Source organism: Bombyx mandarina, chromosome 22 (assembly GCF_030267445.1).
Source record: "Bombyx mandarina strain Sakado chromosome 22, ASM3026744v2".
Lineage (NCBI taxonomy): Eukaryota > Metazoa > Arthropoda > Insecta > Lepidoptera > Bombycidae > Bombyx > Bombyx mandarina.
Window position 1 is genome coordinate 17311345 of NC_143228.1, and position 72089 is coordinate 17383433.

Consider the following 72089-nt stretch of genomic DNA (forward strand, 5'->3'; position numbering starts at 1 on the left):
CGGTGGTACTTGGGGCCTCTGGTGAGGAACTGGAGTACTTTCTTTTCTTACTGCTTCTGCTATTGGGTGATTGTACCCTTTGCCATGGTGGAGGAGCAGGGGGTTGAGGAATGTCTTCCAGCAAGGTTGCTACTGGTGCGATACTGGCTACATTTGGTTGCTCTACATTGGTCGTGTCTTGTGGTGACCTTCCCAGGTCAGAAAGAGATGACGAACGTTGTCTGTCAAACAAGCCTGGAAGGAGTGCTTGTTGAGTAAGCTGTTTGTGTTGTGGTTGAGGGTTTTTTAAGGGGTTTAACTTCATTTTTGTTCCCACGAGAAGGGTCGAATTATTGGTAGCTCACAGGGTGACGCCCATTCCTGTGAGAAGGCACTATACAACGATGTGGCCAGGTCCATCGAGGTAAAACGATAATATGGACGTTAGTTTTAAACTAAAATTGATTGCCGATTGACCGGCTTGCGTCCGATATCTTAAATTTAAGACTCAGAAAATATTTTTAAACATATTCGTAAATTTAAATAATACCTACCACATTGACAGCACACATTTTAATAGGCGAATTTTTAAAGATAAGCTAAAAAATATCAGATTGCGGACGTGAAACATAAGCTATCAAAAAAGCGGCTTGATAGAAATATACATTTAGATTTAGAATCGCTCATTTACATTATTCGTTCGTTTAAAAACTGCTTATAGTATACGCTGGAATATATAATTATTATAAAAATTAAATTTTAAATTTTAAAAATAACAAAAAAACAACGTGAGATTAAACAATAAAATTAGTTTTAATTATGTCTATGACTCGCGGAGAATATATTAGATATTTATACATTATAGGGTGCAGTGGACGGTAGCACAAAAAATATTGCGTCAATATGAATGAGCATTGAGAAGTGTTTATGTTATTTTTCGTCTTTTCGATTGTACGACTGGGTAGCTTTGACACTGTGTACCCTTACTGCAGTCATATCAGGATAGGCCTACTAGCAAAATAGTAATGGTTCGATGTAGCAACGCCCGCGGTGTTCTTAAGAATATTGTGGTAAAAGATCTTTTTATTTATTTATTTCTTAGATGGATGGACGAGCTACAGCTCACCTGGTATTAAGCGGTTACTGGAGCCCATAGGCATCTACAACGTAAATGCGCCACCCACCTTGAGATATAAGTTCTAAGGTCTCAAGCATAGTTACAACGGCTGCCCCAGAAATAGGCACGGTGGTGGTACCTACCCGTGCGGACTCACAAAAGGTCCTATCACCAGTAACATCATCGGATGATTTGCAACCATTCGCGCCCATCTCAATTTATTTGTTATGATGGCGTTTCATAGCTTTGTTTCGCATTCTCTTTCACCAGCCGATGGTCCATTCGTGTTGGGCGTCTGAACACAAAAACAACAGAGATGAAACTGGACAAAATCACATTCTCGGAGGGTAGTGATGCGTGAGGGAGTAGAGGCGTATCACAATATTGTTTTGCTCAATTTCTAGTAGCCTTAGATATGAGATATTTGTGACAAACTCGATTATCTACATGGATGTGTATTTATTGTGTAGCTAGCTTTTATGATTGTCATTTTTGCAGCTGACATCATCGAGGCGAATGAGTTTAATATATTTATTATTCTAGCCCTTGTATTGTGAAAGAGATATGCTCCAATACTTATTCAGTTTTGGCCTGAGTGCCTGAAAATTGACTGCCGGTGAGCACTCTATGTTGACAGCTTGTACAAGACCCAACGTCAATTTTGACGGGTCATCTATTCTATTTTAACGTCTGTGTTAGAGAGATACAGAGAGAAAGAAAGAGACAGATTTTTCTGATACATACGTCGATTACTATGAAAATGATGTGAAAAATCCAGAAATTGTATAAGTAATAAAATCAACGAACAGACGAGTTAGCACTTAAAGTTTTGAATTCGCAAAAAACTGAGAAAATTCAAAATACATTTATTTTTCTTATTATATTATGATTACGTTATTGTCAAATGGTTCCACATTCAATTCGTGAAGGCCGCAGTTCCCGCGAACGTTTTTACTTAAAAACTATTGTTTAAATTTTATCTAAAAATACTTAGATAATGCAAAACCCACGAAACTATTCAATATTATTCAATTTTAGTTTTTTGAAATTAATAAAAAAAGTCTCTATTTTTTTACCGGAAACATTAGTAGATAACAAACTTAGGGTTGCCGTGAATTGTGAAAAAAAATACCATAACGTTAATTTTAATACATTTATATTGGCAGCAAATAAATCTTGTAATTTTGCTCTAGGTATATCAAAATTACTTAACTAAACGAATTACAGTGCATACCTACTTAATTTTACAATATGTTGGTTTTATACGTTACCCGGTATTTTTTTTTTTTTTTTTATTGCTTACCTGTGTGGACGAGCTCACAGCCCACCTGATGTTAAGTGGTTACTGGAGCCCATAGACATCTACAACGTAAATGCGCCACACACCTTGAGATATAGTTCTAAGGTCTCAGTATAGTCACAACGGCTGCCCCACCCTTCAAACCGAAACGCATTACTGCTTCACGGCAGAAATAGGCGGGGCGGTGGTACCTACCCGTGCGGACTCACAAGAGGTCCTACCACCAGTAATTACGCAAATTATAATTTTGCGGGTTTCATTTTTATTACACGATGTTATTCCTTCACCGTGGAAGTCAATCGTGAACATTTGTTGAGTACGTATTTCATTAGAAAAATTGGTACCCGCCTGCGGGATTCGAACACCGGTGCATCGCTTCGACACGAATGCACCGGACGTCTTATCCGTTAGGCCACGACGGCCACAAAATTATAGTTATATATATAGTAGTATATTGTTGCTGTTAGTATTTTTGTTATTGCATAGACAGGTGAACGAGCTCATAGGTGTCTATGGAGACATCTCAACGTAGACGTTGACACCAACTTTGGAATATGAGGTTTTTTTATTGCCCATGTATGCACACGAACGTACGGCCCACCTGATGGTGAGTGTTTATCGTCGGTCATGGACGTCAGCAATCCCAGGGGCAGAGCCAAGCTGCTACCGCTAGTTCTAAGTCTCCACAGTTGTATCACGATTACCCCACCCTTCGAACCAGAAGACCTGCATCACGGCAGGAATGGGCAGGGTTGTGATACCTATCCGTGCAAGCTCACAAGTCGCATTAGCGCTGTCTATTTTGTGTCGATAATCAGTTGGCACTTGTAAATTTTCTTTTAGGTATAGTGTTGTTAGCGACCCGTTCGGGGTGTTCTTAGCAAATCCCGTCTCCATTGGCTGAGCTCGTCTTGACCCATCTGTCATGACAAAGATTGGAAGTTTTCGGGCTACCAGTTATATTTCTATTCTAATAAAAATGCAATCTAGGCGATAGTCGGGACCAGGCATTTGTTTTTTATTCATTCGTCAATAAGTGTTAAGTTCGTAACAAGATGAAATACGTAAGATACTAATATGAAAAAAAAAATGTCCACATAAAACATACAGACATAATATAAGCTATTAACGGTTTTAATGATTTTTCATTAATGCGCAAAAATACATATATCACAAGGGCATTGCAGATAAGATATGACAGCGAACTAGATAGTACCAGATATGTTGTATGATCCAACTCAGAATCTAGTTTAATTAAAAAGTTTTTGAAACCTAAAATTCGAGACTAAAGTAGATATCCGATTTAGGGCTCTGTTTTATCGCCTAAACTGATTGCAACGAGCTCACCAGATAACGTCAAAATTTTTTTTTCGTGACTAATTGATACATTTATACAGAATTTCAATTGTCGTCACGAAATTACTAATATCCTCAAACATGAGATCAAAGTCTCAAATGCATTAGAACAATGATCACTCCACATTACAAATAATAATAATATTTCGTCATTATTATTTTTTCTACCTTTGTTGCTAAGCTGGAAGGCTTATGCTAGCTTAGCCGCGCGAGAAGGTGAGCTTACGGGGCTCTAACCTGACGACGTTGCTAACACTGGCCCTAGCAAGACCCATGACCCACTGAGAAGATCCGGCGAGAAACTCAATCAGCTACGTCTGAGGGTTAAAGTTTCGTCAAAAACACAGAATTCCAGATATATGTAGTATTCCAACACTCTGATTGGGTTCCGAAATCGGACCCCGGGGTGTAGTACTTAAGGACACCAACCACATGAACGAATATTACGGTATATTATCTTCGTCCTAATCTATCGAATGAACTTCCGTCTCCGGTATCTTTCGGTCGTGCTGTCATGCCATACTTCAAAATAGGTTCTAAAATAGTTCAAATGTCTATAAGGTAAGGAGGCTACTTATAATCGGTTGGATCGGAAGCAGGTCTGTGTTTTGATGTCGTGACATGCCTAAAAATATATCACTTGTTGGTTGGGATACATGTTGATAATAATAATAAAAAAGATAATAAAAAATTAATGACGTAAAAAAAATTGCAAGTGATTGAAAATGTTAATCGATCGAGTAATTTAAATTGATTAATAATTTTATTTCGACATCATAATAGTACCTAATATTTTTTTAAAGTTGAATTACTATAGCTGGCAACAAAATTTCGCATGTTTTCATACTGGGTCAACAGATGGCGTTGCATGTCATTCGAAAAAGTTTCATGTTTACGTTATGTTAAAATACATAATATAAAATCTAAGTAGGAAAATTTAATAATCACTTAAAAACATTTTATGAATTATAATCATCGTTCATAAAAAAAAACCTTGCAAATTAAAAACAGATATTACGATATAACTGGGTAATTATAATTTATAGTTGATGATTTTGCTTCAAAGACTGTGAGTTTGTATGGTGATTATATGATATTTATTGTGCAAACAGATACATATATTATTACATATAGTTTTTGCTTCGGTTTTTGCGAGTCACAGAAGTAATTAAAACTATTTTTACGGTATAATCTCGCGTTTTTCATTGTCATTAGATAATATTATTTTCGACGTTTTAAATATTTTACAGTTTTAGTAGTCACAAAGTACTAGAAAACGCTAAATAAAATCAGCTAAATTTTAGCTGTAATTTTGTTGAATACAATCATCTACACTTACTGGTGGTAGGACCTCTTGTGAGTCCGCACGGGTAGGTACCACAACCCCGCCTATTTCCGCCGTGAAGCAGTAATGCGTTTCGGTTTGAAGGGCGCGGCATCCGTTGTAACTAAACTTGAGACCTTAGAACTTATATCTCAAGGTGGGTGGCGCATTTTCGTTGTAGATGTCTATGGGCTCCAGTAACCACTCGACACCAGGTGGGCTGTGAGCTCGTCCACCCATCTAAGCAATAAAAAAAAAAATCAAGAAATGGTTTTAAAATCATACATTTTAAATCTTAAATACAGTCTAATGGTTCAGCCAAGAAAGTTTCTATTTCTAATTCTAATTCACCACGGATTTTGTGGGACGCGCATTCAGTCTTCAGACGCAAGTTAACAATTTGAAATAAATGATTTTGAATCTGAAGGCTAACAGTTTGTCCTATGCATTATCTGACTTTACCGATTTTGAGCCATAAAAAATTGTAATTTCAACGCCAAAACCAAGATTCCCTTCCAGGTAAAAAAGTATCATGGAAATCTTGTATTTTTTCTCGATTGGCTAAACAATGGTGGATACAATTCAGATTTCGTCGCTGATCGAGGCTTGGGATTTTTCAGATAGGATTCCGGTTACCGGATGATCATGTCCTCATGTAACCGGGGTATTTGGATACTTTTCGCGACTATATTTTTGTAGCACAGATGTGTGCTTTGAGTTTTTTTATTATATTGCTTTGATGGATGGACGAGCTCACAGCTCACTTGGTGCTGGAGCTTATAGATATCTACGACGTAAATGCCGCCACCCACCTTTATATATGAGTTCTAAGGTCTCAGTATAGTTACAACGGCTGCCCCACCCTTCAAACCATTACTGCTTCACGGCAGAAATAAGCAGGGTGGTGGTACCTACCCGTGCGGACTCACAAGAGGTCCTACCACCAGTAAAAATACTCCTGCCGTTTCCTTCACGGGGAGTGCTTTCAAAGAGCTAAAGGTGGACCTTCATTGCCTCTGTAACCACTACCCATTGAAGTAGAGCTCATTAGTTTTACTTGGAATTCTTTAAAGTTTCTGATTAAACTCTTCTACGGCATTCGCGGAGCAGATACCTTCCTTTAGACGAGATTTACGGAGAGAACTTAGACAAAAAAAAAACTTCCTCATAACTAGTCAGCTTAATTACAATAATGTTCCATGGTATGTTCCATACCGAAAAACTCAATTTTTCAAAAGTTCTAACTGATTTCTGAACTATATTCCATAGATGTTGTTGACTATTCCAGTGAATAGCTATTATAGCACTTATACGTAAACTATTTTATTTTGGGACTGTATCCCCAATCGCTGAGTGAATTAACCCATAGACACAGCCCACTGAGTTTCTCGCCGGATCTTCTCAGTGGGTCCCGTTTTCGATCCGGGGGTAGATTCTGCGAAGCACTGCTCTTGCTAGGGTCAGTGTTAGCAAAACTTCCGGTTTGAGCACTGTGAGCTCACCTACATGCTAGGGTGAAGCTGAAATAGCCTCTCAAGCCTATCAGCTTAGGTAGGAAAAAAAAGACTGTATCAAAACAAAGACGAAACTCCTCTGTCTACCCCGAATATACAATTTTGATGCGCCTTACTATTTTTTACTCGAACGTCGAAGGCTGTCGCTTTTTCTGTTTTGTTCAAAAATATGTTTAAAAAAACCGGCTGATCGCGGCAGGTGCGTCCAGTCTTATCGGACGTGTATAAAATTTATAGTTTACACACAGAGAGTAGGTAGCGGTTACCGCGGTGCCTTTCTGTGGGGAAACGTTCGTGAACGGTTCATTTCGTAATTTATTATTTACACAAAAATATACAAATAAAATTGACATTTAATAAACTATTTATTTTAAAAAAATCTTTTTGTAACGTTTGAAAAAAATATATAGAATAAACAGCCACTTTTACATGTATTTATATATTAGTACGATTTTAGTATTTTTTATTTTTATTTTACTCCTTATTATTATTAAGAATCCATTGTAAGCGGAGATATATTATTATTGTATAATACATACATAAAAAAGTAAATTCAATGTTTTTTTTTAAGTCAATGTTGATAAGCTTCGAGTGATTGTCTTAAATTTAAATAGGTATAAATTAAGAAATACTCCGTAAAAAAATGTTAATTTCAAGAGAGAAAAATACAAGGATGAGAGATATAAAATTTTCATGTTTGTTTGTCTTTGGCGCGGATAGGACTAGATCGCTTGGGGTTGATCGGTATTTGGTTTTATATCACATCACAACGTAAATGCCGCTGCCAATTTTGGTTCCTCCTCCTCTTCGCGTCGTTTTCTTCATTACTGAGGGACGTGACTCCCCCGCTGCATGAGTTTCTCCAGTACGATTTCCCTCCATCTGCTGCGATCCTTAGCTTCATAAAGGGCATTGTGGAATTTGATGTTTAAAGTAGATCGTATTTGGTCCGACCATCTCGTGGGACTGCGTCCTCTGGGACGTTTGCCATCTACCTTTCCTGTTACTGTCAATGTGACAGTGTGACAATGTGTTTCACAGTCAATTTTGGTTACGAAACCTCAATGTAGAGTAACCATGAAACATTTCCAATATAGCGCATTAATATTTCCCAGTAGAAATAGGCAGGTCCGTAACACGCTCAATATTCAGTTAATACTTCTATAATACTTTAATAATATAACCTATACTAATATTATAAAGCTGAAGAGTTTGTTTGTTTGAACGCGCTAATCTCAGGAACTACTGGTCCGATTTGAAAAATTCTTTCAGTGTCAGATAGCTGATTTATTGAGAAAGGCTATAGGCTATATAACATCACGCTAAGACCAATACAAGTGGAGCACCGATAAAGAAAGTTTCAAAACATTTTCACTTTCTAGGTAAATAAAGTGGGGGTAAAATTTAGCGTTATGCCAAAGTAACTATTCCACGCGGACGGAGTCGCGGGCAAAAGCTAGTACTTATATAACATTTTAATATAATATCTTCTATGATACTTTATATTCCCTGAACGACATCATCATCATGGAAATAGTGAACACTATGCCTTAGGTGGGTTGTATACAAACACATTTAAATTATAAAAAATATACCTATCCTATCTAGAATGCGGCCTTGATATTCATTTATGGCACACAGTATTGTCATGTCAACAACGAGTGTTACCTGATTAATTTAATACATGAAAATTAAGCCAACATATAACGGCGCTAGAATTTTCTCTTGTGTCATATGGGTGTTTGAAGCGATAAGAGTAAGTATATTTAGAATAACAAATATTTAAGAAATGTAATGAAAATGGTTGCTAATTGAAGTTGTACCTCATGGTATGGTAGTCAGGATCCCTAACCATTTGGCTAACGTCATCGATAATATTTTTATTAGAGCTTTTCAATTCGCATATAATATTGTGGAAACTGGGAATAGTTCTGCACTATTTTCGGTATTCGAACCCGCGACCTCGAGCACCGATAGCTCACGTCGTGGTAAAACAGGAAGGCTCTGATACCTCGGTTTATCTGTCCTCCACCGTGGCAGCTCATTATCGCATTTACGTAACTTCAACTTGAAAAATACATTTTGTTTTTTTTTTACCAGTTCTTGAACTGTCAAGGTTATGTACTCCTGATATTTATTTAACGTTAATTCTAAAATTACTAATGAACTAGTGAAAATTACTAGTGCCGTCGTTTTTTTTTATTTCTTAGGTGGGTCGACGAGCTCACAGCACACCTGGTGTTAAGTGGTTACTGGAGCCCATAGATATCCACAACGTAAATGCGCCAACCACCTTGAGATACAAGTTCTAAGGTCTCAGTACAACGGCTGCCCCACCCTTCAAACCGAAACGCGTTACTGCTTCACGGCAGAAATAGGCAGGGCGGTGGTACCCACACCCGCGCGGACTCACAAGCGGTCCTACCACCAGTTAAATGTTATGAAACATTATGTAATAATCAAGCTAAATCTTTAACTGTATTAGAAAACAGCACGCGAATGGATAGAGCAACAAAAGACATACAAGTCTTTTTATACAATCGAATTACAATAAATTTCATATATACTATACTTCCAATCGAAATATTCATTTGTGAAATATATAGGGAGGTGGTACTCGTGTAAGGTCAGCAAAACAGAGCCGATACGAAGTTTTCGGAACTATTTTCACTCAGACAAATAACAGGTGTTCTACTTATAACCAAAGAGCCTTTGTTATGCTAAATACCAGTAATAAAACACCGTCATTTTTGTTTTAAAAGATAACCTGTGCTGAAATTGTCATTGAGAATAAGACTTTAACATTTGATTGACTTAAGATGTATTAGCCTTTCTCTGACTCCGAAAACTATGATATGATGAATGTTGTATATTGTAAATTGATATTTTTGCTAGAGGACTCAAACATTAAATATATTCATAAAATTAGGTATTATGTCCAATGTACAGCACAATAAAAATTGGTACACAATATTTGTATGAAGTCGTCTTCATGCATGAATAACAGTATCCACATTGTACATGCCTGTAGGATAAGAGCTTTATGTGTAGTTAATACTAACAAAGGTTTTAGGATAATAAGTCAGATTGTAAAATTGCTAGATTTTTTTTTGGTTTGTTTCAAGTGAATTTGCAGACCTTTTGGTCGTGTTATTGTTATTTGTTACATCTACAGCGAAGTTTTATACTGGCTACCGTCGCTTTTATATGAAATAAAACGCAAGGCTCATAACGTTGCCACTGTCGTATAGATGTTTTCAAACTTCATTTCCACAATGAGCGCATTCGAATTCCAAAACGCACGACAGCTCATGAACCTAGTAACAAAAACTTGTACCTCCTTTTTAGAAGTCGTTTCATAGTAAAAATTAATATTTAATTATAAAATTGAGGCAAGGACGTCTCAACCAACGCGCTGTCACAATATTTCGGCATATCGGAATACTTTTATTGTTCTAAAACAATTACAAAACATATGTGTGTAGAAATATTAACTACGTTGGACGAAAAAGTTTTAAAAACTTATTCTGTAACTCACCCTGATTATCACGATTGTGTGTTTTACACATCTGAAACCTAGAATTGCATGTTCAAAAATAGGAATGTCCTAGAAATATTTTCTGTTTGAAAATCTAATTTAGACTCAGCGTGTTCACGAGTGCTCTCAGGTTGCTCATCCCATTGCGGTAGTTATTGTTATTCGGTAGTTGTAGTTGTAGTAGGTAGTAATTATAATACTATAAGCCCACGAGCGCAATCTGTTTAAGTAATTCTATTTTTGAGCTAAATGGGCTAATGACATTGGTTGCTCGAGCAATTGAGTTGTAATTAGAGGTCACGGGGTCACGGAGTCCGCTACTGACTCTCGCACTGATCAAGATTAAATAGGTCATTTGAGATCGTCTCAGACGAACCTTAGTATTGGAACAATCGTTTTTTTTTCGTATTGCAATTCATTATTACTTTCAAGCTGACAAGGGCAAGACATGCCCATTCGCACATATACCATGCCTTGCCACAAGTAATTCTGCAGATTTGCAATTTCAAATCCATCGTGGAAGTCGCTTGTGGATACCAGAAATATTTAAAATACTCAATTAATGTTAAAACAGAAACTGGTGGTAGGAACTCTTGTGAGTCCGCACGGGTAGGTACCACCACCCTGCCTATTTCTGCCGTGAAACAATAATGAGTTTCGGTTTGAAGGGGGCAGCCGTTGTAACTTTGTAAATATACTGAGATCTTAGAACTTATATCTCAAGGTGGGTGGCGCATTTACGTTGTAGATGTCGATGGGCTCCGGTAACCACTTTACACCAGGCGGGCTGTGAGCTCGTCCACCCATATAAGGAAAAAAAAAAAGAAAAAAAAAAGTGGGATTGCCTATTATAAGTAGGTACTCAGGATTCGGATACCAGGGTTTTGGAGTTATGTAAGTAAATAAGCACTTGGGCACATCGGACTTCGGAGGACCTCGAGGTCGATTTCCCAAGCGCTAGATTGACCTCATCACCGGCACTACGAAAGTTACCGCAGCACAATGTGCTTGCAATGCTAACAGCCGTCTTCGATGGAGGAACATCGCTTGACGTATGGCTGTCTTGGAAGCGAGCGGTGAAGAAGAGACGCAGCCTTGTCCATCGACATCCATGACTACTCTGCCAAGAGTATCCGACTAGGAAGAAAGTAAACAAGGTGAGAGCAGTGAGGTGAGGATCGAGAATGAGAAAGTAGGTACCTGCAACTAAGTGTTGAATTAATTAAATTGGGAATCTCTGACCGTAATCTTAGTGATATTTTCAGTGTCACTTGACAGTTTCGCGAACATCAATGAAACGTGTCTAGTGTCAGCTTTCACGTGTCAAAAGCTCGACAAAATAAAACGGACACTTTGCGCAGCCGACACATAATTAATTTAGACATCTGTTTTGAATTAAATAGCAAAAAAAATTATTTTAAAGTATCTAGATCGGCGGCTTCTTGCAGAGTCTAGAACAAGTCAAAGAGTTGTGAAAGCGTCAATGTCGTTAGAGATTATTCAAATCGGTACATTTATTTTGGGGCTCGGTCTAGTTTTGTTGTTTACGAATGCGAACGAAAGTAGAGAAATATTTATATAAATGAATAATAATTAATAAGTAATTAGAGACGAAAATAGAGAAGTGAAAAGGTAATTAGTGAATTTTTAGAGATTTAAATAAGTTTGTAGTTATTATTATTATGATCTTGTTCTCGGTATGATTCCATGAAATCGTTAAAAATAATTCACTGCAGAATGTGTCTTGTTAACTTATTGTACATGAAAGTAAAGTTTATGTACTAAAGTATAAGTATAAGTTTATATACATCTAAAGTCTTGAAGTTAATTTGTCATTAGAAAATAAATAGTTTTTTAAGCCGCGTCGATTTGTGCCTAAAAAAAGCAGGATAATGGTACGAACCATTTCATTTCTTCTTACTGTACTTTCTTTACTTTCCTCACTAGGCCGTCTCCGCAGTAATGCATCTTTGCATACATGTGTTCCGGCTTTAAGGATAGGATAATACATACAATAGGTTTATTAATTCGACCTCATATCTCAAGGTGGGTGACGGCGTTCTCTTTGTATCATGTACTTGGTTTGTAAACCACTTTATAGCAAGAGAGCAGTTTTTAATCTAACATTTATCTTTGAAAACATACCTTCTAAGCGAAACACGGTTCGCATAGGTAAGAGTTGAAGATCGAAGATCTGGCGATGACCTGGCTGAATTGGCTGCATCTACCGGAACCTGAGGCACCAGGCGGCTGCTAAAGTTGCAACGCCAATGGACGTGAGGAACCAGCTCCTATCAGGTAAGTAGCATGCCTATCAATCAGTTTTATATAAAAAACAATACGTACATCCATTTCAAATTGATTATCACTAATTCTGTCTCCTCGAAAAGCGTTAATCATGAATATGTAATGTTATTTTAATACTTAAATATTTTATGACTGTGTATCCTGTTTCATATCAATTAACATCTAGCTATAATTACCGGCTAAACAGAATCAAAGGTGCTATATTTATAGACCGAGCTAATCAGTGAATTTAGTTTTTTATTATTATGGTTAATAAAACTTTTAATTGGCTGTAGAAATGTTTGACAGAAGTTTATTGATAAGCCTGTCATTTAATATTTGTACACCAATGATAAAGTATAATATTTGCGGGGAATATTCTATATTTTTTATTCCCTTTTCAAATGGTGAACAAATTTGTGAGGTTTTTTGAAGTTTCATCTATTCCTATTTACACTTATTATGAGTATGTTATATTATTTGTAAGAAAAACAAATTATAACTTGTACTATTAAATAAGACAGCAAAAGATTCAGAACTAATTTTTTTGTTCAATTCTTCAATCAGATTCCTTGTTCTATCTTCTCAACTTAACTTCCGGTTGTTTTATTCAATGGTACATCTTCTTTAACTGAAAGTTTATGACTTCAATATCTTTATTATTATGCCTGTGTCGATCCACAAGTCCATAAAATTCTTCTATTATTACAATGTCTTCGTCTTTCGTCAATAATTCATTCCTAGTTATTTCTAGCTTTCTTTCCAACTAGCAGATAGGCGATTCACACTGTTACTACCGGTGGGTGATCTTAATTTGAGTGAGCATTTACGACATTAATTATTAGCACTTCTTAGCACGTAAGAAGCTTCCTAATTTAGTTTGTAAAACTTTAGAACTTACTATCTTCTTTACTCAATCCTTAATTATTATTTGACATTCGACGTCAATAACTTTCCAAATCCGTATAGTTATATACCTAGTCAGGTCATAAATTCTGTCACAAGTTTAATGTAAAATAATTGAAACAAGTTTATTCATTATGTAACCATTCATATACCAAAATGAACTTAACATAACATAGATTATTATGACACTAAAGTTTATTCAAAATGACCTCCGTGATTTTGAATACAGGCCTTCAATCTGCGCGGGCAGTCGTCTATCGCAGCACAAACGAGGTCCATGTCAATATCGGCGGCTGCCTTAATCAAGGATGTCTTGAGTGACTCCAAATTGGGATGAGGCTTTGAGCACGCCTTTTCCTCCAAGTGTTGCCATATCTTGTAATCTAACGGATTCAAATCTGGACTGGAGGAGGGCCAGTCTTCGTGCCGGATGAAGTCGATTTCACGCGCCGCCAGCCAGTCTTGTGTGCTCTTCGCTCTATGAGCTGGCGCCGAATCTTGTTGGAATACCCAGTGCCTGTTATTGAATATGGTATGTGAAACAGGTTCCACAAGGTTCGTCAGGACTGTATTTTGATACACAACTGCATTCGTTTTTACACCTTTCTCACAAAAATGTACCTCTGTTAGGCCCCAATAAGAATCTCCCAACCATACCATGAGCGAGGATGGAAAATGACCTCGTTGGACACGCGGAATACGGTTGTTCGCTTCTTCACTACTGTCTGAGTACACCTTATCATTTTGTTTGTTGTAGCTCTCTTCTACGGTAAAAAATTTTTCATCCGAAAAAAGAATTTCCCTATATTTTTTTCCCGCGTACCGCTTCAACAAAGCGCGGCATCTCTTCAGTCTCAGGTCCATTAGACGAGCATTCAAACGATGTCCTGTTTTTCTTCGATATGCCCGAAGCCCTAAGTCTTCATTTAACACCCTTTTCACCGTGGTTCTGCTTAACCCCATCTGAAGGGCCAACAGTTTCTGCTTACGTTTGGGATTTCTTTGAATTCGCGCCTTCACAGCTTTTATCACTGCTGGAGTCCTAACAGACCGAGGGCGACCACTTCTTGACCTGTCATCTATACTAGAGTCTTCATTGTATCGTTTGATGGTACGATAAATTAATCTTTTGGTTATATTCAAAATTTTCAGTATGTTAAAAATTTGAATTGGCGCGTAACCGCAACGATGCAACGCAATAACTGCAACACGGTCGTCTTTAAGTGTCCACTCCATATTTAAAAATGAGTAAAATTCTAAAAGTATACATTTTTATTTTTATGAACAATTCGAAATTCGAATTCAATAAACTTTTTTGTGGCCAGCATTCTAAAAGAAAAGTTTTTACTGTGTGACCATACTTATGACCTGACTAGGTATATAAAATACAAGTTCAATTCAAAATATTCCTTCTAAATTGAACTATATCTCATTCAATTATGATTGATGTCTGGTCTAGTTCGATGCAGACATCCTGCAATTTCGTCTAGACTTGTCTCGCATACGTTACATTATCAGTGAGTACAGCAATTTCGTTGCCTAGCCTCGACAAAGTTTCATGTCAATTGTCAAATGAAAGAAGACAATCGACGATTATATTTGCATCCTTTGAAATTGGCGAGGGAGTGATTTTAATGTTGTAAGGAAATGACTATTTTAAAGTTTGTTTAGATGAGATTGTAACAGGCCCCAAGAGTAGTTATTTGTTTGAATATGGCAAAGCCGAACGGCTAATAATATTAGGGCTTGCGAGTTAACTACTTAAGTATTGTATGCATTTTAAATGTCATTCCAGACAGTGCGCGTATCATAAAGCATTGGTAAATCGCCTTATAATAAGGTTATTTATTTTATTTATAACAATTCATATTTATTTATTGTCAGACATAGGCATCTTTGAGTTTGGTCAGGTATTTTCCCATCCAGTTCGGTCCCAATCTTCGATCCAGGTCGATAGATATCTACTATTCTAATATCTTAGGAAGTTGCCCCCTTCGGTCACCTAATGGTTTTTAAATTAATTATTGTAACACAAACTAGAACTTCTTCTTACTAGCCGGATGCTCTTGGCAGAGTAGTTGTTGCTGTCGATGGACAGGATTGCGTCTCGTCGTCGCCGCAGACATTAATTAGAACTTAAACTACATTATATTCTATTTTTTTACTTACGTTTACAATATATCGGACGTGCTGGTAATAAATAATCTGTCGAAGTCCTTACACGCAATTAAGTTTATAGATTTACTTACACGGTGAATAGGGGTTAAACTCAGTCATGTGCTTAAACGAAAAGATAAGATAAGAAAAGATTACGAATACGGGCGTTCAAAGGTACCTACATATATTGCAAAGGTTTTACAGCTACGGCGAATCGAAGGCCTGTGATAAGAAGGCTGATAACAATGAACTATTCAAAATTTTCTTGGCTTTTCGCGTGTCGCATACTTAAATGTCTTAGGCTCTTAGGTAAACGAGGTCATGGCACACCCGTTGTTAAGTTGTTCCCAGAGCTCGTAGATATTAAAATGTGAATATCGCTAACGATCGATGGAGATGTGTGTGAAGTTCTCAATTTTAGTGTAGTACGATATTCCTAACTTTTCAGATTGGAACGCATTGCTTTGCAGCCGAAATAGGCAATGGTGCATACATATGCGAGATCACAATATATAAATAATGAATATTTTTTAAATGAAAATATTCAATAACCGCGAAATTAAGTTCTAAAAGCAGTTTCTATCACAATTCGTGAAAACCGAAGAAAATACAAAAAATAAAAACATTAAAATTGGTAATTTGTAATTCGCTAGTTTTTTTTTTATATCAAATACTAGCGACCCGCCCTCGCTTCGCTTAGGGAACTGTAATTTATTATTGATAACAGTATGTCTCCACTATTTAATCGATTTTATTGTACATATAAACCTTCCTCTTCAATCATTCTATCTGTTAAAAAAACCGCATCAAAATCCGTTGCGCAGTTTTAAAGATTTAAGCGTACATAGGAATATAGGGACAGAGAAAGCGACTTTGTTTCCAATAGTAATGCTATGTGTAGTTGTGTATGTATTTAGGAATGCTATTTTGGCTGTGCTCCTTAAAGACTAATGTTTTTTGTGGAATGTAATTTTCAAATGTGTCTTATAGTTTGTTATGTCTTAAAAATAGATTTTATCAAGATATTTAGGAATTAAAAAACTTTTATAAATTAATTTTATTCACGATTCTTCTGTTTTCCAAAAAGGTATCCAATTCAAAACGTTCAATATATGTATATGTGTGTGTGAAATGGGAAACTTAAACTTAAGTTAATTTAAGCCGCATCTAAAATTGTGTGATATAATGTCATCCGGCTTAGACCCGCGATTCGGTGCTTATAAATATGCAATAGAAAAATTGACACCGTTTCATAAAGAAAAAAAAAAGCAAGTGCTAAAAAAAGATTAATCAGTCCTCATAGTATTTAATATATTCAGATTAAAGATAAACCACCGTATAATTAAACCACATAACGCGATTTTAAGTTTAGTAATCAATTGTTCAGTTGTGTTGGACGTTAATATGAATATTGATTATTTGTAATTAGCATTCGATTACGATCTATCGATTAAATCGATATTTTAAATAAAATCTCGAAGGACATGACCATTATTCGATGGAGAAATTGGTACTTATAGAAAAGAAGTATATTTTATTAAAATCTATCCATATAAAACTACAAGAATCAGCAGCTTACAGATACTTTTAGGGAGAAAATGATACTATAATTTCATAACAATATTACTAAACCACTAACTGACCGGCATACACTAGTGTTTCTTATAGGCACATAGGCACAACGATGTGGAGATCTTGTCTTTATGTAGATGACGGCGATCATTATGTCGTGTCTATAGATTCCAGTAATTTGTCAAACCATTAAAACAAAAAAAAACAACGAACATAAAAATAATTTTGATTTACTTATTTGCAAGAAAATTTCTAGATGAAGCAAAATGCCTCCAAAAGTACTCTTAACTATTAAGGTCATCAACAAAACTTAATCGATTAAAAACTATTCATTCGATAGTGAATCGACATTTCATTTACATAACCACTCGATTGAAATGAACGAATTGTGTATTATGTCGTACCCTAGCCAGTTGTTATTGTTAAGTATAATCGATTATTGCAAATCGATTTGAGACAATCGATCGTACGGGAAATTAAGTTTAGTTGAATCGTGAAATTGAAGTTGATTTTCTTTTAGTTATTTACTAGTGTTTTTTGTTAAAGGACATACAAATATTTTTGTGTACGTATTATATCGATTTGGATTTAAATGTGAAAGAATTACATAATTAAAATAAACTTATTATTAATTGCATCCCTGAAAAAAGTTTATTTTATTACTAGTTTTTACCCGCGACTCCATCCGCGTGGAAGAGTTACTTTGGCATAACGCTAAATTATACCCCCCCACTTCATTTATATAGAAAGTGAAAATATTTTTGAATTATAGAATATGTTATGGAGCCTTTTAAACCCCTATTTTGAAACATTCTTTATTGGTGCCATGGTAAGACCAATACGTTTTACCATGATGTTATTATATATAGCCTATAGCCTTCCTCAATAAATGGGCTAAATAACACTGAAACAATTTTTCAAATCGGACCAGTAGTTCCTGAGATTAGCGCCTTCAAACAAACAAACTCTTCAGCTTTATAATATTAGTATAGATTTAAACTTAAAAGGCACTGAAATTTCACATTGTGTCGCATTACTATATTGGTATATAGATGCTTATTAAAAACACAATATGAAGCTTATCAGATAGTGAGCGGTTTGGCTCTGCCCCTGGTATTGCTGAAGTCCATGGGCGACGGTAACCACTCACCACAGGTGGGCCGTATGTTCGTCTGCCTACAAGAGCAATAAAAAAAGAGCTATAACTAACTAATGAGTATACTACTCACATAGAAACATCCACTGCTAAAATCATGAACTATAACGAATCAGTAAGAACAGCTTATCTGTACTAGTGTCCTATCTTATCTGTAATAGGCAGAGGCCTATTAGCACTACAACCTGAATGCGAAGTTTGACATATGTGATCACACTCTTAATAATATTCATTTTTATTGTAATTTTTATAAAAAAATTCAAACCGATACCAATTCACAGTAGAAAAGTGGTACTGACTCGTGCGGGCTTATACATAAGAGATCCGCTTCCAGTATTGAAATTGGAACAGGATAGTTCAGTGGTACAATATTACAGTAATGCTAATGTGAATTAGCTCGAGGTTATAGAGGTAGCTTTTTTTTATTGCTTAGATGGGTGGACGAGCTCACAGCCCACCTGGTGTTACTGGTGGTTACTGGAGCTCATGTAAATGCGCAACCCACATTGAGATATAAGTTCTAAGGTGTCAAGTATAGTTACAGTTACCTGTGACCTCTGGGAATATTCCGAATGGCTTATATCGCTTTCTACTATACGCTAATATTAAAACGAAGGATGCCAAGATTTGTGGTAGAAATATTGCACACATTGTCTTTTTCCATACAAATTAATAGTACACTCTGTCTTTAATTAAATAATTCAATGTGTTTGTAAGTAGGTATACTAGAGGTCCCGCAGTAGTCGAAATTCGACTATAATTAATTGGAATTGTAAGTTTGTACACTATTATGATTGTATTTTATACTTCTATAATCACAAATTTCGCCAAGGCTACACTATAAAAAATATTAACAAAGACAAACAATATTTAATCTATTCTCAATTTGACGGCAGACGTCAAGAACAAAAGTTTGACAATAAATAGTATGCATGCGTGTGTGCGTCAAACACATGGTATGTAGTGTGTGTAACGTTTTCTTTATTGATTTAATGTATCTTTTATGCATTATTTAAAAAAAAAATTAGCATTGTGCACTTCCTCTCTATATTCTGTATAAGTGTGGAAAATTTCATACTCTTCCGTCCGCGCAATTTTCGTAAAAAGGGATACAAAGTTTTTGCTTCACGTATTAATATATAGATGAATGTAGTGTTGATTAATTTCAATTATAAGCGCTTGTCATGGTGGGAGGGCGCCGTGTGAATAATTGTTTTAATCAATAAAACAAGCAATACCTGTTCTATTTTGCTTTAGGATATATATTTGGCGTTAATTTGTTATTTCTTGTCACGTTTTTTAACTAACTCCGATAGATAACCGGCCAAAGCGACCGTTTTCACGTTGGCATATAAGTCATCAATGCCATTTATAATAAACAAATTGAAATGGTATGCTGTCAGATCGTTTGATCATAGAATTAGATATTAATCTTAATTTGCGAGATAAATTAATTATCCACTTTATAAATGATAGCTGAGGTATTTTGATAGTGATTATCATACTTTATTCTTGATCCAGCTGCATATACGACGACATATGCATACATAAAAATATTATTAATGTCTTTATATCCTACTTTTTAATTTGGAATGTATGGTTCTAGTAAGAATAGGAGGATCGTGGCAAGAAGCCGGGCGGGCCTACAACACGCTCTACTGTCAGTGTCACAATAATATACCAAGCATGTTAATAGCTTTATCTTCTCGTTAAAATTATCATAAAATATCTGATATCATGTATGTTTAAGTAATGAAGCTGTTTTAGAGAATCCAGTCTTTTAGCAACACTCAGATACAGTTGAAAAGGTAGCACGAGATCTTAAGTTTATTTCGTTTTGAAGTCAATGTTTGATTACGATTTAGTTAGTATTTACAAGTTGGCGACTGGATAAAGACATCCAAAGATCGGACTCAAAAACGTTACGCAGACCGAGTCGTAGCATACGGAAGCTCTGGTTGTGACAGAGAAATCGAATATAATAAATTACTTTCTCACTTTCCATTCCATGTTTTACCATGAAATCATTGCCAATTCATCGACAGTGCTATGCGACATTTTTTTTACATTTTTATTGCATAATCAAGTGGACGAGCTCACAACTTGCCTGGTGTTAAGTAGTTACCGGAGCCCATAGACACCTATAACGTAAATGCCGTCACCCACCTTGAGATATGAGTACAAAATCTCAGTATAGTTACAACGGCTACCCCACCCTTCAAACCGAAACGCATTACTGCTTCACGGCTGAAATAGGCAAAGTGGTGGTACCTACCCGTGTGAACTCACAAGAGTACCTGAAAAAAAAAACATAGTGTGACTAGTAGCCCTAGCAGATGTCTATTTCAAGACGTTGGACGTTACGTGTCACGCCTCCCAGGAAGTGGGTCAAGGCTGCTTTGACTCGGCTTCATGACATGCCACACGGCTCTGTATCAAGATTGAAATTTGCATCACGGAAATAGGGTTGAAGGGTACAAGGATAAAATGATATACTGTTTTTGGGCCATCGAAATAGTTGGGTTGTTGTTTTGATTTTAGTAGGCGTCAATTTAGAAATGACTTATGACAGTCAGTAGTATAGTAATATTACTGTAAGATATTATTATTTTTTACTGGTGGTAGGACCTCTTGTGAGCTCGCGCGGGTAGGTATCACCGCCCTGCCTATTTCTGCCGTGAAACAGTAATGCGTTTCGGTTTGAAGGGTGGGGCAGCCGTTTTAACTATACTGAGACCTTAGAACTTATATCTCAAGGTGGGTGGCGCATTTACGTTGTCTATGGGCTCCAGTAACAACTTAAAACTAGGTGAGCTGTGAGCTCGTCCACTAATCTCTGTAATACAAAAATAAAAATAAAAGTGTAGTAGGCTCATCCATGTAATTTATTGGTAGCTTCTAGATTTTACCACACAAAGAGTTTAGGCTCTTTCTTCTACATTGGTCTGGAAAAGTATTCAGATATCATTCTACTCTATTTTACCGTGATGCTGGGCGGAAATTTGTTCCTGAGCATCTACTTTGGAGGCAACGAGGGCATCCAAGAGACCGGGAGCTGCTACGACGATCCACGTTCTACAATCGTAAGTATTAAATACGTAAGTATTCGTTTACTTTAATATAATTGTATAAGAGCTAAGCTTTTTTTTTTTCAACCTATGCTGATAGCCTCGAGAGGCTATTTCAGCTTCGCCCTAAGATGTAGGTGAGCTCACGGGGCTCAAACCGGAGTGTTGCTAACACTGGCCCTAGCAAGAGCAGTGCTTGGCAGAATCTACCACCGGATCGGAAACGCGACCCACTGAGAAGTTCCGGCGAGAAACTCAGTGGGCCGTGTCTGTGGGTTGACAACGCCAAGCTTGGCACTATCTTGGCCTATTGGTAAAACGCATCCGGTTCAAGTGATTATGGTGATGATCTAATCATGAAATTGTATCTGGGTAGAACTGCTTACAGATTGTTGAGTGGTTGCTAAGATCTATAGACATCTCTATGTAAACATCACGATCCATCTTGACACATGCCATCGAAGTATCGATTCTGTTTTTGGACGGTTAATCGATAGGCAATGTTGGAAGCCTACGAACAAAGAAGCGTTACATATTCAACGTTATATATTCAACGCTTCATAGCCAGATTTTTTTATGTATCCATATTGGATATAAGAAGGTTCAGATTACAAAAAAAAAAAATACACAAATGGATGAACGACTTCATGGCCCACCTGATGTTAAATGATTATCTTAGCTTATAGCCATCGGAAACTGAATGCCAATACACATATTGAAACATTTTGTCTCAATTTAAAGTATAGCGATTGTTTCACTCTTCACGCCGGAAAACATAATTGCTTGACGGCAAAAATAGATAGGAAGGTGGTATTCAGTCGTGTGGGCTCACAATACGCTCTACCAATGGGTGAGGTCGAGGTATATTGTAATAATACTCAGAGAACGCTGTAGCCCATTCAAGGGATGAAATGGGCTTTTTTATTTATTTATTGATTTGGTGGATCGACGAGCTCACAGCCCACCTGGTGTTAAGTGGTTACTGGAGCCCATAGACATCTATAACGTAAATGCGCCACCCACCTTGAGATATAAGTTCTAAGTTCTCAAGTATAGTTACAACGGCTGCCCCACCCTTGAAACCGAAACGCATTACTGCTTCACGATAGAAATAGGCAGGGTGGTGGTACCTACCCGTGTGGACTCACAAGAGGTCCAGCCACCAGTAATTACGCAAGTTCTAATTTTGCGGGATTTTTTTTTATTACACGATGTTATTTCATCACCGTGGAAGTCAATCGTGAACATTTGTTGAGTACGTATTTCATTAGAAAAATTGGTACCCGCCTGGGATTCGAACACCGGTGCATCGTTCAACACGAAAAATCTAAAGCAACACCACACATCCTAATGTTACAAAGTCAGTTTTAACTCGTTGCCATATTATTATAACAAATGTTCAATTCATACAGTAGAATTAATGAAAAAGGGCTTAGAGAACTGACCCGCAAGTTCGTTAAGTCCTTAAAATACTCAAATACCGAAATAAGCTTATGCGTTCATAAATAAGGATTTCTCGTTATGTATTAATCCTCTTTTGTGCGAGTTGACATTAAGGAAACCGGCAGGCTAACGTATTACTTCCGTTTCCGTTTCGTCAACCTTGGCGAGGCGGTAGTCGTAATGAGCATACAAAGTGTGTAGTCCGCTCGTGGACTTGTGGTGTCAAACGAGCTTCGTGACCAGTGGGACTCTGGTTCAGACGTAGGTAAAGGCGAAGATAATTTTTGCGGAGTTTTCCTCGTGTTAATTAATTACGATCTGTCGTCATTATTTTCTCTAATACTACGGAACCATAGTAAATTGGAAATTAAAAGTTAATGACCATTTAAATAGCTTCAAACGAATGGGCCCATTGTGAACTGAGCTATTCAATTTTTTTTCGAAATGCGTAGAGCAAGTGTATGTTAACTCAGCTTGATAGCCTTAAGATAAGATTGATATCCTTGAAAAATTTTCCACCTAATTTTTTTTGTTCCCTTATAGGCAGACGAGCATACGGCCCACATAACGGTAAGTGGTTATAGTTGCTCATGGATGTCAGTAATGCTAGGGACAGAGCGAAGTCGCTGCCTACCGCTAAAGATATTTAGTATGATAACTTAAATACGAAATTTTTGATAGGCTTAGATGAGCCGGCGAGCACACAGCCTGCCTGGTTCGAAGTGGTTACTGAAGAACGTAGATATAACATGTGTGCTGCTGCCCCTTTTCTGCGAATAGAAGTCAAAGCTGGAAGGCAGGTTTGCTTGGCGGCAGAAATATTCAGAATAGTCCGCACAACTTCATATGATAATCAGTACTACCGCCATTACTTAGACTGGAACGGTCAGAGCAGAACTGTTGAGGCCTTCAGCTCTAACACTAGGAGCAGGCTTATGGATGCTGGTAACCGCACTCGTCAAACTCGGCTAAGAGTTCGACGTGCAATCTAATCCATACATCAGCCCGCTGAGTTTCTCGCCGGATCTCAGTGGGTCCAATCTGGTAGTAGTTGCCTTCGCGAAGCAGCTGTCCTTCAGTTATCAGGTTAGGTTAGGTCCGTTGGAGGCGCTCGGGCAGCTGTTAGGAAATCCCGCCCCTCGCCCACCTGTCCTGGTGAAACTGGAAAGGCCTCTGGGCCACCAGTAATCCTTCTTTAATAAATATAATATTAAAAACAAAAAAACACAAGTCTCACGTCCGGTGGCTCTATTTACATACGTCGCAATGTAAAATAAAGTCTAAGGATCGTTTATGAATTCGTTAGGGAAGGTAGCTAGAAATTTATGCTTGTATTTTTATTATTTTTTATTATTGCTTAGATGGATGGAGGAGCTCACAGCCCACCTAGTGTTCAGTGGTTACCGGAGCCCATAGACCTCTACAACATAAATGCCGCCTACCTTGAGATATGAGTTCTAAGGTCTCAGTATAGTTACAACGGTTAGCCTTACCCTTCAAACCGAAACGCATTACTGCTTCATGGCAGAAATAGGCAGGGTGGTGGTACCTACCCGTCTGGACTCACAAGACGTCCATCAGTCAAATAACGATAGTTAAGTTACTAGATAAGTTTTTCAATACTCGTCTCGTTTGATTAATAGCGAGGTTATTGTCGTGTGTGATCCTATGAGCTATCGTACCGCATTATTATTGTAAGGCAGGTGTAGACGGCGCGCGTCAGACGCGTGTGCGTCGATCGATATCGCGCTACCTTCACGGTCACCGTTTTATATCCTTAACGCTGTCACAGTTTTGTTTTATGGAGTGCGCAGCCGCTTAGTTTAGCCTTTAATTGTGGACGATAAAATTGAATGGTACCCGGACAGATGGAATTTTCGAGTGATACCTAAACACGTAGCGTGAAGAATTTTTAATGTCACTTATCGTTACTCGGTGTATTGTAACTCCAGATGGATAGTCACTACTGTTTTCTGTGTTTCTGTCGCAAAGCCGTTACGCCTTCCGGTCAAAAGGGTGGGGCAGCCGTTGTGTAATATGATTGAGGCTTCGATGTCATGTTTCAAGGGTTGTGGCCTTTAGGAGTCTTTAGGGAGTGCTCTGAGGATTTGTTTGAGATGATCCCCTCATCTCCTTTTTATCATCGCACCTCCCGCCATCGGAGCAGAGTTCATCCATATTATCTGGAACTGCTGCGTTCATCGACAGTGTGTTTCCAGAGGTCTTTTTGCCACGTACCATCCGACTATGGAATGAGCTCCCTTCTACGATGTTTCCCGAGCGCTATGACATATCCTTCTTCAAACGAGGCTTGTGGAGAGTATTAAGCGGTGGGCAGCGGCTTGGTTCAGCCCCTGGCATTGCTGAAGTCTATGGGCGACGGTAACCACTTACCAACAGGTGGACCGTATGCTCGTCTGCCTACAATGGCAATAAAAAAGAGGACCACCGCCTGGTATTAACTTTCAACTACGTGTAATGTGAGTCCGTTCAGGCAAAAGACCAATAAAAAAGGCTTAAAAATTAAGAATAGAAGAATGCGTAGTCGCTTCATGATGTGGCCCACACATACTCTATCGCTTCAGTTTGACATTTTGCCTACAAAACTTATACAAATTACGGACCGACGTGGATACCATATAATGCCGGTTAAATTCAAAAAAGGACAACAAGAATCGAATATAAAATATATACTGAACGTTTTTACTACGAAATTTACGACTATCATTTATAAATACAAATTATCATCGGGAATTGTCATGTCAATAAATTGTCAGGGCACAGCGGAAGTCGCGCGACAGTTGCCACGTGTTGCCCGACCCGTCTACACCTGTACTGGCGATTTGTGAATGTTCTAATATATTGTTCCGGTCTTATATGTGTGGTTTTTTATTTATTTTACTAGCTAAGTATTGTTAATGTTCCCTAAGGTTCTTACTAAGTTCAAGATCATTTAAATTTTCCTATGCTTTAACTTTTTTTTTTGCTTGAAAATTATTATTTCTGAGGACCTTTCCACGTACCACGTGTACACTTTCCATTGTAACTGCGATTTTAAGATGCACAACATTAAGGTACTGCTATGATAAAAAATATAAAAAAATAAGTGAATATTTATCTAAACTAGAGGTCCGCAGTAGTCGAAATTCGAATTAAATTTTAATTGCGATAACAAAAGTTTGATAATAAATAAAGAATATACATGTTATTATGTGCGTGTGTGTTTGTTTGTTTTTTTTTTTTTAACTTCAATTTCTAAATTTCTCTTTTCTGTTTACTTTCTACCTATATGTGATTTTGATTGTGAAAACATATTATTTGGTTATTGTTTTAGTTACTTAGTTAGTACTGTTTGTTTCCCAAATAAATAAATAAATAAAATAAATACATGGTAGTGTGTGTAAAGTTTTTTTATTGATTTAATGTATTTTTAATGCATAATAATAAAAAAAATTAGCATTCTGCACTCCTTCTCTATATTCTCTATAAGTGTGGGAAATTTCATACTCCTCCGTCCGCGAAATTTTCGTAAAAAGAGCTATATGGTTTTTACTTCACGTATTAATATATTCTAAATTAATTAAAATACGATACTTCAGATGCGGTCAGAGAGCAGTCGTATCTCGTGTTCCGCTACCGCAGAGCACGCACGCAATTTATAAACAAAATTGAAATAAAGCGTACAATCACGAGAGAATTAGCCATCGCGTCGATCTCAGTATAAATAAAGTCGATAAATCGCCAGTTTTCGCCCTGGGGCGTTCAATAACCAATATTGATTGCGAGTTCGGAGCACAGATGTCGCTGCCCGCGGGCGATCCCTCATCTGCGCCCGCACTTAAAATACGAGACCTGTAGCACTACACCGACGTAACTCTTTCGTTCTTGTTTAACCTATACGAAATTTCTAAGGTACGAGTAGGACAAAACATCGTGCGAATCTAGCATTTCGTGCAATTACTTGTTTTGTTTATTGAGTTGTTTTAACTAGTAATAAGGTTAGGTTGTTATTTTGTAGGATAGCGCATAGATAACAGGTTTCGTGTAACGACTATTTGGTGTTGTAAACTATTGTAATTATGTTATTGCACTTTATTGACGGAAAATTTATCTATTTTTTCAAGGTTAATATCAATAAATTTCAGAATATAAAGGTGAAGTTGTTGAAATTACAGGCAACGGAATCTCTGGTTAAAGAGCTCTTAGCGACAATAAGCTCTACGTGTGATGCGTGTGCATTTTGACTGTTAATTGAATTTTTTTTTATTTATCGTCACCCACGATGATAAGTACATAGACAAGTCCCGACTCATCTAGTAACCAGAGATTAATTGTTAATACTTATGGACACTTTGAAGGATGGTTTTACCAGCCTGTGCTTTTGAGACGGCGGCTGTGTATGCTGAATTAAATTGGATAGGCTAGGTGAGTTCATGGGCGCAACCCCAGAGAATTTGCTAACACTAGTCCTAGCAAGATCAGCTACGCAGAATCTACAACCGTATCGGAAACTCAACCCACTGAGAAGATCCGGCGAGAAACTCAATGGGTCTTTATTGTAAACACTGTTAATAAAATACAATAATTGCGAAAAGTTATAAAATGGCGAGTTTAACTCGACAATTGCGCTATCTACCAGCTAACCGCTCTTAAAGAAGGAGAGCTTTACATAAGTGGGTAGAAGAGTACAATCTAATCATACCATATCAGTCTTCATACCTCTTACATCATTATTCTTTTGGCCTTCTCCTAGTTACCATTATACACCATTTTTTGGCTCACTCCGCTCTTACACATATCGTCTTTCACGCAATCCATCCATTTCATCTTAGGTCTACCGCTTCCTCTAAAGCCTTTCATACCACTTCCATAAAAGATAAACCAAAGACAGACCGTGCCTATATCGTTTCTACAGTCCGTCTACAGTATCTTACCTTACCTTGTCAGTCTACAGTTTCACAACCACGAAAATAATTTGTATCCAAACAAACAGCACGCTTCGAACGCACGGTTTGCACGCTCGTGTAATTACGCCCTAATTTAAGGGTTAGCGCCGCGAGCTCTAGATTCGCGTGCGGTGATGATAAGCAAGGCCCTGAGCCTTAAGTGGACTATTAAATTACGGATTCATGTTATTTGTTACGGTTCATACTTTTCTTCTAATTTAACATCAAATCGGAGATGTAAAGACGGTGCTTGCAGGAACGCGTTGGATGCCACTTGGACCCGGGACCAGTGGAAATCATTGCTACTTAAAAAGCTACCAAGAATAATTTAATTAACCACAATAAGCTACGAAATATTAGATACGTAGTTTTCGAAACAATGGCAACATTGGGAGAGACGGGAAAAGTCTACAATAGCAGGCAGCGAGCTATTTGTCATTGCCATTGCTAATGTCTATGAGTGACGATGACTACTTACCATTAGATAGCTCGTATGCTCATCTGCCTGAAATGGCAATAAAAAAGACAATCCTGTTCTGTAATCCATGAAATCTTGATTACGTCCTGAGATAAGTCGATTGGAACTCAATGTCCAAGTTCTAAATTTTGTAATTCCATAATATAATCTATACTAATATATAAATCTAAAGTGTTTTTTACGAATGTTCCGTTATAACTACTGAACCATGCATTCGATTGACTTGAAGCTTGGTATCCATGTATAAAATACATGTACTTAATGGTTAGGCTGAATATGAATATTTATATGAGTGTTGGACTCCCTAATAATAATGACAATAAATAATAATGTTAATTTTAAATGCGCAGCGAAGCGGGCGAGTGCGGCTAGTCGACTTATAACTCTAGTAAGTTGACAGATTAATTCGCAAATACTATCGGGCGTTCGGTTAAAACTAAAACTAGAAGTTTTTGACGAACAGGAATGTCGAGTCTACTTATACGAGTCTATACGTTGATAAGAGGAAACTTGTTTTTTGCCGTTTCTAAGCGAACGTGTTTCGAAATTTCCTCTTCTTGATAACGAATAATAAACAAATGTTTTAATTGAAATATGTTCTTATTTTTTAAATGATAACGTCTAAATATTGTTTAATTGATCACTCGTGCTTAGTTTTTGATACTGGTAATTTTTTTTCTAAGGCAACGAAGTGTTCTCCTATCGCTGTATGGGAAATTGGATTTTAAAGCGACAAACAATGAGTCCTTTTTAATATAATATCGAGGGGTAAAATACTATTTCGGATATTACGCGACATTTATCTTTGTAATTAAAGATGCGTTTTATTTGGTACTAGCATCAACAGTTCGATGTTTTTAATTGAACTTCAATTAAGTTTAATACATTCAAATAACTGAATTTTTTTTTCTGATGATATTTTTTCCCAATTTTAAACTTTAAATGACTCTTGTAAAGTTGCAAAACTGTCGTTTAAACCAATAATAGCCTTTCACCTCTCGATATGTGAACATATTGCTGATTTGAGGCTACTTAGAGAGGTTGATAGTTTTCGGAGTTCATGTACAAATTTGCTTATTACCTTGACGACTGAACGAGTTCACGGCCCGCCGGGTAGTAAATGGTTATTGGAGTTTATAGAGATGACAATGCGAACGTCCACTTTGAGACGTAAAGTCTAGACTTAATTGCTTAGTATAAGGGCTGTCTGATTCTTTAACCTTTTTTTTATGATTGAAAGATTACTGGTGGCCTTTCCAGTTTCACCAGGACAGGTGGGCGAGCAAAGGCTCAGCCAGGAGGGGTGGGATTTGCTAACAGCTGCCCAAGCACCTCCGAAGGAGACCTAACAACTCAAAAGCAATTGCTTCGCGAATGAATCTACTACCGGATCGGAATCGCGATCCGCTGAGAAGATCTGGCGAGAAACACAGCGGGCTGATGCATGAGTTAGGCCCTTCAACCCTGAAGGCGACAGAAATAGGCAGGATGGTGGTGCCTACGCGTGTGGGATTGCAGTTCGTCCAGTAATTACGCAAATTATATTTAAATTACACGATATTATTCCTTCGTTGAGGAAGGCATTCGTTAAGACATGCTAAGTACGTATTTTTTTAGAATAAATAGTATCAGACGGATTTGACTTTTACAGGTGGTAGGACCTCTTGTGAGTCCGCAGGGGTAGGTACCACCACCCTGCCTATTTCTGCCGTGAAGCAGTAATGCGTTTCGGTTTGAAGGGTGGGGCAGCCGTTGTAACTATACTGAGATCTTAGAACTTATATCTCAAGGTGGGTGTCGCATTTACGTTGTAGATGTCTATGGGCTCCAGTACGTCCACCCATCTAAGCAATAAAAAAAAAATTGTACTCCGGCACAATCGCATCGACTTTGGACGACGACATATTGTAACGGAACATGCTTAAGTCCGTTGATTAGCCACCATAATACATAAAAACTGCCCTGCCTAAAAAAAAAAGACGTGTGGCACTCGGGGACTGCCGCGGTAAAGATAATGCAAAGCATTTTTTATCAACTTATGCAATTACAATTAGACAATAATAATTTAATATTAAAACACTAATAAAAATAAGACTACGCTATATTTATAAACATTAACAAAAGCAAAACATTAACTGTCCCCTTCACACTCATAAGCTAGATCGCGTGAGAGAGAGATGGGCAGACTTTTCATGATGCTCATGCAGTGCGACGTCACACCGCGCGCTTATTCACTAACACTACACCAGCGCAACGTGTGAATGTGTTGAACGCGAGCTACATAGTAGGCGTAGTGGGAGTGTCAGGTTATTTTCGTTACGGAATTTCTTGATTCAGTCGCCGCGTTCAAGGCCCGCGATAGAAGCTACGCAATAGCTTAAAAACATTACAAATATTTAAACACCCTTGCTTTGTCTACTCGCGCAATCGGCGTAACATCTAAGTCACTCAATTGTCGCCTTATTTCGTTCAATAACTTAACCACGAAGCAGTGAAATTGATTTCAAAACGGAATTCCTAAAGAGGTCATTTAAAAATCAATTTCAGAATCATCAATCCAACACGAACATAGAACAAATAAAACGTTAGCCGCGTCGAGTCGATCCGTGGACCTTTAGAGGCGTATTAATTTGACCGAGAGTCTTTGCCCTCTGAACAGCAGGTGTCCTTAAACCGTCTATGATAAATACACGCCATCAATATAGGTGGATGGTCTGCCACCCTTTCATGCTTCGTGTTATAAAAAACATAATTGCGTTTACGGTATAGCGGGTATTCGTTGAGACCTGTGTGCTTAGTGCGAGTTTTGTAACGTTCTCACTAGCGAGCCAGTTTGCTCAAATTTGTATGCAATTGGAACAGCGCCCCTAGCGGCAAACGTACTCGGTGTTATTTTGTGAGTGCGAGTTCATATTAACGTTGTGAACTCGTAACCGAGTAATTTTACCGAAATGAGTACTACGAATGACATTTGTGCGAGTGCGTGTTACAAATTAGTGGATTTTAACGTTTCGATCGAGTATTTCTTTAGTAGTTTTATTTTTCCAACTAGAGAGGCAAAAATATCATGCCATAGAGCCTAATCTTTTTTTATGAAAAATGATAATATGGAGTGAAATGGATTTGATTAATTTTAAGCATTAATCAATTGGCATGGAATGAAATGAAATGAGATCAGATAATATGGGATAAAATATAATCTCTGCAAAATGCTGATTATATACTGAGATTTTTTTCAGTGGACCTTTTCGAAGACTTCGAGAAGCTACGTCCAGCGGTTTTGTTTAATTTTTTTAAATTTTCGCACTTTCACAGGTACTAAGCAGTTAATAAACCCACGTTACTTTGTTATTGCACAGATGGGTGGACGAGCTCCCGGCCCACCTAATCTTAAGTGGTTACCGGAGCCCATAGACATCTACAACGCAAATGCCGCCTCCCACCTTGAGATATTAGTTCTAAGGTCTCAGTATAGTTACAACGGTTGTCCCACCCTTCAAACCGAAACGCATTACTGCTTCACGGCAAAAATAGGCAGGGTGGTGATACCTACCCGTGCGGACTCACAAGACGTCCTACCACCAGTAATTACAAAAATTAATTTTGCGGGTTTGATTTTTATTACATGATGCTATTCCTTTACAGTGAAAGTCAATCGTAAACATTTGATAAGTACGTATTTCATTAGAAAAATTGAAACCCGCCGGCGGGATTAGAACACCGGTGCATTGCAAGATACGAATACACCGGACGCCTTAACCTTTAGGCCAGGACGGTCTCAAAATTACACTTATACACGAAGAAATATTAAATACGCTTTAACTAAGAAACATTAAATAGACAAAATAAAACAATTCACACAATTTAGCTCCTCGCGGTCCCTCCAAAATATCTTTTCATCTTTTTTTCCTAGTTGTTCAATTGTAAATGAATAAATCAAAATCAAATCGAGTTTACGTTCTATACGGTGAAAAATGAAGAATTGTGAGTGTGAGTTGAGATATGCCACTCGCTTCGCAGGGCGTTTATTCACCGAGAGCAGCAATAATATTATTTCTCGTATATTGGTAGCACGTGATGTTTTGGCATTAGACCGTCTAAATGAAATACAACGCATTTTAACAGCATTTTAATGGGAACCAATACTTTCAAAATTATTCGGGTAATGTCACGTGTTCAATACTATTTTGTACCTTTAGAATTAAAGTGGCTCAACCCAAAATTCTTAGTTTCTGGTAAACTTCAATATTGTAATACAATAATTGTATTTTTTTAGTTTTTCGGTTTAAACACTTTAAGGCATGCCATTTTATTTGAAAAAGACAGAAAGAGTACTTTGTCCTTTTCTAGACTAAAAGAGACTGTTTAATTTTATAAGCTGATAGAATAATATAGAAAAGAATAATAGGATACCCTCTAATCGTCACATTGGAAAAAGGTATGGCTTTATCATTTTATCATTTAAATTATTTTTTATTGCACTTATAAAACTAATTTAATATACAATATGTAACTACATATATCTATAACTAATCCGTACTTGTCAAATTCCTCATAAATTGTCAATATTCTTAATAAAATTCCTATTAATAATATACAAGTGCAAATGTTGAGCTGCTTGCCAGAAATGATATAATAGTATTTTGTTTTTTTGTTATTTCCTTGTAGGCTGCCTGTAATAATCTAAATCTGTGTGAAAGGCAATAAATGATTTTATTATTATCTACTAATGGTAGTCCAGTGGTCGAAATTTGACCATAATTTATTTAAATTTTAAGTTTGAACATTATTATAGTTCTATTGTCACCTTTCTATTATCATCATTTCTATAATAATCATTGCTCTATGTCGCCAAGGCTACATTATAGAAAAATAATATTAAAGACAAAAAATATTAATCTATTCTCAATTTGACCACAGATTGATAAATCAATAAACAAAAAAAGTATAAATGCATGTGTGTGTGTGTGTGTGTGTGTGTGTGTCAAATACATGGTAATGTGTGTAAGGTTTTTTTATTCATTTAGTTTATTTTTTTATTGTTTATGCACAATAAAAAAAAAATTAGCAATCTGCACTACTTCTCTATATTCTCTATGAGTGTGGGAAATTTCATACTTCTCCGTCCGCGCAATTTTCGTAAAAAGGAGTCCAACATTTTTGCTGCACGTATTACCTACTTAAAATGTAGGTTCTTAATAATAATACATAAGTGTTTTGAAATATAAAACTAATCTTAAATTTTTTAGTTATACCACTTCCATTCTAAGGGTGCAATTTCGTAAACAAACTTTGCCGTAATGGCGTAACCTTTAAAATACACGAAAACTGCCCAGCATAAACATATTTTTTTTGTAACTTTAATAGAAGTATTAGAATTAGAAGTTTATTATAGAATTTATTTAATTGTAATTACATATTTAGACATACTTAACATAATTAATCTTGGAATAGGTAATTATTTCAGCTTTTTTTAATTAAAGAAATTATGTTTTACATAGGTTTAATCTTTTACCCGTTGAACGTTTATAAAATGATTGTATTTACGGTAATAGTGTTGATGATCTTCATTAGGTGGCCCAAATATACTAAAATTATTACGAGCATCCATCCTTATTTATAAATGTGTAAAGAAGCAAAATTATTATTACATTGTTCAAATTTCTATATAATTTATAAATATAAATCTGTACGTATGTACCTGTAAATATGTATATTGCGCGCGTGTGTGTGTGTGTGCGCGTGTGTATGTGCGTGTGTGTATATATTTCTATAATAGATAGATACACAGTGTGCAATTCATTTCGAAATTATTCTTGCCCATCTAATGGTTGTCTGGAAGAGATCACTCTTAGCGATAAGACCAAGAAAAAATGTTTCACAATATTTATTCATTTTGTGTACAATAAAGAATACTCTTTCACTGGTGGTAGGACCTCTTGGGAGTCCACACGGGTAGGTACCACCACCCCGCCTATTTCCGCCGTGAAGCAATAATGCGTTTCGGTTCGAAGGGTGGGGTAGCCGTTGTAACTATACTGAGACCTTAGAACTTATATGTCGAGGTGGGTGGCGCATTTACGTTGTAGATGTCTATGGGCTCCAGTAACCACTTAACATCAGGTGGGCTGTGAGCTCGTCCATCCAATTAAGCAATAAAAAAAAAAACAACTCTATCTCGCTCTCTCTCTCTCATCAAACAACTCTTTAAAAAAAAGCAATGATTTAATAAGAATTAAATGAAAAAGCAAAGAATTAATATGTATTTACAACTAGCTAGACGTCTATAAAAATTTCTAACCGAAAAAATATATGTGTATAAACCATTAGAATAGATAAAACCTTAAAAAACAACATTATTATTAAAAACGAAAGAAAAAATCTTGATATTGTATTGGTTTCACGGCAAAATTTTTAGTGACTACTTAACTTGCTTGAAAGTGAAGAAATACTCTCAAAATCCATTAATTTGTAACTCGCACTCGCACATACAATAATCGAGAGGCTCACTTCGGTAAAGCTATTCGATACATGAGACAGCAACATAAACAAACCTTCTCTCTCCCACAAAATGAGATTCATAAGCTTACCACTAGGTGGCACTGATACAAACTCACACAAATTAAACATAACATTAACATCGACTGAGTAATTAAAAAAACTCGCACTAAGCACAGGTACATTACCCATTACCCGACTAATTATAAATATCGTTAGAAAGCTTGGCATTTCAATTAAACGCCTTAAAAAAAAACTTGCATGCTACCAATATAAAAGAAAAAATTATTGCTTCTAAAGATGAATAAACGTCCTGCAAATCGAGTAACTCGCACTCAGAGCTCCGCACGTTTCACCGTGAAGAGCGTACACTCGATGCGAGTCATTCGATTCGATTTTTGAAACTCGCACTAAGCCTACTGATACAAAGAGGATCGAATGATCTAATTGTAATTTTAAGCGATAAGAAAGCAGTTTTATTCGTCTTTAAATTGTTCAAAACAAAATCGCGATTCGTGTGTGTTTTTATGCGTTTTGTTTTCTAACTTTAAAACTAATGAACGAATACTAATGTAGTTCATCATCAAACAAAAAAACATTAAGACGAGAGGACTGGTGGTAGGACCTTTTGTGAGTCCGTACGGGTAGATACCGCCGCCCTGCCTATTTCTGCCGTGAAGCAGTAATGCGTTTCAGTTTGAAGGGCGGGGCAGCCGTTTTAACTATGCTGTCACCTTAGAACGTGTATCTCAAGGTGGGTGGCGCGTTTACGTTGTAGATGTCTATGGGCTCCAATAACCACTTAACACCAGGTGGGCCGTGAGCTCGTCCAACCATCTAAGCAATAAATAAAAAAGGAGGGGCATTCTAAAAGACTTAGATGGACTGGGTGAAAGAGGATTTGCGTGAGAAGGGAAATAGGAGGAGAAGGATAATAGGATGGAATGGAAAAATAGGACATGCTTTGCCGTCCCCACATAGGAGCATAAGGTCAGGAATAAGAAGAGGATGTCGAGTTATTTTCAAAAAGATGCATTTGAGACGGTCTACAGATAAGATACATAGCTAGATCTAAATGGCGGTAGTATGGGCCTTACGTGATGGAAAAAGGTATTTGAATTGTTGACCTTAGTCTCGTAACTTTAAACAGCAAAAACAGGTATAGCGAGTCTTATCTATGGCTGTGATTTCAATTACCGCCCCAATAACTGTAAGTGGAACAGTAACTAATAACCACAGTCATAGTCTTTACTTAGTGTGATTTTTAATGGAAAACATATGTAATGGAGCATTTTGGATGCAAGAAACGATGCCAAAGCCATCATAGATAAATAAACCTACACGGGAATCGTAAAAAAGTTACTTAACCGCTAAAAAATAGCTACTTAATCTTGAAGTGAAAGGTCGTCCCGTCGAACGTAAAGCAGACAATAATCCTGACTTAATGGACGTCTGTGTGTGTCGTCTCCGAAACGATGTCAAATTAAGTTCTAAATACCATATTAAATTTGTTATATACGATTATTTCATATGTCCGAAGCGGATTGCCGCAACATTTTGTTAACAAAATTAAATCTTCAAAAAGTCGTTACGAGAACCGAGTCCTTAATTGACTCGAGATAATATTGCGGCGAGGCATTTGATGATTGATAAGAAAATTTACACGGAACGTCGCATCGGTGCCAATAAAGTACCGAGAGGAAACACTGAGTTTGCCGATAACGTAACCAAATTCATGCGTGATTATGCTAAGCGCGGAGCACTTGTTGATATGTTAAACAAAACGCTATAAACAAACACGAGGGGAGACGTGCGCAGTGCGCAGTAAAGCACGGACCGCGGCTATCTAAGCTACGGGCTTGCCTTTCAGTAACTGACCATATTTCAAGCGGCATACGCATAATAATTTATGTCAACGAGATTCTTAATCCGCCGCAATAAAGTGACAGTCTAAATAAATGAGCTGGTGAGGTGAAAGGACGTAAGTCCAGCCCGAGGAGGTTACCTGCCGCCGTTTCGTTGTCGGGACAGAGAGCAGAGCCATAGATCCCACGCGCCGGCCCGCGCTAAACTGGTCAATCGACTCTTGCGCAACCCAGAGACTACAGTTGGTTTCCAATTTTATGTTGACCGGTTTCAAAGTTGTCTCAGCCTTCTAATTTCGGCTCGTTTAGATTTGAAAATACCTCTTCGTTGATACAAGAAAGAAACTCGGTTAATGTTTTCACTCACGTATGGTCCGCGTTGTCGGTCACATTAAGATTCCGACCGATCATTGTCGTCAATTTATCGGAGCTGTCAAGTGATTAATTAAACACTTTACAGCCTCGAGTACCGGACAATGCTTTATAATTCTAATACGCACTGGAAGTTCAAACCGAACTTTGATTCGATCGAGCGTAGGAATTATTAGTGATTTATCGATTGTAGCCGAGTATTGGAATAGATAAAATCGGTGCAATACAAAAGATCAGATTGAAATTGAATATTTAGGGCCTAAGAGCTACTGTTTACTCGATTGTCCTAGATATCAGACTACAACTCGTTGTATTCCGTTTAACGGTTTGAAGTTTACATTCTACTGGTTTATTTTGAATATTGCGGTGTGTTTATCTGCATGATAAAGCGCACTTCGCACATGACCATTATATTGTTCTACTAGCTTACGGCTGCAGGTTCGTCTGCGCGACTATCACTACATAGTATAAAACAAAGTCGCTTTCTCTGTCCCTATATCCCTATATATGCATAAATATTTAAAACTACTCAACGGATTTTGATGCGGTTTTTTTTAATAGATAGAGTGATTGAGGAGTAAGATTCATATGTATAATAACATCCATAGTGGAGAAATCAATAATAAATTACAGTTTGCGAAGCGAAGCGAGGGTGGGTCGTTAGTATTTTAATAATCGTGTGGGTGTAGATCCATGCTCAGCAATAGGATGATGGGTAGCCTATATTCTTCTCCAGGATTCATATTATTTTCATACCGGATTTTGTCAGAATCGGCTTAGCGATTTGTACGCGAAAACGTAATAGAGAGAGTTGCTCTCATCTTTATAATATTTATGTCATAAAAAACATTTAAAGTCGTAGCTGCAAGAAAGCTATAAATCTAAGAAATGCATCGTAGTTAGATAATAATATTAGCCCATCTCTATTTTCGTGTATTATAACTTTCTGATCGAAGTTTTGAATACATTTTTATTTATTTTTAAATCATTTTATTCTAGTTTTCTGTGTTCTACAAAGAATCGATATATTCTTATATCTTTCTATATTCTGTGCTTATTAAGATTATATTTTGTAAGCAAATTATTTTGTTGCCTTTGTAGGCAAACGAGTTTATGGCCCACCTGATGGTAAGTGATCACCGTGGCTCATGAATATCTGCAATGAGCATGAGCAATGAGCCTACTGTGTGTTTTTTTTCATTAAAAACTATGGAAACGTACGAGAAGCTCAGAGACTATTAGGAATTTACTTTATATGCCACGACTTTTTGTTGTTGAGCAATTGGCTTTATCCGGTCATTGAAGCCTCATTATTTGAGGTCAAAGTCTGTATAGCGTTGAAATCATTGCAAATCCTCCTATTCGTATTGGAAAGCATGATTTGTGGCATGAGGACGGTGGAATCCTCAGGAGTACGATATTTCATTGCCAATTTCAAGGGTAGAACGTCCATTAGGTTTACAATGTAATTGATATTTCAACTTCATGTTCCAAGATGCGTGATGGGAACCACATTGTGCCAAAGGGCTCTATTGACGTCAGTGCTTACAGCAATAAAGAATAACAAAGGTTCAGTTAGTAGTGTTAGGGCAGATTTACTGGTGGTAGGACGTCGTGTGAGTTCGCACGGGTAGGTACCACCACCCTGCCTATTTCTGCCGTGAAGCAGTAATGCGTTTCGGTTTGAAGGGTGGGGCAGCCGTTGTAACTATACTGAGACCTTAGAACTTATATCTCAAGGTGGGTGGCGCATTTACGTTGTAGATGTCTATGGGCTCCAGTAACCACTTAACACCAGGTGGGCTGTGAGCTCGGCAACCCAACTATGCAACAACAATAAAGCAACCTCAAAAAAAAAAAAGATTTGAGCAACCTCAAGCCATCCTTGTACCGGCCGATTATCTTAGCAGGAACGGTGTCGTCGCGTGTCGTGCTGCCCACGCGCACTACAAATACAGTCGGCGGGTGTCCGGGCACAAATCAACGCTTTGAGACGTGCGCCGGACCCCTGGTGCTTCCGATCCTTGCAGGGCTGCTCCTAACACCTGAACGGTAAGTACTTATTAAGATAACTAGTGGTCAGTGTCGGCGCAGATTTAGTGCGGTCTCTATGAAATTTCGTATTCCCATTAAATATTGACGTAGAATCGGGTTCGTGGCGCATTATTTTAAGACTATTCCGCTGTTGTGCTTTTATTGTTTTTTTCCCAAATCTTCTGTAGGTGTTTTAATAATGAATAATAATAGCCGTCATCACGTTAGACACTGTATAGCCATCATACTGAGACTATACATAAATAATGAAAATCTTACGTTACGGACGTTTTTTCCCGGTTAGGGTACCCCTCCGTATCATCCCATAAGAAACTTCGTTCCAAAAATTATCTGGTACCTTTTTACGCCTTTCTTATTCAATCGTGTACGCCATCTTGCTTTTCTCTGTCATTCTGTCCGTGATTATCTTTTCCCTTTCTTACCTTTTTCTCTTACTCATATCTTAACGCTCCGTTCCACACTCTTTTCATAGGTTCCGTTGTTACCAATCCTACATTGATGAGTGAGCTTGTCTGATAAGATCTGAGATACATGTATGAAAGAATCTTAGATGATCTAAGGTAACGGAAATCGCCAAACCGACTTTTTCATTCTATACTATTCCACCCTTCACATACGAATGTAGCTGATGCAAGTTTTACCACTACTATAAGTAAAGCATTTATTTCTTGTACTTCCGTTTTTGTCAAGAGGTGTTCTGGTTATGAACAACTACGTCCAACAGTAAATTAAAAATGTTATTACTGTGTTTGAGTTGGTAAAAAAAAGTAAAATTGTGAGTCTGTGTTATCTCTGTCTCTCTCTGTCTGTCTCTGTCTGTATTATTAGTATTTGAGCCAATTTTTATCACGAAAAGACCCTTGTTTGTTTTGTGAATGACTAAAATATTTTTGTACAATACTGAATACAGATAGTAATAGACAAATAATAATAAATAATTGTATCGTAAGTATTTAATAAACATAATATAAAAATTCATATTAACATCACGATGAGTACATCTCTTTTTACATACTAAATGTTGTGTTTGTATACCGTATGTAATTTTAGATGCGTAGAGTTTTAATGTCCTCGGTTAACAAATTATTATCTAATGTTATTATAGTATAATGCCGTATATTTAACGGTAGGCAGCGGCTTGGCTCTGCCCCTAGCATTGCTGAAGTCCATGGGCGACGGTAACCACTCACCATCAGGTGGGCCGTATGCTCGTCTGCCTATAAGGGCAATAAAAAAAAATGTATATAAAGTTGGAGCGATACGCTTAGTTTAAAACATTCGGAAAAACGTAAATGTGAAAAATAACAATGAATTGTGTATTTGTTTATAAATTTTAAGAGCATCACAGATTTCTTTATTTCATAAGATACAAATTTATATTGGTTAGATATTAAGAACTACAGTTGTGGCAACAGGTGTCGTTCGGAGAATCATATATTTTATACTATGAGTACATTAACAAGATAGAACTGGACAAGTTTCAAATGTTATGCATCGATTCTAAATTACTATTATAAACATGGTTATATACAAATTTGTTTGATTTAGTGGTCGATTTTGAGAAGGAAACTCTTGATACAGATATCGTAAATTAAATTTAAATGTGTTTAGCATTGGTTTCGCTTTATACTGATGAAGATAATATAAAAGCTTTTTTGTCTGTATTTCTTGTATGTGATAGCTTCTATATAGATAGATTTTATGATAGCTTCGATTTTGGTCAATCGATGTGCACTTATTAATACTACCAAATGACCGAGCCTTGCTCGGTTTTTTTTTGATAAATGGTGTTTTTTTGGAAATTATATTTAAATACGAATTACATATTGATGAAATGGTGAAATATGAATAATATTTTTCGATCTTACCGACAGAATAAAAAAAAAAATTAACTGGTTATTTAAAGAAAAAATCGAATTTATCGATAAAGTTGATTATTGAAAAAACGAATAAAACAACCTTTTCTAAAAATAAATCGTAGTTAGATCGATTTATGCTATGTAGGTATACTAAATTTTATGAAAATCGTTAGAGCCGTTTCCGAGAATCAGATTATATATACATATATATTCATATACAAGAATTGCTCGTTTAAAGATATAAGATTATATTATGTGGGAGAGGACACAGGAGTCAACCCTGAAGCTCATCACCCCCCGGAGAGTGGACAGCGCCAACATCTCTCACCTTCAGGGCACCGTAATGAACAATATAAATGTGCTATTTGCCTCAACGACGCTGACGACTCCCCCCCACTAATCCCGAACACTTACACAAAAAAAAACTAAAAATAATCACAATTTCCAAATTAAAGTTCAAAAGCTCACGAAATAAACGAGAAAAAATAACGTTAATAAAAACGAAACTATCACATTTTATAAACTGCCAAATGCAGTCATTTTGTAATGGCCCTTCGAGAAAATTGTCGTTTAAATATCTTTTTCCTTCAAAGGGCTGTGTGACAGGACTATTATATTATTAGGATCGTTTTAGTAATGATAGGGACGCGAGGAGAGCTCGATTCGCCGCGGGCGGCTAATCGTACGCGGCCACAAAAACTTTGGGCACTTCATTATAGCTACATGACTGCGTTATTAAAAGCTCGGCCGGAGTGCACTTCGCCGGCGGATTTCGCATTCCTTTACGCTGAGTTGAGGTGCAAACCGGAGACCCTGACAGCGGCTCCGACGGTACAGGACGGAAACCAATTAACCCATCGTTTCATTTTAATTCAAAATACTTTTTTTTCTTTTTCCTACCTAAGCTGAGAGCCTTGAGAGGCTATTCAGCGTAACCTTAACTAGTAGGTGAGCTCACGGGGCTCAAACCTGATGACGTTGCTAACATGAACACTAGCAAGAGCAGTGCTTCCCAGAATCTACCAGTGGATCGGAAACGCGATCCACTGAGAAGATCCGGCGAGAAACTCAGTGAGCTGTATCTGAGGGTTAATTTACTCATCGAGCCTTCATCGCAAACGACGGGTTCGACGATGACCGGTGATGAGTGGATCAGGAGGATTCGAAATGACGTGTTTGGGGCGACGTCGACTGCTTTCCATTCTGTCCGCAGGATCGGGAGTCAAAATACACGAAAGCAATAAGAACGAACCAACCGAAATGAATAAAACGCGAAACATAACTTTGCTCAAAGCGGAACCGCTGAAACAAACGTAAAGGCGAACAACAGACAATAGACAAAAAACAAAACCGAGACTCGAAACGAAAGGAATTCGAAAAATGAAATTCAAGGATCGCATTTTGCGAATATTCTCGCGTGTTACTGCATTATTATTTAAGTTGGGGGCTTTTAAAAAATGGTTCGAATGGCCCGGTGATGGTTTTTTTGGAGGCGCGTGCGCACCGCATAATTGGCAAGCCGAGCGTCCAGAGCCGTAAGCTTTTTGCACGAGAATGTATCAGTGCTATTTGATAGCCTTGCGTCATTGACACTATTTATTTGAGATTTAGATCCAATCTCTGCTTTAATTAGGACCTCGCAAATTTTTCCAAGATCCAATTAGACCTCTAAATTAAAGAGCAACTCGCATAGCGTTTTAGAAATGTTTGCGTGCCCACAGTAGCAGCAGACACTTGAAGCGTTCACCAGCAAAAAACAATAATTCACAGTTTGATGATCACGCACGTAATGGGAACTATGATGAATTGATGACAGATAATTGTACGAGAGCAAGTACATCACAAGAAGCCACTAATTATTTTATTTAATGACCGGCGCTGGCTGCTATTGCTCAGGTGTATGAATGAACGCGACTAATAACAATAACGCAACAAGCCATAAACGAACAAAAGTGGTTCAGGTAAGGCAAGGGTTGACGGGACCCTAAAACAAAAGTCGGTCGAACGTTGCTCGAAGCGTTGTTTGACCGAAAACGTTCCGTTCCCTTTACACACCACAAAAAGTAATTTAGACCAAGATGACGGGATCCAATATGATAACAGGAATACCGTTGCGTAGCCCCCGGTGATTTTATACTCGAATTTATAAACCGATCGTCGAATAATATCGTTTAGTTCTTTTTGTCGCATCCCTAAAGATTGTCTGGAGTTTCTCGAAATGCCTGACCTCACAGACGTTCGGTTCTGTTGGCTGACGCCGGGGGCTCACTGTCGCTCGTTCATCAAATGTCATTCTGCCCGGACACAATGGGATAGACATTGCAAAAATGGTTGTGCCACTACTCGTGTCGCCTCGGCCAACAATGCCGACAAAAAACAAACAATCCGATAGAAATCGAAAACCGATTTTTCTGATGCGACGGAACGGTATTTTGGAAATCCGGTTTTTTGATTTTTGTTTGGTTTGGGTCCCCGAGCGCCTCCTCCGCGCCTATTGTCGTCGTGTCAATAGTATTTTGGGGACAAAATAATGTCAATCTAATAACGAGGTGGAATGTCAAAAAAGTCGTTGAATTCGGTTCGGTTTTACATAATCAGAGTGTCTTTATACTTTTCCGGTTTGTAAACAATTTATGAATGTGTGGCGCAATGAATATTTTGTTTCCTAGATATTACCATATAATTTCATAAAGTAACTTTTGAAGCGAACTTTGAACTTTTAGGTGGATAGCGCATTTACGTTGTAGATGTCTATGGGCCCCAGTAACCACTTAGCACCAGAAGGGCTGTAAGCCCGTCCACCCATCTAAGTCATAAAAAAAAGCGAATAATTTATTGACAATATCGTACACGAAGTTGATTCGAACTATCAACTATATTTCTTCTAATCAGTCCTATTAAATGTCTTACTTCACACTTCTTCTTATGAATTCACAACCACTCGGCAAGAGAATAATTGGCAAGCTTATCAAGAAAATACTACTGACTTGCAATGGTGTCCTTTAGTTGCTCTTTAGTGGTACATCATATATTTTTAGCGATTTCTTCTTCTCTGTCTCAAAAAAGCCTAAAGATCTTCTGAGTGGGTCGCGTTTCTGATCCGGTGGTAGATTCTGAGAAGCATTGCTCTTGCTAGGGCCAGTGTTAGCAACATACCCGGTTTGAGCCCCGTGAGCTTACCTACACGTCAAGAAGAAGCGGATATAGCGTCTCAAGGCTAACGCCATTAGTAGGAAAAACGCGCGCGACAGAAATAAGGAGAATGGAGGATATGCGAGCACCCAGTAAAGCATACTGCGAGTCATTAATTTCACAGTATTTTCTGATTAATAACTGCAAATATTGTTATTATCGTAAGATCTCTCGGCCGCTACCTACATTAGGCTACATTTGTAAGCAACGGCTTGGTTCTGCCCCTGGCATTACTGACTTCCATGAGAAACGGTAACCACTTACCATCAGATGGGCCGTGTGCTCGTCTGCCTATAAAGACAATAACAAAGTCTACTAGCATTAGGGAAGTAATTTATAATAGTATAAATTATTTAAGCATCAACATGCCTACGTGTTTCTCTGATAAATTGAAAATGAAAAAATCCAGTGTCTGCTTGAGCTTGCGGTATAGAGAGAGAGAGAGAGAACTACACTTCATTGCACACCAAAACACAATTTACTTTCGAAAAACAGTCAAAAAGCAGATACATTTGTACAATAGGCGGTCTTATCGCTAAAAGCGATCTCTTCCAGACAACCGTTTAATTTACAGAAATTCTGGAAAATATAAAAATATAGCAGGTATGTTGCGGTTTACTAAAGACAATATATTATTATAGAAAATATATATGTACAATAAACAGATATATACCGTTTACATATAATATGAAATATATAGCTAACTGATTTATATACCAATTTACATACTTACATACAATATATACTAATTTACTTACATACACATAATAAATCAACAGTATGTAAATGATAATAATGGAAACAAACAGCACTAAGCAGATAAGTAGTAGTGTTCCTTCACCATTCTTTTAAAGCAGTTTAACATTTATACCAGTATACCTTTTAATTTTTGTAAATCACTTTTAATTCGTTAAATAATACGTGCGTTAATTTATCGTAGTTAATCGAAGAACAGAGGAAAAACACAGTAGGTACTCCGGACGTGCGACCCTCACCTTTGTCGTTGTCCATTGTTTATGCGACATTCACTGGAAATTCAACAAATTCATTAATTATGTACTGATCAATTGATTATTTGTTCTTTATTTAAGGGTGCTATAAATATTGTACATGAATTATCAGGCGGGAAGGTGGTTTTTTTTTTTTTTTTATTGCCCTTGTAGGCAGACGAGCATACGGCCCACCTGATGGTGAGTGGTTACCGTCGCCCATGGACTTCAGCAATGCCAGGGGCAGAGCCAAGCCGCTGCCTACCGTTTAATACTCTCCACAAGCCTCGTTTGAAGAAGGACATGTCATAGCGCTCGGGAAACACCGTGGAGGGGAGCTCATTCCATAGCCGGATGGTACGTGGCAAAAAAGACCTCTGGAAACGCACTGTGGATGATCGCAGTGGCTCCAGGTAGTATGGATGAACTCTACTCCGGTGGCGGGCGGTGCGATGGTAAAAACGAGATGCCGGTATCATCTCGAACAATTCCTCAGAGCACTCCCCATGGAACATACGGTACAAAATACAGAGGGAACCGAAGTCCCTCCGCAGACCCAGAGGCTCCAAACGATCCGTGAGAATGGGATTATCGACAATCCGAACGGCCCTCCTCTGTATGGAGTCAAATGGAAGAAAGTGGTGTGTATCCTTGTCTTACAATACGCCACATCATTACCATGTAAGATTTAATTCATTGTATTGCTGTTTCTTGTAATTTATCGAGTCAATAAAATACTTTAATCTTGCGTAATTTATCGTCCATTCGTTTTTAAGCTTATAAAAATGAGTAGAAATTAAAACTTTAGATTCTATATTTTTGTAATTTTTAAACTACGGACTTGTAATTCTATGGACTGTTCTAATTAATACGGAAACGGCAACGTAACATTTCAGTGGCCATCATTGAAAAACTGACGAATAATGAAACCAACTTATACCAGTTTAATGAGGTACGTAGTTCTGTGCGTGCCGATAGCAATCAGGGGTATTTATAATTTTGTCATTGTGTTTCATCGAACGATAATGATTGGTGCTTGGACCTTTGGCCTGCGACCCGACGTTGTGTCGCAGCGGCAACAAAGGGGACACGTTGAATACGACAAAGGCGCTCTTTAAATGATTTACGAAGGCGAAGATTGTTTTGTGAATTTGTTTTGGTGAAGAACTGAATATGCTTCCAGATAATTTTGTAACTGAGATTTAATGACTAAGGCGATCTTTTTGTATCAAAAGACGCGAGCGCAGATACCAATTTGGCTGAGTTCATTGGGAGCACTTTTAAGAATGACTACTATGATGACCGTATAATGAAGGTAGAAGTTGAGGTTGATGTCGTCGTGGCCTAAAGGATAAGACTTCGGTGCATTACGTAGGTACTTACGTACTTAACAAATGTTCATGATTGACTTCCACGGTGAAGGAATAACATCGTGTAGTAAAAATCAAGCCTTCAAAATTATAATTTGCGTAATTACTGGTGGTCTTGTGAGTCTGCACTGGTAGGTACCACTACCCCGCCTCTTTCTGCCGTGAAGCAGTAATGCGTTTCGGTTTGAAGGGTGGGGCAGCCGTTGTAACTATACTAAGATCTTAGAACTCATATCTCAAGGTGGGTGGCGCATTTACGTTGTAGATGTCTATGGGCTCCAGTAACCACTTAACACCAGGTAGGCTGTGAGCTCGTCAAACCATTAAAGCAATAAATAAAAAAAACAATTTATTTCAAATAGAGGCATATTCTTATAAGCTTGCGGTTAAAAATAACCGCTGCACATACTATTAAAAATCTGAACACAGGCCACGTCAACAGTTGCACAAGGACCTTTTTGAACAAAAACTCAAAAAAAAAATTACCAAAAAAAATCCATAACGATCATAACAGAAAAAAATGATTCGAAAACACAAAAACATTACTAACGCAGCATGCAAAAAAAATATAACAGAATCGTCAAAGGTGAGAAAAATCCGGTAATTAACACGTCACCAGCGATCCCTACAGGAGACGGAATTGTTCCAACGTCTATTGTCGGTCTCCGCTTTTATGAAAGCGTAATTAGCTTTTGTTCGTGTACAATATTTTTTGGATGTAATCCATCGAAAGCGTCATTCATTTGTAAAGCAGGAGACACCCTGTTCACGTATCAACGAACATCGAACAGTAATTACAGTAAAATTGTATTATTGTGCCTACGTCATTGGAAACACAGTCACGGCTTGTAATTGGATGAACGTGAATTTCATTGCAAAAAGAATGTACAGGTACTTCTTTAATAATTTGTTTTTAACAGACGAGTGAACTGTCTTAGTCCCTAGCTTCAACAAAATCAATGTTATAGTTACCATGTTCTACGGGTGGATATATTTTTTTTATTGCTTAGATGTGTGGACAAGCTCACAGCCCACCTGGTGTTAAGTGGTTACTGGAGCCCATAGACATCTACAAAGTAAATGCGCCACACACCTTGAGATATAAGTTCTAAGGTCTCAGTATAGTTACAACGGATGCCCCACTCTTCAAACCGAAACACATTACTACTTCACGGCAGAAACAGGAGGGGCGATGGTACCTACCCGTGCGGACTCACACGAGGTCCTACCACCAGTAATTACGCAAATTATAATTTTGCGGGTTTGATTTTTATTACACGATGCTATTCCTTCACCGAGGAAGTCAATCGTGAGCATTTGTTAAGTACGTATTTCATTAGAAAAATTGGTACCCGCCTGCGGGATTCGAACACCGGTGCATCGCTAGATACGAATGCACCGGACGATATTATGTTACATGTCAAAAAGTATAGTTTCGCTGCCACTTAAAACCGGAACATAAGATTTATTTACTATAGTAACTTACAGCATGAGTATACCAACCATTTTGGGCTCACAATATGTACGTCCTACCACCAGCACTCAAAATAGGAAGTGATCGAAAGTTGAATTGGAAATAAGGAATAAAATAATTAAGAGTATCACCGCAAATGGCTAATGAAAAGTATTTTTGAAAATTGATGAGGTTGCTTCGAACCCATGCCTTCTGATTAAAATTCAGATATGCCATTGTTATTTACGATCTTATGGTATAACTTTTATGCACAAAATGTAGTTTTTCATATCAATTTCAAACATAATCTACCCAAACACCATGTTTAATCATTATTTAACCATTTAATCAAAATCTTTACCATTAGCAATATCTACGTTTCTCATAGAAAAAACTGATTTCGATTAATTGTAAACATATATCTTCTAGAAATATACTTGGATTGGGCTTCGAAACTTACAAATATATTATATGCTGTGGAAACTGGTGTTTGCCCAACACTATTATGATATGCAAGCAATCTAATCTAAAACACATAAAATAAAATAAATCTAGATATGTATCTTCGAGATCGTCACTAAGTCTATCAACTAATGTCTGTAGTTTTAACGGAACCGAAATCAAAGCTGCCAAAGATACTAAGATTACTGGTGGCAGGACCTCTTGTTAATCCGCGCGGGTAGGTACCACCACCCTGCTTATTTCTGCCGTGAAGCAGTAATGCGTTTCGGTTTGAAAGGTGGGCAGCCGTTGTAACTATAATTGAGACCCTAGAGCTTATATCTCAAATATGTGGTGCATTTACGTCGTAGATGTCTATGGGCTCCACTAATCAGTGAACACCAGGTGAGCACGTCCACCCATCTAAGCAATAAAAAAAACCGCAAAATGTTAATATATGCAAAGGGGAAGTGGCAGCAAAAAAGATAATGCACCTGAGTTGAGCATGCGCCAGATTGTTTGCAATAGAAGCCGGCGCAGACGCATTCTGTCCTTACGAATTAATTAAACCCGGCACGCGTCTTTGAGACTTTCACCTTGCAATGCGATGCGCGACATCAAACCTTCAAAACTGGGCATTTAACGGCTTATTGAACTATACTCGAAAGTAGCCTCTACCCTTCATGCCCTAAATATCTGTTGCTACTAAGCTTTTAACACGTAAATTGAAACGTGAAACGCGTTTACTAATTTATTTAGACTATTTGGTGGATTTAAATTAACTGGATCGAGGCTTAAATTAATGAAAATTATTTCTGGTACCAAATCGCACCTGTTTTACTTAATAGTTCTGGTTTCTAGTAAAACTATTTTACCTAAGACGATATACTCGTAATAAGTAGCTAGAATTTAAACCCACACAGTATTGTTAAAACTAATATTAGCCGCCAAAACATCAACAAAATACACTTAAATCATTATTATTTGTCGAACTTGTTACAGATCACCGAATTCATTGTTATCTACAGAAATTATCTCAGATTCAAAGATATTTTAAAGAAAACAAAACTTTAACTCAACACTCGTGAGCTCAAAATCATACATCTCAAGTTAAACTTTAGTATCTTCACATTATTATTTATTTATTGTAATTTGTGTTTAAATTACGTATGATATAATGTTGATTTTTGCTTGTCAGGTCGTGGCGTCGGCATCACCTGGTCCGTGTAGGCCGGCAGCTGTGGTCTCATTGTCCCTGCTCATCACTTGACTCGAGCGAAAGGGATGCGTCCATGTGAAGATCTAACGGAATGGAATCCTGGGAATGAATGCTCCCGCGCACATAACGCGTGTTTTGTGTACAATCGTAACTTGATATGATTTTTTTTGGGGTATTATTAGAAAATTTTATTCTTAATTACGTAATTTTGTTGATGAGATCTGTTCTTTATACTTTTAAACGCTTAAGGATTATTTTATTAGCTTGGCATGTACGAGTAAGTTATTAGTTTGGTATTTTTGAACTTAATTGATATTTTTTTATGAATAACCCTTCGGATTACCCGGTAGTTTGGATGCCTATTAAGCATTCTCAGAATCGTAATGTCATAAATACAGCCTAATCTCTAAAATCATCGTAACTCATAATCTTGGCAACAAAGTGATTGTTATTTATTTTAATTTTAATAAATCCGGTAATCCAATTTTATTAATATTGTATCCTCACAAGTATAATAAAAGCAAGTTAGTTATTCGACAGCATTATTAAGTATTGTTTCCTTAATTATGCAACTTAGCGGGCATTGACACGAGCTTACCTTTTGAATTTGCATATTCAGCAATAATGTGTAATGATTGTAATCATAAACTTATTTTTGATTTTGCGTAGATTTTCTGGTAGCTTGTCAATTAATTGGTAATATTAATCTAGAGAGAATTTATTGTGGTAAGGGTACATTCGGAGGTCTTTCTCTTAAGCCATATTGAGTTTTTGTAAGCAACGAATGTCTCATAACTAAAAAAAAGTATTTTCTACACATTAACTATCACTATGGTAAATAATAGATTGGGAATATAATTGAAATTTGCTTATTTTATTTTCTTTTTTATTTTATTTAAAAACTTTAAAATGATCTTAAAATTCTCTTATTTTATTTCTATTTCTTTTTTATTTTATCTAAAAACTATAGAATGATCATGTGCGTTTCAAATAAAACATTTCACCAAACGATCAACAAACCTGATCCATTAAGACTACGTAAAATAAATTTCACCATAATATGTATATGAATGTATATACTATATATGTGTGTGTATTAAAAAAAACTTGTATTATAAATAAGATAAATAAATTATTTTATTAATTGAATAGTGTACATTAATTTTCATATATTTTATTAAAGATTATACTTTATGGTGTCAGATTGCGCCAGTATTATTCATTTTTGATAATAGATGCTGTATTTCTTGATTAAACCATTTTGACACTACACTGGCTGAAATATTTTATAATTTTTAGCACCTTTGTCCGACTAATAATCTGAAGATAAAACGCTTGCCCCCCGGGCACTATTTCCTATTACTTTTCGATATTATGTTCGTCGTAGTAGATAATAAGCTATTCTTGTTTTCTTATATAAATTAATCAAAAACAGTTGACCAAGCAATTCAGTAATCACCAACTTCTTTAAACAATTTTTCTGTTGGTAGGACTCATTGTTAGCCCCATGGGTAGGTCCCACATTCCATTACATTTTTGCTGTGAAGTAATCACTTGGATCAGATTGTTTATGAACTCGCCTGCCCACCTGCAATAATAAAAAATAAGAAAATCTCAGTCTAGTTTTTAAAACAGAAACTCATGATCGTATAGAGTGAGATAGACAACAAATCGTCTTCTCTCTTTAAAACTGTATAATCTCAAAACTTAGGTACTTACTTTACAGGAGAGTGTTTTAAAGGTTTAACATGTGATGGTTTAAATATTAATCATCTTTGCAACATTTATTTTTTAACTTTTACCAGTTACATTATCTGTCTTTTAAAGTAAGGTATGTATTAATGTGTGTGTGTGGTATGTGTTATGTATTAATTTTGTTAATAGTAGTCAAAATATAGGTAAACTAAAAAAAAAAAAACTAAATCTAAACTACGCTCTTTTGACAGTATTTATGAGAAAAATACTGGTGATACCAAATGATTCCGCATAGTGACTCAATTTCGAATATTTTTGGAAATTGTACCCTTTTAATGCGAAAAGACGAAATGGGTTTACCACTTATCGTATTGAAACGTTAAAATTCGTTAAAAAACGTTACAGATTCCTTGGTATGTTCCTATAAGAATAGACAGCATCATAGAAATAGAAATTACAATATAAAAAGATTTGACACAAAAAGAAACACGAGTATCCGGCTGGTCGCGCATCTCGCCGATTTTATAATATATCACGAAACATTAATATGCTCGGAACCAGTTATCGTGAGATCCGTTAGTGGTTTTATGTAAATCATTTTGTTTATGGGATGGCTTCTAGTTTACATTCGAAATTTTTTTAATACATAGAACACACCTAATTTCCTTTTCGATACGTCTCGTATCACGGCCAGATAACGTGACATATTAGTACCGAACTGCATAGAAAGTTCAAATTTATTGACCGCCATAAATAAGCACACAGTCGCAACAATATAACAAATTTGCGTTATAATGTTTGATGATCGAGGTGTTATTCGATCTGTTAATGAGATATCGAAGTGCGACGCAATAAAACTTTATACCTCACACGCTACCAAGATAATGTATGCAATTATTGATGGGAACATCTTTACTAGTTTTACAAAAGACGTTGACTGTTTTTGTTATGTATTTGTAAAATTTGACTGACTGTCTCATAATGACGATCGTTTGTAATGAATGGAGTTCGTTTTCAATGCACCGGTCATACGTTAGGAGCATGTGCGTCTCGGAGTCGCGAGAGCTAGGGAAACGTTACCCAAAACTAGTTTGTGGCCGAACGATCACATAGAGGCACATTGTCGAGATTAATGCACAAAACCGGATGCTGCCTCTCCCGGCCATCGATAAAACGGTCACAAATACTATAAAACCAGCCAAGGGACTTCTTTTTGTGATCTAGCGATGACCGCCCCTTCAAAATGATTCGCTCTTCCCATTCATCTCACGCGATGAAAGAAATCTGTATAATCAGCTGATATACCAGTCGCGGCGTTAGAGCGCGGAGCGGCTAACGGTTTTTGATCAATTATCCGTTCTAGTCCTACCTCCCTTTCCCTACCAGTTCTAACGAACTTTAGACGAGTTGCCATAGAAATGGAAAGTTAACCAGTTTTTATTTTAATAACGATCAAAATCGTGCACGTCGCGGGCACACCAGACATATCCGAATCCGTTGGGAAGGGAGATACAATGGACGAAGGAGAAATCGAAGGAGGATGCAGCCAAACAGAGGGCTAAGATAATATCGTGTTTCGTGAACTCTGCGCCCGATGTCTAATTTCCAATACAATGGGTGCCGTAAAAAACTCGCCTAAAATAAATGTGTCACAGTGCCACCCTCAGCCGAGCAGACAATGGACAAAGGAGCCCTCGGATGCGTGAGCGCATTTAGCGAGGCCACAATGCCGCTGCGCCCACGCGCATTGTCGCGGCACAATCGCGCAGGAAGATCGATCCGACGCGATCTCATCTCCTAGACACGTGTTCGACGAAACTAAATTCATGTAAATCACCGAGGTGAAAGTTGAGAAAAGTAAAAGTCTCGCGACGCACCAGACGACCCGGTGTCGCATCCGCAGAACCCAAATATCATATTATGTTAATTTACTTTGTCAATAAGCGGGGGCGGCTAAAGGGTTTGCTGCGATTGTTCGCCCTTATCGTGTTTCGGGCGCACAATGCGATTGTGTTTTTTACAAAGAGTCAAGAGACAAAAAAACAGAATCCTATCTAAGGATGCATTCATTTGGTACCATTTATACTTTTTCAATAATCCACTACAAATCGGCCAATCTTATTGTAACATTCATTCTCAGTTTTATTATGAGATGCTATTTATTATCTGTTTGACATCGCGTTTTGTTGAGGATTTGAATTGAATGATTTATGAATTCGAGTTCGGAAGAGCCTCTTTTTATTTTCTAGTCAATTTTTCCTTTCAAAAGATGGGTCATCAGTGCTTGATCTAAATTTTTGTATGGGAATAATATATACTCAAGTTTGATTATTGCATCACAACAGTGAATATGTGAAAAGGTAGATTGAAAAATCACATGTGGGAAGAAGATGTGCAAACTGGATTTCTTATTTTTATTACAAAACTAAAACTAGATAATAAATTTGCCGTCTTAATTTATAGTTAACTCGACAACTTGACACAGTGATATTTAGAAAAGATGAGTTGAAATAATTAAGCTTCGGAACGAAGGTGTGTTTGATCGTACTTTTGATGGAGTATGGCGCAGTTAATTGATTTTATGATTGAAGTGGTGATGAAAATAATTCAATTTTTTTAATTAATTAATTAAAGTTGCTGGCATATATTCATTTAGTGGAGCACTCCGACAAAGTATATTCGTTTTAAATTCTGTAAGCATTTAGGATTTTTCTAGTTCAGCTTTGTAGTTAGGGACTTGAAATTGTTGGGTATGTAAAGGAGAAAATTTAACAAGGCAAAATTAGAAGTATGCTTTCTGATTGGATGTATAGGACAAAGCAGTTAAGATATCTAATTTGTAAGCTACTGCTTTTCATATTCATGTATTTTAAATTGAATTATTTTTCAAAGCGTTTACATTCCTCATGCTATAGTCAATTAGACAAGAAATCTAATTCTGAACTACTTGGGTTGAATGGCGATAGCGAAAGAAGAGAATATTGTTAAAGTCGGGTTTAGGTTCTATACATTTAGGTGATTCGCATTTATTTCCCAGTAAATCTCCGCCCTAAGTAACCACTCACACACCACAATATAGCTTTAAACAGCGCCATTTGTTGCAAATGGATTGGACATTCTGTACTTTATTGATGGCAATCTCTTAAACACTAATTTGTCGTACGCGGGCCGCGTCGAGGGGTCGTTTACATTAGACGCCATATGTCGTGGATTTACAACTACTGTCACAATACAATTGGCGTCGCGGACGAACAGATTTTGGATTACATCAAACAATTTTACTCAAAATTAATATGTGTTTTCTGAGATTTCTAAAAAGTCATAGTCGTACATGCCAGCGAAATCTGTAAAGCGATGCTACCGATATTACAGTACTAAGAGTAGTTTTTTGATAAGTCCCATAAAGCACGACCAATATGTGCGTTGGAAAAATCCGTATCATGAAATCCAGCCGACACCACAATTCGCATATCACCACGAGAACCCAGACTCCCGAAGACTCAATTGGATTAGAAGGATCTATAGGAAAAGATCGGATAGGATTACACTACCTAACATTCAAACCGGAAGGCATGACAGCCGTTGTAGGTAGGATGATGGCAGTAATTTATATCAACAAAACTGTCGCGAGTGATTTTCGCAAATTTATTTATTGGGCTTTTATTTCATCACACGAAATTATTTCTTCGTTATGGAAATCAAGAACAATGCTAAATTTAATTAACGATTGATTTATATAACTATTGATGAAGATAAGAATGCCCTGCTTTGAGTTCATAAGGATCGGTATCCCATTCTACCTGTTTTTTGTTTGTTGCGATGCAGTCTTGCAGTCCGGTTTGAAGATAACACAAGTAAGACTTGGACATGTTGACTCAAGGGGTGTGGTGGCATTCACGTTGCAATATCTATGGGTTCCGAAAAACGTCAGCACCAGGTAGACGATGAGCTCCATTTCCGTATTTGCATAAAACTTGGTAAAAGTTGGTAGGGTTTACGATGTTTCTCACTATTGTGTTTATTGAGCGTTATGATTTGTTATTATTTTAAGAAGTTCTTGCGACTTGGCTATACCCTCCTATTGTTGATAATTCAACCACCATCTCACGGACCCTACTCTTATTTACCAAATAAGGCAAATCATTTTTGCACCATGTTTTAAGAAGTCAATCTACCCTCATATTATGCAATCATGAATATTTGTCACCACAGTACGCTTCCAAGACGTTTTGTCATTTGGTCTCATCAAATGATCTCCCGATATGTACGGATTGCATTTTAATTGTTCCATTATCTTGATTTGGCCCTGACGATAATAATGGACGCTTTAATGGAATACCAATTATTGGGACAGCTCGTGATGACTGGTTAACTAATCATATTCTGGTAAAGTGCAGTTCAGTGCACTAATTAAGAGGTGAAAAATTAAAATAACGCCTATTGTACTTTATAGACTGAAACATAATTATTTCGTAGCAGAGGCGGTCGAGAGAGGAACGTGGAGAAATGTAACTTCCATAGTACTCAAATTGAAACATAATAAAAAGTTTGTCTGCAAAAAATGTTAAACATGTTATCTTCTGGAGCCAAGGGGTCAACTATTTCGTCCGAGCGTTTGGATTCGCGAGGGCCAACGCCATTGTAACCGCGACCGATTTGTTGCGCCTATTGTACTTCTGTTTCCAGCCAAAACGTAAATAAAAGCAGATGTTACCGCACTCCAAAATATTACGACCCTATGCGAAAATTCACAATTCCTTCACATTTCAGTATATTTTCAACCTTACTCCAAGTGCACACAGAGCATAATGGAATCGTAGAATTATTGTGTTAGGTTGTTTTGCTTAAAACTTGTAGGGTACGTCTAATCGTAAGGTGCGCGCGTGTGGGTAGTTTTACAAAACCAAAATAGTTTTAATAAAATTGATATTAAACGCGCGGATGGTATTGACAGGCCAAATTTTTGCACGCAATAATCGTTGTTTTGTTTTCACAGCTGAAAAATCACGTCAGGAAGTTCTGTGTACCTACATGAAATTGAAATTTGTCATATTCTGAGAGATCCATATTATGTATAGTGTTGTATTCTATTGTCATTGTGTCGTTTTATTGTATTTTAATCCTGTTGTATCCTTCGAACTGAACCGCAAGGACTTTAGAACTTAGAGCATTTCAGAAATGGGATAGTGGTATCTCCCACCAACTAAGATTGAGTGTACGATGGATAAATACTGAAATATCAGATGGTATTACTGTTTGTTGTGAGATTGGTACACTCATGTGCCGACTTACTTGGTCGGTCCGTCGCATGGGAAGCCTTCCACGCAATCTAGTGTCTTCTACTTTGCCCTGAACGACAAGGTGCTATGTGGAGTCATTTCTTCGCCGCGAGATATGTCCAAAAAATGATAGTATGCGCCTATGCACGAGTGACGAAAGTCACTACTTAATGCTGAGTTCACCACAAGCTGGGAGAAGGAGGGATTTAGAAGAAGCGATTTCTTGGGAGGCCCGTAACATCTGGAAATATTAATGATACTGAATGACGACTACGACCGCTCTGACAGGAGTAATACGACAAAGAAAATACTGTTTCACACTAGTTAAAGGAGTACGATGATGTCACCATAAGCCTGGACCTATTTCTGCCGTGAAGCAGTAATGCGTTTCGGTTTGAAGGGTGGGGCAGCCGTTGTAGCTATACTGAGACCTTAGAACTTATATCTTAAAGTGGGTGGCGCATTTACGTTGTATATTACTATGGGCTCCAGTAACCACTTAACACCAGGTGGGCTGTGAGCTCGTCCAACCCTCTAAGCAATAATAAAAATAAATATAACCTATCCGTATCATTGCGTTGATTTCCGAACAGGGAGAGTCGTGACCCAAGAGGGTATCAGTTTCTCTTGTACGATGTTCTTCTATGAGCTTTGAGTTTATACAGTACGTAAAGCCTCAGTGGCGTTGATTTTGAGGGCAGTGCTAGCTAGTCTCTCTTCTGCAAGGACTTCTTCTTCTCGGCTTCTTGTTCTTTATTTTGAAGTGATGATAGGTTTTGGTAGGTTATATTGTTGTAGCTCCCCCTTGTATTTTACTTACGTAATTGTTCACTGGTCTTTCTACTGCAAGGACTTCTTCTTCTCGGCTTCTTGTTCTTTATTTTGAAGTGGTGATAGGTTTTGTAGTATTTTATTATTTTTATTATTTTATTTTGTAGTATTTTATCATTTTTCAGACTGCCCAAGACCGATGTAAATGGAAAGATTTGATTCGAGCCCTACATCCTAGCAGAGGGCAATAGGAAAGAATGATGATGATGATGATGATGATGATGATGATAGGTTTTGGTAGGTTACCTTGTTGTAGCTCCCTCTTGTATTTTACTTATATAATTGCTCACTGGTCGGTTTAGTGCCAGTGATCTTGATACTGTACAACGGGGTATCGGAAGGAGTCAATCAGACGTATTAGTTCTCATCTAGCATTTGTGTTTACGGCAACTATATCATTAGAATAAAATTTCATGGGTATGTTGAATTTAGAGTATCCGTTTCTTTTTTTTTTTATTGCTTAGATTGGTGGACGAGCTCACAGCCCACCTGGTGTTAAGTGGTTACTGGAGCCCATAGACATCCACAACGTAAATGCGCCACCCACCTTGAGATACATGTTCTAAGGTCTCAAGTATAGTAACGTTTGTTTGGTTGTTAACAGCAATATAGTAGTTTTGCGCGTATAATTTTCTTGCAGAGCAAATTAGAGTGATCACCATGATATTAACTTTAGACACTCATAATATGTAAATATGTCTTGGGATCACTAGAATGAGTTTTTCAACGTTAATCTCAAGAAGTAGTTATTTTTTTATAAGCTCCGCATTAAGGCAAGTCGTACAAATGTCGTCCAGTATTTCTCAACGAATCCCCGTTTGTAATTAGCTGTGTTGACTGTTTAACTCATTCCGTACCTTTTGTAATTCGTTGTGAAATGTTTGTACAAGTGTAGTACATACACACACTTCGATTATATTGGGAAGACGTTGCCAACTGTACTGGAAATCACTATTGTATGAAAATAAATCTTAAGACTAACTGAAAGATATTTTTTGGTGTTTTTCGATGGACGCCTCACCTCGTCTTAACGAGACCGTGAACAAACCCAAAGAAATATAACGTGACACCACTTTGAAGGTTGAAGTCTCATTCGGAGCCGCGAAGCAGTCATGAGCTCCGATTCGAAGGGCGTTAAATTCACAGAAAACAATTGAGCCTAAGACCTTAAGCCTTTAGGAGAGAAACGAGCTTCGCATTGAAATCCATGGGTACAGTAACTAATCATCATCAGACCATGGGCTCCTTCATTCGTAAGAGTAAAAAAAAAATCAGATTCTTGTGATTATAATACGTGTTGATTTCAGTACACGCAATACGCCGGAAGGTGGTCTAATAGAGAATACTGTAGGGTCTGGACATCTGGATACTGGAGGAATCTGGACTTTTTTTAAAGGATATTTTTCCCTGCTCATTCTTTGATAGTCTAAATGGCTATTCCAACTTCGCGCGAACCGGTAGATGAACTTACGAGTTCAACTTGAGAGAATTGCTAACACAGGTCCTGGCAAGAAGAGTGCTTCGCTGAATCTACCACCGAATCGGAATCGCGGCCCACTGAGAAGATCCGGCTTGAAACTCAGTGGGTTAAAAAGGTTGATCAGCTGCTAGTTCCACTTGTTAATGTTGTTTTACAGAAGAGGTAGTTGGTTTTTTGTTGTTTTTTTAGAAGAAAAAACATAATTCAACCAATGCGTATCCAATCATATGACTAATGATTGAATTGCATTTGGATAAACAGAACTATCCATTACCGCTAATCATTTGGTCGACAATAATTCACAATGGCAGATCATCGCGACCATCATTATGAAGCTACAATAGATTTGAACACACATCGGTCATCCCCACATTTAAGGAAATGATTTAGCACATAACCGTCTGACTAAGGGATCAGTCTAACTACTGTCGGATGGATCAGTGTACATTAAATTTATTTTATATTTATTCGCCTGCGTCAAAATTGTGGAGGTATACTCATTAATGTATTGTCTAATAGCTCTAATTGTGTCTGGTAAGTTTAAAGCTTATTGACACACAGTGTGAACTATCTTTTAGATAATAAATAGTATTATTACGATGTAAAACGTATTTGTTTCAGAAGGTATCATATTCAGAAGGACATAGACAAATTGTTTGACAGCTTAGTCTCATTTGTTGACATTTAATTTATTTAATTTTTTAAAGGCTTCTGTATGAAAACAAGCGTGAAATAGACATTGTTTGTTTCGTTTGCCAGCTAGTGAAAAACATTTAAAACAATAAAGAATTTGATGAAGCGTGAATAAAAAATAAATATTTTTCACCAACTTTAAAGTAAAACACAAAAATCAAGCTACAATCTATTTATGCTTGGCAGTACTAATAATATCAGGTTCATTCGGCAATGCTTTATCGACTAGAAACAAATATATAACGTCATTACTTGAAGAACATACTCGAATAATTGAATTATTATCACAGTGCGTTCTAAATTCAGTTTACGAACAAAATTAAATTACGTCATTTCTGGTTACAATGGGTGACATCGTAAAGTGTTAGGTACTTTATCTAAGGATGCTGGTGGCTCCTGCTTGAATGGTAATCATTATTGTCATAGATGTCAGCATGCCTGGCTCTGCTCCTGGCATGCTGATATCACTGATATATGGTGACCACTCAACAGCTGGTGGGCTGAAAGCCCCCACCAGCCTACAATAGCAGTAAAAATCCCATTGGATTGGAACAAATATTCAAGAGCATTTATAACTGAACAAGGAGACATGACTTAGAATAGAAATGTTAATTAGTGACATTTGTACTTAAAGCCATCTGAGTAACGGTTCACTAAATTATAAAGGTGTTGCTACTAGTAGGTATCGCAAAGTAAAATAGGTCTTTTTTCCAAACAGCTTGTGGATTACGGTAAAGATATAAAAAATCTCTGTAACAAAGTTGTGGCCAAAAACCGCATGTCCCCTCAGTAAATCGTGTCAACAGATAATTATGTTAGGCCCCCCACAACTTCAAATCCGCCACTTGTGACTGATGAGCTATTCTTCGTCACGAGGGAACAAAGGAACTCATATTTGAATTTTGACTTTAAAATCACCCTATTGTAATAAAATCGTGAATTGTGGTTTCAATTTGAGGTTTGTGAGATTCAGTATGTTTGGTTCTCCTCCTCGCATGGTTTTCGTCATTACTTCAAGGATAACTCATCAGAGTTTTACACTATTAAGCCGAATCGACGTAACCAATGTTTATTTAGCACCGCACCTCCCACTTTTGCAAACCGGAACCCGAATAACTGCTTCACGACAGAGAGTCCCTCACATAATCCATAGACACCTTCTCGAGATCTACTCCACTGCATCCTTATTCATAAAATCAACACTTTTCTCGTTACATGTGTTTTCTATGCATGGTTCCGTAACTTTATCTCAGTTAAAATGATAATGGATTGACAGTCCAGTATTTATTCTGTAATTTGTTAGGCAGGCGACTGGTCGTAAAGCTCATGCCGTATTCCTGTACAGCATGATAAGAAGACCCCACATAATGTGGGGTAAGGAAGAAAGAGAAGAAGTTCTGTATCTTTATTTTATCTTTCCCTTACGCGAGCTGCACGTACTATTGAAAAGGTATTTGGTTTAAATGATGTGACTATAAAACTAGTTTGTATTGTTTAGATTGGTTCGCATTGTTCACGATATGGATGTTCACGATTTTGTCGTCGTCGTGGCCTAAAGGATAAGACGTCCGGTACATTCGTATCTAGCGATGCACCGGTGTTCGAATCCCGCAGGCGGGTACTAATTATTCTAATGAAATACGTACTTAACAAAATGTTCACGATTGACTTCCACGGTGAAGGAATAACATCGTGTAATAAAAATCAAAACCCGCAAAATTATAATTTGCGTAATTACTGGTGGTAGGACCTCTTGTGAGTCCGCACGGGTAGGTACCACCGCCCCGCCTATTTCTGCCGTGAAGCAATAATGCGTTTCGGTTTGAAGGCTGGGGCAGCCGTTGTAACTATACTGAGATCTTAGAACTTATATCTCAAGGTGTGTGGCGCATTTACGCTGTAGATGTCTATGGGCTCCAGTAACCACTTAACACCAGGTGGGCTGTGAGGTCGTCCACACATCTAAGCAATAAAATAAAAAATAATAATCACAACATGTAATTATTTTATAAAGAATGTATTAAACGTATTTACTAATAAAATAAGTTTCCTTCGCGATTTACGTATTTCGTACCATAAATAATTTGTGTTTGACGCATAAACATCCCTCACTTGCCACGCTCCACAGTTCAATGTTGAAAAATTTAAATAAATTATATTTTTTCCAGTTGTGCAAATGTCATTCAGTTGTCAACTTTACATCTAAGTTTTAATTGATACGTCACGTTATCGTTATCCATTAGGGGTATTTCTATATTATTAATTGGTTCTCTGCTAGTTTTTGACATGTGAAATTGTCTGTTGATAGATTTTTTGAAAAGTACAGCTAGTAAAATCAGTGAAAGGTACCCACTTCCTCTTTGAAAGCACTATTACGTCGGGGTCACCAGTTTGGAATGCTTAATGACGGAGGCAAAATTTTCCACCGAGTGGGTGATATTGCTCGGTAGACCGACGGTCCGAATGTTGTTGTTCGGAACATGCATATATGAAAGCTCAGCTTTGAAGCTTTGAAGGGTGGGGCAGCCGTTGTAACTATACTTGAGACGTTAGAACTTATATCTCAAGATGAGTGGCGCATTTATGTTGTAGATGTCTATGGGCTCCAAGAACCACTTAACACCAGGTGGGCTGTGAGCTCGTCCACCCATCTAAGCAATAAAAAAGATGTGTGGTGTCGTGGGACACCGGCTAGGAACGAAGTTCCTTATTATAAAAATATTAATTTTAAGTTATATTCGAGGTATAAAGAAAATAATTATAAATTATTCAAGTATAGATTTTTTATAATGTTTTTTTTATTGATAAAAAAGAAATACTTTACAAAGTTATCAACTTTATTTTATTCACAATGATATATAAAAAAATATAATTATAATATACAAAGAAACAACTATTTATATGAATAATAATAATAACCGTCATCACGTAGACTATACATTAAACACTGTATAGCCATCATACTAAGACTATACATAAATAATAAAAATCTTACGTTACGGACGTTTTTTCCCTGGTACGCCTCCGTATCGTCCCATAAGGAACTTCGTTCCAAAAAATAAAAAATGAAAAATCTTGAAAATGACGTAAGCAAGATTCAGGCAAGTGTCAAATATCTTGTGTTCTATGATGGCTAAAGCGACAGCGTAGTTATGTAATTAACTAAAAATATGCCGTGTTAGACGTTTGATATCGTGTGAGTACCTACACAGATACGAACAAAAATTAATGTAATTAAAATAATCCGAAAACATCATAACAACATTCCAAACACAAATGTCATCAAGTTATTGTTTGTTCTTTTTTCATATAACACTAGAGGAATTTTATCTGATTTTTTCGTAAAAAAATATTCGAAATTATTTCAGACAAATACAAGTGTTCCATTAAAAATAGCTTGAGATTATTTTTTCGATTCCTTAATTAATTTTTACCGCACATAATATTACTTTGAAACGGTCGTATCTCATTAAAAAACGTAGTATGAAATATGAAACGGTTGGTTGCTTCAATGTAATTAATATTCAAAATTCGTTATATCACTGCTACAAATATCTTCCTATTAAATAACACATTTTTGGTTGTATGTACGTCATGTGCTTCTTAAACGAGCGACAACTTTCTACGAAGACTCGTGGTTTTTATTGCCATCAGAGGCGGTCGAGCAAATTGCGCATCTGTAGGATCTATCCGATGATTTGCAAGCGAAGCAAATTGTCCCTTACAAATATGGTGACACTCTGCAAAACTTGCATACGCCCCGTCATGACCTATGCAAGTGTAGTGTTCGCTCACGCGGCCCGCACTAACTTAAAACCACTCCAAGTCATTCAATCCCGTTTTTGCAGGATAGCCGTCGGAGCCCCGTGGTTCGTCAGGAACGTCGACCTGCATGATGACTTGGACCTAGAGTCCATCAGTAAGTATTTACAGTCGGCTTCGATAAAGCGGCACGACACGAGAACTCTCTCATCGTGGCCGCTGGTAACTACATTCCCAATCCTGAAGACAGAATGTAAAGCTGTCGACGTCGCCCAAAACACGTCGTTTCGGATCCTCCCGATTCACTAACGGTGCTTTTAGGAACCTCAAGCACCGATCATCGTTCTCGTCAAGGGCTCGACCAGTAAATGAACCCACAGACACAACCACTGAGTTTCTCGCCGGATCTTCTCAGTGGGTCGCGTTTCCGATCCGGTGGTATATTCTGCGAAGCGCGGCTCTTGCTAGGGTTCGTGTTAGCAACATCGTCAGGTTTGAGCCCCGAGAGCTCACCTACTAGTTAATGTTACGCTGAAATAGCCTTGAGAGGCTATTTTAAAGTCGTCGTGGCCTAACGGATAAGACGTCCGATGTATTCGTGTTGAGCGATGCACCGGTGTTCGAATCTCAGGCGGGTACCAATTTTTCTAATGAAATACGTACTCATAAATTGTTTACCATTGATTTCCACGGTGAAGGAATAACATCGTGTAATAAAAATGAAATCCACAAAATTATAATTTACGTAATTACTGGTGGTAGGACCTCTTGTGAGTTCGCGCGGATGAGTACCGCTACCCTGCCTATTTCTGCCGTGAAGCAGTAATGCGTTTCGGTTTGAAGGGTGGGGCAGCCGTTGTAACTATACTTGAGACCTTAGAACTTATATCTCAAGGTGGGTGGCGCATTTACGTTGTTGATGTCTATGGGCTCTAGTAACCACTTCACATCAGGTGGGCTGTGAGCTCGTCCACCAATCTAAGCAATAAAAAAAATTCTATCAGCTTAGGTAGGGAAAAAAACTGTAGGTAAGTGGTTTTTTTTTTTTTTTATTGCCCTTGTAGGCAGACGACCATACCTGATGGTGAGTGGTTACCGTCGCCCATGGACTTCAGCAATGCCAGGGGCAGAGCCAAGCCGCTGCCTACCGTACCGTCGCTTAGGAAGATCGACAATACCGCGGACATAGCAAAGCCGCTGCTCATTTATTCTTCCACTTATGAGGAATGCGACTCTATTTATTTTATCAGTCTTCAAATTAAACTGTTCTTTGCTGGCGATATTTATCTTTTTTATTATTATGTGGCTACCGGAGCCTACAGACATCTACAACGTAAATGCCGCCACATACCTTGAGATATGAGTTCTAAGGTCTCAGTATAGTTACAACTGCTGCCCCACCTGTCAAACCGAAATGCATTACTGCTTCACGGCAGAAAGAGGCCGAGTAGTGGTACCCACCCCTGTGGACTCACAAAAGGTCCTACCACCAGTAATTACGCAAATTATAATTGTGCGGGTTTGATTTTTTGTTACACGATGTTATTCCTTCACCGTGGAAGTCAGTCGTGAACATTTGTTAAGTACGTATTTAATTGGAAAAATTTGTGATGGTTGTCTGCGGGATTCGAACACCGGTGCATCGCTAGATACGAATGCACCGGACGTCTTATCCTTTAAGCCACGACGACTACAAATTCACTAAAAACTACTCACTATTTGCTATTTAAAAGGATTGATTAAACGGTAGCAAATGATTATTCAAAGAAAGATTCCGAACTCATATGTATGAAGGTTCGAAGTAGGGAATCTATAAGCTATAAGCTTTCGGTAACCATTCAACGCCAAGTGGACTATGAGTTCATCCAATGATTTACTAAGATAATAAAAAATGTAGAAGAAAATCGTGCATTTAAAAGCAAGCCGAAACAGTAGCTCATAACTGAATTTAAGGATCAAATAACCGAAAGAACTCATTTAAATTATCGACCTAATTTAAATTATAACAAGGTACAAATACGTTTACTTGTAAATACTATAAAATACTTTATGAGTTGCTAATGGATTGCGGTCACTGACACACAACAATAGGCTAATAGAATCATAAAACCATCATTTGTTTATAAATAAAAGATTTGCATGTGTTAAGTACACTAGTCTCGATTGGCATAAACATATATTTTATTAACAGTCAAAATGGAACCTTAACTCGAGGCATTATCGTTTAATATAATTTGTCGGAAAACATGTGAATTTTGTAATGTAAACATTTAAGATTCGACTTAATGCAAATCTACAAAGAGTTTAAAATTGTACACTTGTTATTGTTGTTCTATGGTATTATTTCACTGTCATAACACGATTAGCATTAGAATAGTATAGTTAATTTTGTTAAAAAAATATAATTTTATATGAATTTATTCCTAATAAAATCCTGATAATATAAAGTTCATTGACCCTTTTCACTTCGATTTTAATTTTACATAAATAAAAATAATGTGATAATTTTTTTCGTAAACCTTTGACAGGTGTAGATAGATTCATATATAAAGTTTATTAAATTAAATGAAAATGAAATAAAAAAATATTTACATAATAATATTATTATCATAATATTATCAATAAAGAGTGTGAAAGTACGAAAATCTGCTGAAGTCGGCTCTTCAAACGTAGACATTTGGGCATAATGTGAAAAATAATAATCATGTTTTTTATGGACTTCGATGGAAGTTTGTATTATATTATTAACAACTAGCGACCCGCCCTCGCTTCGCTTCGGAAACTGTAATTGACTATTGATTTCTCCACTATTTAATGGACTTTATTATACATATAAACCTTCCTCTTCAATCACTCTATCTATTAAATCAACCGCATCAAAATCCGTTGCGTAGTTTTAAAGATTTAAGCATACATAGGGACAGAGAAAGCGACTTTGTTTTATTATACTATGTAGTGATATCACAGGCTTTCTATTTAGCAATGTGCTTGTCAACATAATTTAATAAAAGTATCTGCTATATTGTTCTATTTATTCAAATTCATTCGAAAATTTTATGGAAATGTTGGTGATAGCTTGAATGAAAAGTGTGGGGTACAGTCGATAGCAATAAACAACTTCCACTTGGTGCCGTAAGTACAAAATGCTGTAACGCGACATTCGAAATTACGACACAGAGAACGAACGGTCACACGCCGAGGCATTCCTACACAAACGTAACATATTTGTATAAATTATTAATTAAAATAAAATTTAAAATATAACGGTGTTCTATTTTCATCTGGGAGTATATTGTCTAGCTCAGTGATTCTCAACCTTTTTTTTTGTTGCAGCACATATTTAACGATTTCAAAATTTGGGGGCACACAAAAAAAAAGATAAAAATTATTTACTTACTACAACACACTGCTTAAATAGTTTATCAAAAAATTTTAATATACGAAATAAACTACAATATACTATACATTTAAACATATTATATTCATGTTTAATATATTTTTCTTTTAAAATGATATAATTTAATAATATTAACATTATTATATATTCGCAAAATTTGGCGGCACACTTTTGAAATTTGGCGGCACACAAAAGTGCCGCGGAACAGTGGTTGAGAATCACTGAGTCTAGCTGTTGCGGAACTATTGCCCTGCCTTGTAGACTATACAACGTGAGTGCTATCTCCAATTGTATTCCTGAATCATGAGACTCGATTACCAAATACCGGTCTCCAAGTTCACAATATTTTTCAATAGTCAGCGGTCATTGAGTTGTAACCGCCCATGTTGACCTTTAAATTCAAGACTAGTTTTAAGCTAAAACTGTTGTTTTTATCAAAATCGGTAATGCTACGGAATCAAATGCATATACACAACGATGCCGTCGTGGCCTAAAGGATAAGACGTCTGGTGCATTCGTGTTTAGCGATGCAGCGGTGTTCGATTCCCAGGCGGGTACCAATTTTTCTAATGAAATACGTACTCAACAAATGTTCACGACTGACTTCCACGGTGAAGGAATAACATCGTGTAATAAAAGTCAAACCCGCAAAATTATAATTTGCGTAATTACTGGTGGTAGGCCTCTTGTGGGTCCGCACGGGTAGGTACCACTACCCTGCCTATTTCTGCCGTGAAGTGGTAATGCGTTTCGGTTTCAAGGGTGGTGCCGTGGTAATTATACTGAGACCTTAGAACTCATATCATATAGATGGGTGGCGGCATTTATATTGTTGATGTCTATGGGCTCCGGTGACCGCTTTACACAAGGTGGGTCGTGAGCTCGTCCACTCGTCTAAGCAATTAAAAAAGTCTCACGTGACATTACATCATTTGGACTACAAGATCGTCTGCCATCGACAGTAATAAAAATAAATCTTATAATTGACGCACGAAATCAATTAAGCCAATATATCAATGATGAACATACATAGACAAAGAAATAAGTGTGTTTCAGACAACGCTATAATTGGATTCCGTAGTCAAGATGAATTTAACATTAAAAAGTTCATATCATATATTATGTAGGTATGTTGTGTAGCCAAAAATCCAAGACTCAAAATGCACCGCGTTCTTCTTAAATCTACACCGATTTTTTTCTATCAAACTCTGTTAACCCAAATATTTTGTAGCTTTCACTTACGACAAAGAAAACAAACAATTCAATTAGTCGCCAATTAAATTGTTTTTTTTTTTTAAATGTTCTTATAATGCCCACTTATTAATTTATAAAAGTGGAATTGATGAGTGAGAAGTAGTAGAAAGAGTATGTTTAGAAAATCACAGGGTAAAATCGGCAATTGCATTGAAATCGGACCCAGCTTGTAATCCTGGGTGCCAATTTTCTAATTAAAATTAAAATGTAGACTGACGAAATAGAAATTAAAACAACCATCCTAATTTCTGCAGTTTGTTTAAGTACAATATAATTTTTCCAAAAAGTTGTATGAATACATATGTGTAAATTTCTGATATAATCACTCGGACAAACAAACAGGGTGAAGAGTTGGGATTTTTTATTACCCTTATAGGCAGACGAGCTGACGAACCACCTAATGGTGAGTGGTTACCGTTGCCCATGGACATCAGCAATATCAGAAGCACAGCCAAGTCGCTGTCTACAGCTGACTACTCTCCGTAAGCTTCGTTAGAAAAAGGACATGTCGTAGCGTTCAGGAAAAAACGTCTCTATAACATTTCGCGTACGGAACCCTAAAAACGAAATCCACACGTGCGGTTAGTTTCATACGTTTCCGTGTTTGGTTACGTTAAAAATATTAATTTAAATATTCGTCCGAAAGTGAAGCCTTTTTGAATTCATTTGAATGTATTATTACAGTATTACAGCAACATGGCGGCCGTCAAGGACGTTCGCTGTATAATATTAAAATGGGAAAATTAAAGTTTATGTAATTAAGTCTCTGCATTTAAAAATGTATTTTTGTGCTACCTATCCAGAAATAGTCAAATAGAAATTAACCATTTGGAATTTAAATATTATATAATATATTATTATCTAAATTTTAAAGTTATACATTTACCTAGGTATACATGTTTTTTTCCTTTTTTTTTTGTGAATAATGGATTTCACCAGGTGAGCGAGCAAAGTCTCAGCCAGGAGGGGTGGGATTTCCTAACAGCCATCCGAGCGCCTTCAAAGGAGACCTAACAACTCAAGAGCAACTGCTTCGTGAATGAATCTACTACCTGTTCGCAATCGTGACCCGCTTAGAAGATCCGAGTAAGGTTACCGGGATCCGTAAGGCTGCTCCTAGCTGAAGGCGTCTAATGCAAGAGTTATTAGGTCTGATGGATCCGTAAGGACGTGTCTAGGTCGTCGACGGTGACTAGCTTCTACGTGATCAGGATTCGAGGAGTAGTCAGCGGCGGCAACAACAGGGTGATTATCATGTCGTATTGCCTAATCGAAGTAACGTTCCGACGCTAACTTCATGTGTTTTCGTATCGATTTGTGGCCCATGCCTTGTGTAGGTCAACGTTGCTCAATAACCACGTAGCTCCAACGGCTTACCTGCGGGATTGGAGGGTGTATGAGTGGGCCGCGTGAGCGAGCACCACACTCGAGTAAGACATAACGGGAATATATAGATGTATGTTGAGGGAGGAATGTAGGTTTTCACGACGTTTTCTAACTAGAATCGATAAGTAAGTATCTGGAGACAGCGTCAGAACTGTTTTTCAAAAAAGCCACGATAACTTTTTTTTGTGGCTGCTTCTAACTACACATCCGATACAGTCGACGGGGCAAAGCAAAGCCACCTTTGCCCAAAACATGTCTTATCGGGTCTTCCCGATCCACACTCGGTACTTTTTTAGCTATTCGAGCACCAGTTCGATCACCGTTCGATCTCTAAGCTCGCTTAGGACATATCTTATGTCATTTAGTATACATAAAAACGCGGGATTCATGTCATTCATACCCCGTGTACATACCACACTTTTAAAAGAAAATATAGCACTGTACCGAACGTAATCATTGAAAATCTTTTGGCCTGAGACGATCACTAACAAAGTGCTGTGGAGGATCACCAAGCAGACACCAATGAAAAAGGAGATCCTTACGCGGAAGTGGCATTGGATTGGTCGCATATGGAGAAAGCGCGTTGCTCGGTGGAGCAGGAGCTGGGTGTCTTGGGCATGACGTGGGAGGAGCTAGAACAGACTGCCCAAGACCAATGTAAATGGAAGGATTTGATTTCAGCCTTACACTCCAGCAGAGGGTAATAGGAAAGAAAGAAGAAGAGACCGAACGTAATGAAAATTTGAAAATAAAATTATGACTTTTAGCTGCATTACGCTAACGCAAGCCGGGTGCATCAAGTCCTGGTCACAAAGGGACATTCTACCCTCAATTAAAAAAATAAAACTGGTTTTTAACAAGTACAATGATTAACATAAATTAGAATAGTACAAGTGTATTTTTGAAAGTTTTTCTTTTTGATTCTAGTTGTGTTGTCTTGTATATAAATGGGATTTATTTCGTTGGTTTCTGCTATTGTTTTTAATTGTTGACATACAGCAGAAGCTCACTGCTCGTGGTTGTATGCTGACCAACGGCTTTGGTGGAGTAATTATGACCGATAAGCTATTATTGAATTTTCAATCTAAATACTATTATTTGACGAGTTTAACGCTTTTTTGTTTTTAATAAATCCGCTACCCATCTGCCTGTGTTCATGTCCTCACTAACACTAAAATCGTGATATGACCCATTCAATTAAAGCGTTTAAAATCAAATGTACAGAGTTAAAATTTACTTTTATATAAAGAAAAATAATCTAAAATTAGTATAAAAATAAATTTAAAAAAATACTATCGTATTTCAAATCGATTAAATAAAATCGATAATGCAAATAATTATGACGGCGACTGTACTGGTCGTGTGCCGCGATTCAAATGGGGTAGTTAGCTATTGTATTAAAAAGTGGTAACAAATAATTATTATTACAATAAGTACAGTGGTCACAACGTCTGTTCGACAATCGACAACGTGATTTCAAAAAAAACTTGTGATATCTTAAGCTATTTAAGAAATATCTGTACGGATTTATTCCGCGTTTGTAAGTAAAGTAATCACTAACTAAGAAATCAATAGTTTTGGACATTATTGTTTAATTATGTAAGTAAGTTATCTGAATAAATTAATATTATTTGCAATTTCTGCAAATCATTCTTGGCATTAGGAAGCTAAGATTTTATGAAGATGAAGAGAGAAATATTTTGTCATAATAATAAAAATTGCGAGCATAAAAGCTAAGTACCTATTCTTTTCCTTGAAAACAAAGTGCAGAATAAACCGTTATCTATTCGTTGTCTATATATTAAGATATGTCTAGCAGTCGAAAAAGGATGTGGCAGGAAACCAGTAGAGCTAAGTAGAGCCAAATAGTAGAGCTTTGTAAACCAGTCAGAGCTACTGTAACACCTAAACCTATCAAACGAGGGATACAAATGATTTTAAGCGGTTGTGTTTTAGATTCATTAGCATTATTATAAAAATATATAGATATTTTAGTAATAAATACCTTATTTATTCAATTTAGGATTTGAAGAGTTAAAAATATAATAGATCAAAGAAGATATACAATAAAAATGTTTTATTATGATTCACATTATACCTCAATAGTATTGAAACTCATAAATATCTGCACAATAAACGTTATCTATACGTTTTTCGCTTGCTATTTTCACTTTTACACACATAGTAATATTGATAATCTGAGTAATAGTGGATATTCGAGGGTTGGAAAAATAAAATAAAAAAAAGATGTGTGGTGTCGTGGGACACCGGATAGGAACGAGGTTCCTTATTATAAAAATATTAATTTTAAGTTCTATTCGAGGTATAAAGAAAACAAAACTGGAGGTTTCGCAACAACCCACGATCATTCGGTAACATGCGAACTTATAGTGGTACACTTCATTCACGATTGTTTGCATAAGAGTTAGTGTATTGCGCAGACGAACGCTCTGAGATCGTGGTCAATGAATGATAAAAAAAATATGTTATTTTTGTACGTTATTACAAAGTTAAGTCGTATACTGTGCATTACTAATAAAAATCTTACGTTACGGACGTTTTTTCCCAGTTAGGGTACCCCTCCGCATTGACCCTTATGGAACTTCGTTCCAATAATAATAATATTTAAACTGAACGTAGAAAACCCAGAAAATAATCTTAAGCAAACTTTCTTACAATTTGACAGAATTAATGGCACAGAGTCGGTTTAATGAAGAAGGGCCCTCGAGTCGTCCCCGTTTGCGTCATAAATCACGTTGACGGGGCGCGAATACGTCAAACCTTATTTGTTTTACATACAGGCGAATAATTTGCGGTTCAGTCGTCATTTCCACAAGGCGACTGGCCCTGATTAACGAC

The 72089-nt window shown here is 37.1% G+C and overlaps 1 long non-coding RNA gene across 5 annotated transcripts; it reads left to right on the forward strand.

Moving 5' to 3' along the window:
- The first annotated feature begins 4874 nt into the window (after nucleotides 1-4874).
- LOC149500406 (uncharacterized) lies at nucleotides 4875-50602 on the forward strand. Of its 5 annotated transcripts, XR_016325072.1 has the most exons (4): nucleotides 4875-11285; nucleotides 12301-12426; nucleotides 38783-38927; nucleotides 49433-50602. It is a non-coding gene; the product is annotated as an uncharacterized LOC149500406 (long non-coding RNA). The 5 variants fall into 5 exon arrangements; XR_016325071.1 differs by lacking the exon at nucleotides 4875-11285 and having other exon boundaries at nucleotides 11944-12426; XR_016325073.1 differs by lacking the exon at nucleotides 4875-11285 and having other exon boundaries at nucleotides 11944-12426; nucleotides 38786-38927.
- Nucleotides 50603-72089: the final 21487 nt, after the last annotated feature.